This window comes from Mustelus asterias, chromosome X (genome assembly GCF_964213995.1).
Source record: "Mustelus asterias chromosome X, sMusAst1.hap1.1, whole genome shotgun sequence".
NCBI lineage: Eukaryota > Metazoa > Chordata > Chondrichthyes > Carcharhiniformes > Triakidae > Mustelus > Mustelus asterias.
This window is the reverse complement of record NC_135834.1, coordinates 10,514,977-10,586,626: the sequence shown is the minus strand read 5'-3', so window position 1 is coordinate 10,586,626 and position 71,650 is coordinate 10,514,977. Positions and strand designations below refer to the sequence as shown.

The window sequence follows — 71,650 nt, the reverse complement described above, 5'->3', positions numbered from 1 at the left end:
GCTGTTAAAGAGGGAGTTCCAGGGTTGTTATTGGACATCAGTCAGTCCATGTGGTGTAGGTACACCCACAGTGCTGTTAAAGAGGGAGTTCCAGGATTGTTATTGGATATCAGTCAGTCCCTGTGGTGTAGGTACACCCACAGTGCTGTTAAAGAGGGAGTTCCAGGGTTGTTATTGGACATCAGTCAGTCCATGTGGTGTAGGTACACCCACAGTGCTGTTAAAGAGGGAGTTCCAGGATTGTTATTGGATATCAGTCAGTCCCTGTGGTGTAGGTACACCCACAGTGCTGTTAAAGAGGGAGTTCCAGGGTTGTTATTGGACATCAGTCAGTCCATGTGGTGTAGGTACACCCACAGTGCTGTTAAAGAGGGAGTTCCAGGGTTGTTATTGGACATCAGTCAGTCCATGTGGTGTAGGTACACCCACAGTGCTGTTAAAGAGGGAGTTCCAGGGTTGTTATTGGACATCAGTCAGTCCATGTGGTGTAGGTACACCCACAGTGCTGTTAAAGAGGGAGTTCCAGGGTTGTTATTGGATATCAGTCAGTCCCTGTGGTGTAGGTACACCCACAGTGCTGTTAAAGAGGGAGTTCCAGGGTTGTTATTGGACATCAGTCAGTCCATGTGGTGTAGGTACACCCACAGTGCTGTTAGAAAGAGAGTTCCAGGATTTTGACCCAGCGACAGTGAAGGAACGGCGATATATTTCCAAGTCAGGATGGTGAGTGGCTTGGAGGGGAACCTCCAGGTGGTGGTGTTCCCAGGTATCTGCTGCCCTGGTCCTTCTCGGTGGTAGTGGTCGTGGGTTTGGAAGGTGCTGTCTGAGGAGCCTTGGTGAGTTGGTGCAGTGCATCTTGTAGATGGTACACACTGTGGCTACTGTACATTGGTGGTGGCGGGAGTGAATGTTGAAGGTTGTGGATGGGATGCCAATTAAGATGGCTGCTTTGGCTACTTTTGTCCTGGGGACCTTGGTGACTGAAGAGATCGCCACCATGGTGGAGTGAATAAAATTGCGGTGTGGTCTCCCATTGCCAGCGGAATCATAGCCAAGTTAATTCAGGAGCAAAGCAGAGAATGGTATTTATTCCAACTCTTTTTATAATATCACACAAACCAGGGGAGCCGTTCACATTGCCCAGAATGTACAATTTTCACTTATTAATGTCTGCAATGTCGGCCTAATGGGGTAACAGATGCTTGAATTCAAAAGAAACCTGCTGACACGCGTTAATAAAACATCCCATCCCCACATCTACAAGCCCTTTGGATGGCACAGTGGTTAGCACTGCTGCCTCACAGCGCCATGGACCTGGGTTCAATTCCCGGCTCGGGTCACTGTCTGTGCGGAGTCTGCACGTTCTCCCCATGTCTGCGTGGGTTTCCTCCAGGTGCTCCGGTTTCCTCCCACAGTCCGAAAGATGTGCGGGTTAGGTGGATTGGCCATGCTAAATTGCCCCTTAGTGTCAGGGGGACTAGTTAGGGTAAATGCATGGGGTTATGGGGATAGGGCCTGGGTGGGATTGTGGTCGGTGCAGACTCGATGCTGGTTAGGTGGATTGGCCGTGCTAAATACTCCGTACCCGAACAGGAGTGTGGCGACTAGGGGATTTTCACAGTAACTTCATTGCAGTGTTAATGTAAACTTACTTGTGACATTCATGACTCCTCAGATACTAAAGCAGTCTATGGTCAAATGCAACAATATCCAGGCTTGGGCTGACAAGTGGCGAGTAACATTCACACCACACAAATGCCAGGCAATGACCATCACCAATCGGAGACACTCTAACCACCGTCCCTTGATATTCAATGGTGTAACCATCACTGAATCCCCCACTGTCAACATCCTTGGGGTTTCCATTGACCAGAAACTCAACTGGACTCACCACATACACACTGTGGCTACAAGAACAGGTCAGAGGCTGGGAATCCTGTGGTGAGTAACTCACCTTCTGACTCCCCAAAGCCTGTCCACCATCTACAAGGCACAAGTCAGGGGTGTGATGGAATACTCCCCACTTGCCTGGATGGGTGCGGCTCCAACAACACTCAAGAAGCTCGACACCATCCAGGACAAAGCAGCCCCGCTTGATTGGCCCCCCATCCACAAACACCCACTCCCTCCACCACCGACGCTCAGTAGCAGCAGTGTGTACCATCTACAAGATGCACTGCAGCAATTCACCAAAAATCCTTAGACAGCACCTTCCAAACCCACGACCATTTCCATCTAGAAGGACAAGGGCAGCAGATACATGGGAACACCACCACCTGCAAGTTCCCCTCCAAGCCACTCACCATCCTGACCTGGAAACATATCGGCCGTTCCTTCGCCGTCGCTGGGTCAAAATCCTGGAATTGCCTCCCCAATGGCATTGTGGGTCAACCCACAGCACATGGACTGCAGCAATTCAAGATGGCAGCTCACCACCACCTTCTCAAGGGGCAACTAGGGATGGGCAATAAATGCTGGCCAGCCAGCGACACCCATGTCCCACGAATGAATAAAAAGAAACTTTAAACTTTAAAACTCATGGCTGTGGAGGCCCCTGACATCGAAACATAGAAGATAGGAGCAGGAGGAGGCCATTCGGCCCTTCGAGCCTGCTCCGCCATTCATCACCATCATGGCTGATCGTCCAACTCAATAGCCTAATCCTGCTTTCTCCCCATAACCTTTAACCCCATTCGCCCCAAGTGCCACATCCAGCCGCCTCTTGGATATATGAAGGTGGGATTGATACCACTCTTGTTTTATAAGGGTTGTCCCATTCACACTGCTCCACTGGGTACAGCTGACTCACCACAGAGCAAGAATCAGACTTTGGCTTTTCTCTTGGTTTCAATGCCAATGAGTTTAGGCAAAGTGTGCCTCAAAGTGCCAGGTTCCTCCAGGGTTTTCTTGTTCAACCGACTGGGACAACCGGTGGTAACAACAAACACTGAAAGAAAATAATACACAAAACTCACCGGACAAACATTTTCTTTGTGAGTGAGGTAAATCCTGACAAGTCAAGCTATAGTTTGTTTAAAAAGGTTTATTTATCAGTGTCACAAGTAGGCTTACATTAACACTGCAATGAAGTTACTGTGAAAATCCCCGAGTCGCCACACTCCTGTTCGGGTACACTGAGGGAGAATTTAGCATGGCCAATGTACCTAACCCGCACGTCTTTCGGACTGTGGGAGGAAACCCACGCAGAGACGGGGAGAACGTGCAGACTCCACACAGACAGTGACCCAAGCCGGGAATCGGACCCGGGTCCCTGGCGCTGTGAGGCAGCAGTGCCAACCACTGTGCCACCATGCCGCCCTCCAGCTGGTACCTTTGCTCACTTTGACCAGATAGCTTCCACGCGAAGAATTTTGCAAAAGGAACTTAAGCAGCAAGGCTCTGTCGATATTTTCCTCAGAATTCCAGTAAATCTGAGGAGACAGAAAAAGAACACAAGGAGGGCAACGGCCGCCATGTTGTGCTGACACAAAACACACTCCACAGAGAAAGCAGAGTGACTCGGGGCTCAGGATTGAGTAACAGCTCTGGGATCACTCCCAGCAGCTTAATCAGTGTTACCAGGCAACACCACATCTGCAAATCTGCCGATTTGCCCTGGATTTGCATGCAACTTATTTGCAGCTATTCTGTGAGCTTTTCCACTGCACTCTGCTTGTTACAGCGAAGGCCTCTGCTCCTTATCACTGTGATAGCGGGGGCCTGGTGTTCCTCCAGATATCCGTGCAAATCAGGTTAGATAGCTCCGATTTTAAATATTTATCTAATCCTAAATTCCTGCCCATGCATTCATCCCGACCGCAATTTAGTGGTTGAATTCGCGTCCCAGAGACTTAAATAGGACCAGGGGCTGGCCATTCAGTTCCTCAGATCTGTAACTTTTACCTCGACTTCACTTTTCTGCCCCCCTCCCTGCCCACATACCTTCGTACCCACAAAATCCACTGATCTCTGTCTTAAATAAACTTGCTAACTGGGGATCCACAGCCTTCTGGGCAAAAAAAGTTCCAAACATTCACTAACCCTCTGAGTGAAGACATTTCTCTTTAACTTGACTAAATGAGCCTCCTTTCCCTGGGACCCCCTAGATAAGACATTAGCTAATTACCTAGTTACCCCTAGGTACAGAAAAGATTTACCAGGATGTTGCCCGGTAGGGAGGGTATTAACTATGAGGAGAGGTTGGAGAAACTTGGTTTGCTCTCACTGGAACGACGGAGGTTGAGGGGCGACCTGATAGAAGTCTACAAGATTATGAGGGGCATGGACAGAGTGGATAGTCAGAAGCTTTTTCCCAGGGTGGAAGAGTCAATTACTCGGGGGCACAGGTTTAAGGTGCGAGGGGCAAGGTTGAAAGGAGATGTACGAGGCAAGTTTTTACACAGAGGGTGGTGGGTGCCGGGAACTCGCTGCCAGGGAAGGTAGTGGAAGCAGATACAGTAGTGACTTTTAAGGGGTGTCTTGACAAACACATGAATAGGATGGAATAGAGGGATATGGTCCCCGGGAGGGTAGGGGGTTTTAGTTCAGTTGGGCAGCATGGTCGGTGCAGGCATGGAGGGCCGAAGGGCCTGTTCCTGTGCTGTAATTTTCTTTGTTCTTTGTTCGTAGTCCCTGACACTTCAGCCAGAAGGAAACTGGCTCTCTGTATTGACCTTGTGAAGCACTCTCAGAATTAACACTGCGGTTAAACAACATTGTGCAGCATTTTACAGCATGGCTCGTCCCGAAACTGGAAAATCCTGCCCAAAGTCGACGGACCTTGTTCTGCCACTCGCCCGATTCCCGTGGCGGGACGGTAAAATTCCGGTGCATGGGTTAGCGCTGACATTCGCAGCAAAACTGATGGAAAAAACTAGGCTAAGGGATCCAGGGTGAGGTATCGAAATGGATACAAAATTGGCTTCTTGACAGAAGCCAGAGGGTGGTTGTAGAGAGTTGTTTTTCAAAATGGAGGCCTGTGACCAGCGGTGTGCCTCAGGGATCAGTGCTGGGTCCACTGTTATTTGTCATTTATATTAATGATTTGGATGAGAATATAGGAGGCGTGGTTAGTAAATTTGCAGATGACACCAAGATTGGTGGCATAGTGGGCAGTGAAGAAGGTTATCTCGGATTGCAATGGGATCTTGATCAATTGGGCCAGTGGGCTGACGAATGGCAGATGGAGTTTAATTTAGATAAATGCGAGGTGATGCATTTTGGTAGATTAAACCAGAACAACAAAGAACAGTACAGCACAGGAAACAGGCCCTTCGGCCCTCCAAGCCTGTGCCGCTCCTTGGTCCAACTAGACTAATCGTTTGTATCCCTCCATTCCCAGGCTGCTCATGTGACTATCCAGGTAAGTCTTAAACGATGTCAGCGTGCCTGCCTCCACCACCCTACTTGGCAGCGCATTCCAGGCCCCCACCACCCTCTGTGTAAAAAACATCCCTCTAATATCTGAGTTATACTTCGCCCCTCTCACCTTGAGCCCGTGACCCCTCGTGAATGTCACTTCTGATCTGGGAAAAAGCTTCCCACTGTTCACCCTATCTATCCCCTTCATAATCTTGTACACCTCTATTAGATCTCCCCTCATTCTCCGTCTTTCCAGGGAGAACAACCCCAGTTTACCCAATCTCTCCTCATAGCTAAGACCCTCCATACCAGGCAACATCCTGGTAAACCTTCTCTGCACTCTCTCTAACGCCTCCACGTCCTTCTGGTAGTGCGGCGACCAGAACTGGACGCAGTACTCCAAATGTGGCCGAACCAGCGTTCTATACAGTTGCATCATCAGACTCCAGCTTCTATACTCTATACCCTGTCCTATAAAGGCAAGCATACCATATGCCTTCTTCACCACCTTCTCCACCTGTGTTGCCACCTTCAAGGATTTGTGGACTTGCACACCTAGGTCCCTCTGTGTTTCTATACTCCTGATGACTCTGCCATTTATTGTATAACTCCTCCCTACATTATTTCTTCCAAAATGCATCACTTCGCATTTATCCGGATTAAACTCCATCTGCCACCTCTCCGCCCAATTTTCCAGCCTATCTATATCCTGCTGTATTGCCCGACAATGCTCTTCGCTATCCGCAAGTCCAGCCATCTTCGTGTCATCCGCAAACTTGCTGATTACACCAGTTACACCTTCTTCCAAATCATTTATATATATCACAAATAGCAGAGGTCCCAGTACAGAGTCCTGCGGAACACCATTGGTCACAGACCTCCAGCCGGAAAAAGACCCTTCGACCACTACCCTCTGTCTCCTATGGCCAAGCCAGTTCTCCACCCATCTAGCCACTTCTCCTTGTATCCCATGAACCTTAACCTTCTTAACCAACCTGCCATGTGGGACTTTGTCAAATGCCTTACTGAAATCCATATAGACGACATCCACGGCCCTTCCTTCATCAACCGTTTTTGTCACTTCCTCAAAGATCTCCACCAAATTTGTAAGGCACGACCACCCTCTTACAAAACCATGCTGTCTGTCACTAATGAGATTGTTCCGTTCTAAATGCACATACATCCTGTCTCTAAGAATCCTCTCCAACAACTTCCCTACCATGGACGTCAAGCTCACCGGCCTATAATTTCCTGGGTTATCCCTGCTACCCTTCTTAAACAACGGGACCACATTCGCTATCCTCCAATCCTCAGGGACCTCACCCGTGTCCAAAGAAGCGACAAAGATTTCCATCAGAGGCCCAGCAATTTCATCTCTCGTCTCCCTGAGCAGTCGAGGATAGATGCCATCAGGCCCTGGGGCTTTATCAGTTTTAATGTTCCCTAAAAAACCTAACACTTCCTCTCTTGTAATGGAGATTTTCTCTAATGTGTCAACACCTCCCTCCGAGACACTCCCGGTTAACACGCCCCTCTCCTTCGTGAATACCGATGCAAAGTATTCATTTAGGATCTCCCCTATTCCCTTGGGTTCTAAGCATAATTCCCCTCCTTTGTCCCTGAGAGGTCCGATTTTCTCCCTGACAACTCTTTTGTTCCTAACGTATGAATAGAATGCCTTAGGATTCTCCTTAATCCTGCCTGCCAAGAACATCTCGTGACCTCTTTTTGCCCTTCTAACTCCCCGTTTGAGTTCTTTCCTACTCTCTCTGTATTCCTCCAGAGCTCCATCTGTTTTCAGTTGCCTGGACTTAACGTACGCCTCCCTTTTCATTTTAATCAGATCCTCAATTTCCCTGGTTATCCACGGCTCTCGAATCCTACCTTTCCTATCTTTCCTTTTTACAGGCACATGCCTATCCTGCAGCCTTATCAATAGTTCCTTAAAAGACTCCCACATGCCAGATGCGGACTTACCCTCGAATATCCTCTCCCAATCAACATCCACCAATTCCTGCCTAATCCGGCTATAGTTAGCCTTCCCCCAATTTAGCACCCTGCCCATAGGACAGCACTCATCCTTGTCCGTTACTATCCTAAAGTTAACAGAGTTGTGGTCACTATTTGCCACATGTTCCCCTACCGAAACTTTGACGACCTGACCGGGCTCATTTCCCAGAACTAGATCCAGTATAGCCCCCTCTCTAGTCGGGCTATCTACATACTGTTCCAAAGAACCTTCCAGTACGCATTTTACAAATTCCTCCCTGTCCGGACCCCCAGCTCTAAGCACTTTCCAGTCTGTGCCAGGGAAATTAAAGTCCCCCACTACAACAACCCTATTTTTTCTGCACCTATCCAGAATCTCCTGACATACCCTTTCCTCCACTTCCCGTGGGCTGTTGGGTGGTCTGTAGTACACCCCCAGCATAGTGACTGCACCCTTCCTGTTTCTGAGTTCCACCCACAGCGACTCAGTACATGACCCCTCCAAGTTGTCTACCCTCTGCACCGCGGTAATATGCTCCTTAACTAATATCGCTACTTCCCCACCTTTTTTAGCCCCTCCTCTGTCTCGCCTAAAACACTTATACCCCGGAATATTCAGGACAGGACTTACTCAGTTAATGGTAGGGCATTGGGGAGAGTTATAGAACAAAGAGATCTAGGGGTACATGTTCATAGCTCTTTGAAAGTGGAGTCACAGGTGGACAGAGTGGTGAAGAAGGCATTCAGCATGCTTGGTTTCATTGGTCAGAACATTGAATACAGGAGTTGGGACGTCTTGTTGAAGTTGTACAAGACATTGGTAAGGTCACACTTGGAATACTGTGTACAGTTCTGGTCACCCTATTATAGAAAGGATATTATTGAACTAAAAAGAGTGCAGAAAAGATTTACTAGGATGCTACCGGGACTTGATGGTTTGAGTTACAAGGAGAGGCTGGATAGACTGGGACTTTTTTCTCTGGAGCGTAGAAGGATGAGGGGTGACCTTATAGAGGTCTATAAAATATTGAGGGGCACAGATCAGCTAGATAGTCAATATCTTTTCCCAAAGGTAGGGGAGTCTAAAACTAGAGGGCATAGTGGTGGAAAAGTGGAAAAGTGTGAGGTGATTCACTTTGGAAGAAGTAACAGGAATACAGAGTACTGGGCTAATGATAAGATACTTGGTAGTGTGGATGAGCAGAGAGATCTGGGTGTCCATGTGCATAGATCCCTGAAAGTTGGCACCCAGGTTGATAGGGTTGTTAAGAAGGCGTACGGTGTGTTAGCTTTTATTGGTAGAGGGATTGAGTTTCAGAGCCAGGAGGTCATGTTGCAGCTGTACAAAACTCTGGTGCGGCCGCACTTGGAGTATTGCGTACAGTTCTGGTCGCCGCATTATAGGAAGGATGTGGAAGCATTGGAATGGGTGCAGAGGAGATTTACCAGGATGTTGCCTGGTATGGTGGGAAGGTCTCATGAGGAAAGGCTGAGGCTGTTTTCGTTAGAGAGAAGAAGGTTAAGAGGTGACTTAATAGAGGCATACAAGATGATCAGAGGATTAGATAGGGTGGACAGTGAGAGCCTTTTTCCTCGGATGGTGATGGCTAGCACGAGGGGATATAGCTTTAAATTGAGGGGTGATAGATATGGGACAGATGTTAGAGGTAGGTTCTTTACTCAGAGAGTAGTAAGGGCGTGGAATGCCCTGCCTGCAGCAGTGGTGGACTCGCCAACATTAAGGGCATTTAAATGGTCATTGGACAAACATATGGATGATATGATTACTCTTCCCTACAGGGGCAAGAGAGGGGGAGAGATGGCTATGGCTGGTAGTGTACCAGTGATGGTGGATCCCTTTACAGGCCCAGCTTGGTCCTTCTCCAGTGTCTCCTCTTGGACTTGTACTGATCTGTAGCCGATTTTCATGCGGATCCACTGTGAAATCGGCCGGTTCTGCTTCATCTTCTTCGCGAGGAATCGCTTCATCCTGAAGGTTTTGTGGGATGGCATGGCCGCACGTCCACTCCGGCAGGAGGCATCGGCCGCAGACTGGCAGCCAACCCCCCCCCCGACCAGAGGATGATCCGGGTCCCAGCCCCCCTCCTCCTCCCACCCCCCCTCTTCCTCTCAACCCCCCCAACACCCCCCCCCCCCCCCCCCGACCAGAGGATGATCCGGGTCCCAGCCCCCCTCCTCCTCCCACCCCCCCTCTTCCTCTCACCCCCCCCCAACACCCCCCCCCTCCCCCGCCGACCAGAGGATGATCCGGGTCCCAGCCCCCCTCCTCCTCCCACCCCCCCTCTTCCTCTCAACCCCCCCAACAACCCCCCCCCCTCCCCCGCCGACCAGAGGATGATCGTCAGAGAGCCGCGCTCTCCGCTTTCTGCTTTTTTTTTCTTTCGTGCCCGGGCGCGCTCTGTCAGATTTTTTTCAAACTGCGCATGCGCAGTTCAGAGCTCCGATTGGTCCGCCAGCGCAAAGCCCCGCCCACAGCGCAGATCGGACCAGAGCCGGCAAAACACGTATGGGCGCGCTGGAAAGAGGATTCCAGGCGCGGGTCTATTTGACGCCCGGATTCGGCACTTAGACTCAAAATGGTAAAATCAGGCCCCTGGTGTTGTGAGACTACTTACTGTTCATAGAGAAGGAAAGGAGAGAGTGCAGAATGTACTGTTACAATCATAGCTAGGGTGTAGAGAAAGATCAGCTTAGTGCGAGGTAGGTCCATTCAAAAGTCTGACAGCAGCAGGGAAGAAGCTGTTCTTGAGTCGGTTGGTACGTGACCTCAGACTTTTGTATCTTTTTCCCGATGGAAGAAGGTGGAAGAGAGAATGTCCGGGGTGCGTGGGGTCCTTAATTATGCTGTCTGCTTTGCCGAGGCAGTGGGAAGTGTAGACAGAGTCAATGGATGGGAAGCTGGTTTGCGTGATGGATTGGGTTACATTCACGACCCTTTGTAGTTCCTTGCGGTCTTGGGCAGAGCAGGAGCCATACCAAGCTGTGATACAACCAGAAAGAATGCTTTCTATGGTGCATCTGTAAAAGTTGGTGAGAGTCGTAGCTGACATGCCAAATTTCCTTAGTCTTCTGAGAAAGTGGAAGCATTGGTGGGCTTTCTTAACTATAGTGGCAACATGTGTTACCCTAGGTTGTGAATGAACTTATAATAGTTCTCCCTCTGAAATAGAGGTGGTAAAGGTTTGAATCCCTGCTCAGATCAATGGGGTGAATTCCCTCAGGGTCTTTCCCATTCTGCCACCAAGGAAGGTTGGCTGAAACTTGACCCACAGCTGCACAGCAAGCTTCCACAGTAAGCAAATGGTAATGACCAGATACTGTTCGAGTGATGTTGGTTGAGGGGTAAATATTGGTTCGGACACTGGGGAGAATTCCCCTGTCCTCTGCGAATAGCAGCAGAGGAACTTCTACCTGAGAGGTGGAAATTGGTTTAACATCTCACCTGAAAGATAGCTGCTGGAACTCTACCGTCCAGCCCGCCACAGAATCGGAACGGGCGAGGGGCGGACAATGGAAATGTCCGTTGACCTCAGGCGGGATTTTCCAATCTTGGCTCGAGCGAAGCCATCATCTATCCAACAATGTGGAAAGTACCCAGTTACGTCCTGTACACCACAAGCAGGACAAATCCAACCTCACCAATTACCGCCCAATCAGTCTACTCTCGATCTTCAGTAAAGTGCTGGAAGGGGTCATCGACAGTGCTATCAAGCAGCACCTGCTCAGCAATAACCTGCTCAGTGACGCCCAGTTTGGGTTCCACCAGGGCCACTCCGCTCCTGACCTCATTACAGCCTTGGTTCAAACATGGACAAAAGAGCTGAATTCCAGAGGTGAGGTGGGAGTAACAGCCCTTGACATCAAGGCCGCATTCGACCGAGTGTGGCATCATGGAGCTCTAGCGAAACTGGAATCAATGGGTCTCAGGGGGCAAACTCTCCGCTGGTTGGAGTCATACCTGGTACATAGGAAGATGGGTGTGGAGGGCCAGTCAACTCCGCTCCAGGACATCTCTGCAGGAGTCCCTCAGGGTAGTGTCCGAGGCCCAACAATCTTCAGCTGCTTCATCAATGACCTTCCCTCCATCATAAAGTCAGAAGTGGGGATGTTCGCCGATGATTGCACAATGTTCAGCATCATTCGCGACTCCTCAGATACTGAAGCAGTCCATGTCCCAATGCAGCAAGATCTGGACAATATCCAGGCTTGGGCTGACAAGTGGCAAGTAACATTCACACCACACAAATGCCAGGCAATGATCATCACCAATCGGAGACACTCTAACCACCGTCCCTTGACATTCAATGGTGTAACCATCACTGAATCCCCCACTGTCAACATCCTTGGGGTTACCATTGACCAGAAACTCAACTGGACTCACCACATAAACACAGTGGCTGCAAGACAGGTCAGAGGTTGGGAATCCTGCAGCGAGTAACTCACCTCCTGACTCCCCAAAGCCTGTCCACCATCTACAAGGCACAAGTCAGGGGTGTGATGGAATACTCCCCACTTGCCTGGATGGGTGCAGCTCCGACAACACTCAAGAAGCTCGACACCATCCAGGACAAAGCAGCCCCGCTTGATTGGCACCTCATCCACAAACATCCACTCCCTCCACCACCGATGCTCAGTAGCAGCAGTGTGTACCATCTACAAGATTCACTGCAGCAATTCACCAAAGATCCTTCGACAGTGCCTTCCAAACCCATGACCACTTCCATCTAGAAGGACAAGGGCAGCAGATACCTGGGAACACCACCACCTGCAAGTTCCCCTCCAAGCCACTCACCATCCTGACTCAGAAATATATCGGCCGTTCCTTCGCAGTCGCTGGGTCAAAATCCTGGAATTCTCTCCCTAACGGCATTGTGGGTCAACCAACAGAACATGGACTGCAGCGATTCAAGATGGCAGCTCACCATCACGTTCTCAAGGGGCAACTAGGGATGGGCAATGAATGCTGGCCAGCCAGCGACGCCCATGTCCCACGAATGAATAAAAAAATAAAATAAAATCCCGCTCAGCATCCCTAGCGATGTAGCACTCCCTCAGTACTGCACTGAGGTCAACTCTGGTACCGCGTCAATGGAATGACAAAGTTCTGACCCACAACTGATACTGACCTTCCCTTCCGGCCAAAACCAAGTTCCAATTTCAGCTTGAGAATGAGCAACGTGGCAAAAAGATCCATCAAGTTGACCCAGGAATTGGCATGTGGCACGAAGAGAGGATGGCAGAAAATAACATAAAGGGCGTATAAATAAATAATAAGACAAGATCAAAAGCTCACAACAGAGTTTGGGAATGAATTTGGCTGTAACAGTACCATTCAATTCCTTCGAGTGTGTTCCAGCATTGTAATTCTATCCTAAGTGGTTGTTATTCGACCTATAACATATGGATCATAGACAGTTTCACACAGCGATTAAATAATGCATCACTATTGTAAATGAATCTTTCACCCTTTCACCCACTGATTAGGTTTTGGAAGAAGCCGCCACTCTGACACCACCTGCGTTTAAGTCTCATTTTCATCCCATTGAATAAATGTTCCTTTTCAAGTGATTCCGTGCAACGCCCTTGGTGTGTGACCGAATAAAACACTTCAGATCAGAACGAACCTTGAAGCTCTGTTTAAGTTAATTTATTATTGTCGCAAGTAGGCTTACATTAACACTGCAATGAAGTTACTGTGAAAATCCCCGAGTCGCCACCTGTTCGGGTACACTAAGGGAGAATTTAGCACGGCCAATGCACCTAACCAGCACGCCTTTCGGATTGTGGGAGGAAACCAGAGGAAACCCACGCAGACACGGGGAGAATGTGCAAACTCCACACAGAGAGTGACCCGAGCCGGGAATTGAACCCGGGTCCCTGGCGCTGTGAGGCAGCAGTGCTAACCACTGTGCCACCATGCCTCAACGCTCGTATCACAATTTATAGCATAGAAACAGGCTATTTGGCCCAGCCAGTCCTTGCCAGTGTTTGTGACAGAGCTGCCTTCCTCTCTAATTACTCCACCTAAGCCCATAAGCATATTCCTTTCTCCCTCATGTGTGTACCCAGTGTCTGCCTAAAGGCACCTATACTGTTCATCTCAGCCAATCCCCATGGAAGCGAGTTCCACATTCTCACCACCCTCTGGGTACAGGTTTCTATTCCCTATTGGATTTATGAGTGGCTAGTCTACTTATGATATATTTTTCTATAGACACCCCCCACCTTCAAATAGTCTAAATCTACCACTGCAAAATATGTATATCTATGGGCAGCACGGTGGCACAGTGGTTGGCACTGCTGTCTCACAGCGCCAGGGACCCGGGTTCGATTCCCGGCTTGGGTCACTGTCTGTGTGGAGATTGCACGTTCTCCCCAGGTCTGCATGGGTTTCCACCGGGTGCTCCGGTTTCCTCCCACACTCCAAAGATGTGCAGATTAGGTGGATTGGCCATGCTAAATTGCCCCTTAGTGTCCAAAGATGTGTAGGTTAGGTGGATTGGCCATGCCTAATTGCCCCTTAGTGTCCAAAGATGTGTAGGTTAGGTGGATTGGCCATGCTGAATTGCCCCTTAGTGTCCAAAGATGTGCAGGTTAGGTGGATTGGCCATGCTAAATTGCCCCTTAGTGTCCAAAGATGTGCAGGTTAGGTGGATTGGCCTTGATAAATTGCCCCTTAGTGTCCAAAGATGTGCAGGTTAGGTGGATTGGCCATGATAAATTGCCCCTTAGTTTGCAAAGATGTGCAGGTTAGGTGGATTAGCCATGCTAAATTGTCCCTTAGTGTCCAAAGATGTGCAGGTTAGGTGGATTGGCCATGGTAAATTGCCCCTTAGTGTCCAAAGATGTGCAGGTTAGGTGGATTGGCCATGATAAATTGCCCCTTAGTGTCCAAAGATGTGCAGGTTAGGTGGATTGGCCATGCTAAATTGTCCCTTAGTGTCCAAAGATGTGCAGTTTAGGTGGATTGGCCATGCTAAATTGCCCCTTAGTGTCCAAAGATGTGTAGGTTTGGTGGATTGGCCATGCTAAATTGCCCCTTAGTGTCCAAAGATGTGCAGGTTAGTGGATTGGCCATGATAAATTGCCCCTTAGTGTCCAAAGATGTGCAGGTTAGGTGGATTGGCCATGCTAAATTGTCCCTTAGTGTCCAAAGATGTGCAGGTTAGGTGGATTGGCCATGCTAAATTGTCCCTTAGTGTCCAAAGATGTGCAGGTTAGGTGGATTGGCCATGCTAAATTGTCCCTTAGTGTCCAAAGATGTGCAGGTTCGGTGGATTGGCCATGCTAAATTGCCCCTTAGTGTCCAAAGATGTGCAGGTTAGGTGGATTGGCCATGCTAAATTGTCCCTTAGTGTCCAAAGATGTGTAGGTTTGGTGGATTGGCCATGCTAAATTGCCCCTTAGTGTCCAAAGATGTGTAGGTTAGGTGGATTGGCCATGCTAAATTGCCCCTTAGTGTCCAAAGATGTGCAGGTTAGGTGGATTGGTCATGCTAAATTGCCCCTTAGTGTCCAAAGATGTGCAGGTTAGGTGGATTGGCCATGCTAAATTGTCCCTTAGTGTCCAAAGATGTGTAGGTTTGGTGGATTGGCCATGCTAAATTGCCCCTTAGTGTCCAAAGATGTGTAGGTTAGGTGGATTGGCCATGCTAAATTTCCCCTTAGCGTCAGGGGGACTAGCAGAGCGAATATATGGGGTTACAGGAATAGGGTCTGGGTGGGATTGTGGTCGGAGCAGACTCGATGGGCCAAATGGCCTCCTCCTGATGGGATTCTATGATTCTATGACACATCATATCCTCAAAATAGAATTGAAGATCTACCTTGCAGCTTTATTTACGATAAATGTGCATCCCTTGGCAATCTCAGAATAACTACCTGATTTAATTTCTGACGTATGGTGTCACATGCGGTGGGTGTCATGTTCATTCAGCACACCTAAAGATATCGCCAAGAGCCCAATTGAGGTCGAGAATCAGGGTTCATTGAAATATGTCTGATGAGGCCAGTTGTCTGATCATTGCCAGTCGGGTAAATGCCAGGCAGATCATCATATGGGAGGGCAGAGGATCTGGTGTTCATCGCTTCTTGAAGGGGAGGTTGCAGAGCAACAGGCACAATGGGCAGCACGGTGGCACAGTGGTTAGCACTGCTGCCTCACAGCACCAGGGAGCCGGGTTCAATTCCCGGCTTGGGTCACTGTCTGTGTGGAGTTTGCACATTCTCCTCGTGTCTGCGTGGGTTTTCTCCGGATGCTCCGGTTTCCTCCCACAGTCTGAAAGACATGCGGGTTCGGGTGGATTGGCTGTGCTAAATTCTCCCTCAGTGTTACCCGAACAGGAGTGTGGCAACTAGGGGGTTTCACAGTAACTGCATTGCAGCATTGCAGTCAAAGCTAGGGTATAGAGAAAGATCAATTTACTGCAAGGTAGGTCCAAGTGGAGGTTATCCACTTTGGAAGAAATAATAGTAAATTGGAATATTATTTAAATGGAGAAAAATTACATCGTGCGACTGTGCAGAGGGACCTGGGGGTCCTTGAGCACGAATCGCAAAAACTCAGTCTGCAGGTGCAGCAGGTGATCAAGAAGGCGAATGGAATGTTGGCCTTTATCACGAGGGGGATAGAATATAAAAGCAGGGAGGTCTTGCTGCAACTGTACAAGGCACTGGTGAGGCCGCAACTGGAGTACTGTGTGCAGTTTTGGTCCCCTTATTTGTGAAAGGATATATTGGTCTTGGAGGGAGTGCAGAGAAGGTTCACCAGGTTGATACCGGAGATGAGGGGTGTAGCTTATGAGGAGAGATTAAACAGATTGGGTCTGTACTCGTTGGAGTTTAGAAGGATGAGGGGTGATCTTATAGAGACATATAAGATAATGAAGGGGCTGGATAGGGTAGAGGTGGAGAGATTCTTTCCCCTTAGAAGGGAAACCAGAACTAGAGGGCACAGCCTCAAAATAAGGGGGGGGCCGGTTCAGAACAGAGTTGAGGGGGAACTTCTTCTCTCAGAGGGTAGCGAATCTCTGGAATTCTCTGCCCATTGAAGTGGTGGATGCTTCCTCGTTGAATATGTTTAAATCCCGGGTAGATAGTTTTCTGATCGATAAGGGAATTAGGGGATATGGGGAGCAGGCGGGTAAGTGGAACTGATTCGCTTCAGATCAGCCATGATCTTGTTGAATGGCGGGGCAGGCTCGAAGGGCCAGATGGCCTACTCCTGCTCCTATTTCTTATGTTCTTATGTTCTTATTCAAAAGTCTGACAGCAGCAGGGAAGAAGCTGTTCTTGAGTCGGTTGGTACATGACCTCAGACTTTTGTATCTTTTTCCTGATGGAAGAAGGTGGAAGAGAGAATGTCCGGGGTGCGTGGGGTCCTTAATTATGCTGGCTGCTTTTCCCGAAGCAGCGGGAAGTGTAGACAGAGTCAATGGATGGGAGGCTGGTTTGCGTGATGGATTGGACGATATTCGTATCTCTACTCTGAAATGCAACACAGGTGAACCACATTCTCCCTCAGCACATCCAATCCTTCTCTCCACTTCTGCACAAGCCGCTTCCCCAGTCACAGGACAGGACACTGGACACTGCTGCTCACATACAACACCATTTATTGCCCTTAAAACTGTCACACACAGCATTCGGCTTTTATTTTCTGTGGACTTTGATTCATTCTCACGTTTCTCTGAAATTCCTGGAGAACATGCCGCTGTCTGCATCAACGGGGACAAAGTAGGAATGGTCGAGAGCTTCATGTTTTTAGGTGTCCAGATCACCAACAACCTGTCCTGGTCCCCCCCATGCCGACACTATAGTTAAGAAAGCCCACCAACACCTCTACTTTCTCAGGAGACTAAGGAAATTTGTCATGTCCGCTACGACTCTCACCAACTTTTACAGATGCACCATAGAAAGCATTCTTTCTGGTTGTATCACAGCTTGGTTTGGCTCCTGCTCTGTCCAAGACCGCAAGGAACTACAAAGGTTCGTGAATGTAGCCCAGTCCCATCACGCAAACCAGCCTCCCGTCCATTGACTCTGTCTACACTTCCCGCTGCCTCGGCAAAGCTGCCAGCATAATCAAGGACCCCACGCACCCCGGACATTCTCTCTTCCACCTTCTTCCATCGGGAAAAAGATACAAAAGTCTGAGGTCACGTACCAACCGACTCAAGAACAGCTTCTTCCCTGCTGCTGTCAGACTTTTGAATGGACCTACCTCGCATTAAGTTGATCTTTCTCTACACCCTAGCTATGACTGTAACACTACATTCTGCACCCAATCCTTTCCTTCTCTATGAACGGTATGCTTTGTCTGTATAGCGCACAAGAAACAATACTTTTCACTGTATCCCAATACATGTGACAATAATAAATCAAATCACATCAGAAAGCTGGGTGTAGCCTACTGGCTCCACTGCTGGCTTTAGCCGCCATATTTTTTGACACTTAGTCAAAAAAATCCTGGTGGCGCGACTCACGGTGTTATGCAGGCGGTGCCCACGGTGTTATGTTGGGGGTACCCACGGTGTTATGTTGGCGGTACCCACGGTGTTATGTTGGTGGTACCCACGGTGTTATGCTGGCGGTACCCACGGTGTTATGTTGGCGGTGCCCACGGTGTTATGTTGGCGGTGCCCACGGTGTTATGTTGGCGGTACCCACGGTGTTATGCTGGCGGTGCCCACGGTGTTATGTTGGCGGTACCCACGGTGTTATGTTGGCGGTGCCCACGGTGTTATGTTGGCGGTACCCACGGTGTTATGCTGGCGGTACCCACGGTGTTATGTTGGCGGTACCCACGGTGTTATGCTGGCGGTACCCACGGTGTTATGCTGGCGGTACCCACGGTGTTATGCTGGCGGTACCCACGGTGTTATGCTGGCGGTGCCCACGGTGTTATGCTGGCGGTGCCCACGGTGTTATGTTGGCGGTACCCACGGTGTTATGCTGGCAGTGCCCACGGTGTTATGTTGGCGGTACCCACGGTGTTATGCTGGCGGTGCCCACGGTGTTATGCTGGCGGTACCCACGGTGTTATGCTGGCGGTGCCCACGGTGTTATGCTGGCGGTGCCCATGGTGTTATGTTGGCGGTACCCACGGTGTTATGCTGGCGGTGCCCACGGTGTTATGCTGGCGGTGCCCACGGTGTTATGCTGGCGGTGCCCACGGTGTTATGCTGGTAGTGCCCACGGTGTTATGCTGGCGGTGCCCACGGTGTTATGCTGGCGGTGCCCACGGTGTTATGCTGGTAGTGCCCACGGTGTTATGCTGGTAGTGCCCACGGTGTTATGCTGGCGGTGCCCACGGTGTTATGCTGGCGGTGCCCATGGTGTTATGTTGGCGGTACCCACGGTGTTATGCTGGCGGTGCCCACGGTGTTATGCTGGCGGTGCCCACGGTGTTATGCTGGTAGTGCCCACGGTGTTATGCTGGCGGTGCCCATGGTGTTATGTTGGCGGTGCCCACGGTGTTATGTTGGCGGTACCCACGGTGTTATGCTGGCGGTGCCCACGGTGTTATGCTGGCGGTGCCCACGGTGTTATGTTGGCGGTGCCCACGGTGTTATGTTGGCGGTACCCACGGTGTTATGCTGGCGGTGCCCACGGTGTTATGCTGGCGGTGCCCACGGTGTTATGCTGGCGGTGCCCACGGTGTTATGCTGGTAGTGCCCACGGTGTTATGCTGGCGGTGCCCACGGTGTTATGCTGGCGGTGCCCACGGTGTTATGCTGGTAGTGCCCACGGTGTTATGCTGGTAGTGCCCACGGTGTTATGCTGGTAGTGCCCACGGTGTTATGCTGGTAGTGCCCACGGTGTTATGCTGGTAGTGCCCACGGTGTTATGCTGGTAGTGCCCACGGTGTTATGCTGGTAGTGCCCACGGTGTTATGCTGCCGGTACAGGCTCTGAATAAGACACCCTGCCGGCAACCTTGGCTTTAATGAAAAACAGGAGGCCCGAACAGCCATGGCACCCCGCTCCCTCCTCACAGACACAGGATCCCCCCCCCAATGGATACAGGACTCTACCCCCACAGGCCTCCCCAATGGAAGCTCTCCAACAGTGCCCCATATTTAAAACAACTTAAGCTAAATTTATAAAGGCATTTGCTATTGATAAGTTCACTAAACAATTTGGTAATGATAGGCCAAATAGAATATTACAAACACTGATAAATTGTACACGAAGTGAAGCTTGGAAACCGTGTCAGAGTCACCCTAACATGTGCGGCACGGTGGCACAGTGCTGGGCACTGCTGCCTCACAGCGCCAGTGACCTGGGTTCGATTCCCGGCTTGGGTCACTGTCTGTGTGGAGTTTGCGCATTCTCCTCGTGTCTGCGTGGGTTTCCTCCGGGTGCTCCGGTTTCCTCCCACAGTCCGAAAGACGTGCTGGTTAGGGTGCATTGGCCATGCTAAATTCTCCCTCAGTGTACCCGAACAGGGGTGTGACGACTGGGGGATTTTCACAGTAACTTCATTGCAGTGTTAATGTAAGCCTTACTTGTGAGGAATAAATAAACTTTAACTTTTATGTTTACAAATTGGCTGCTGATTCTCAGTCAGTGACAACACTTTGAGAAAGTAGTTAACTAACTAAGTGCTTTGGGGGCGGGTGTAAGGTCATGAAAGGCTCTACTTAAAGGCAAACGTTCCTTCAGTAACAATCAAACATGATCATCAAACTGGGTTTTTACGCAGTCGTTATGCCGTGCCCGTTCTCCACTTCAAAGCATTGTTTGACAAACGATTACTCCCCAGTCCTCAGTGCTGAAGCCAAACCGTGTCCGTAAAGCATGAAGCTGTGTTAAGATTGAGACAAGGTCAATGTAGTCTTGTTTTCAAAGGAATTTGGCATATGAGACACTTCGGTTAGTAGGAGAGCTTATCTCTCCTCTTGCAATACGATAACGTGTTTGGTAAATCCACGATGAATAAGCATGGAATGCAGTGCAATAAGAAATCCATCAAACACAAGGGAACAGGGTCATCGTGGCTATCTCCTGTGTCATAACCTTTCTTGCCTCTCCCTGTTTTGTCATGGCCATTGCTCAACTGCTTGTATTCAGACCCTTTAACATGGTAAAGGAGACCAAGCTTTCACACATTGAACAGAATTTGACACCGAACCACCGAGATATTCAGGCAGATCACTAAAAGCTTCGTCAGAGAAAATCAGAAAGTTGTTACGGTGCAGAAGGAGGCCATTCGGCCCATTGTGTCTGCACTAACTCTCCAGTGCAACATCATAGAATCCCTACGGTGCCGAAGGAGGCCATTCGGCCCATCAAGCCTGCACCAAATCCAAGATGGCGTCAGTGTGAGGCGACTTTTTGTGAGCTGTCTCCAGCATACCCTCTTATTCTATCTTTTATTCTTCTACGCTTCTAAAACTCCATTCCAGCCCTTTTCAACTCTCTAACAAAGTTCCATTACAATCTCTTATGGATCTAGCTTGTATTAAGTTGATCTTTCTCTACACCCTAGCTATGACTGTAACACTACATTCTGCACCCTCTCCTTTCCTTCTCTATGAACGGTATGCTTTGTCTGTACAGCGCGCAAGAAACAATACTTTTCACTGTATCCCAATACATGTGACAATAATAAATCAAATCAAATCAAACAACCAACGACAATCCCAGCCAGGCCCTATCCCCGTACCACCGTGTATTTACTCTGCATCTCCCTGACACGAAGGGGCAATTTAGCATGGCCAATCAACCTAACCTGTGCTTCTTTGGACACTAAGGGGCAATTTAGCATGGCCAATCCCCCTAACCTGCACATCTTTGGACACTAAGAGGCACTTTATCATGGCCAATCAACCTAACCTGTCCATCTTTGGACACTAAGGGGCAATTTAGCATGGCCAATCCACCTAACCTGCACACCTTTGGACACTAAGGAGCAATTTAGCATGGCCAATCCACCTAACCTGCACATCTTTGGACACTAAGGGGCAATTTAGCATGGCCAATCCACCTAACCTGCACATTTTTGGACACTAAGGGGCAATTTAGCATGGCCAATCCACCTAACCTGCACATCTTTGGACACTAAGGGGCAATTTAGCATGGCCAATCCACCGAACCTACACATCTTTGGACAGTGGGAGAATACCCATGCAGACACGGGGAGAACATGCAAACTCCACGCAGACTCCACTAATGACAGTGCCATTCCCCTGCTGTTTCCCCAGCCCCCTGTACATTGTTTCTCTTCAGATAATCATCCAATGCCCTCTTGAATGCTTGGACTGAACCTGTCTCCACCACACTTCCAGGCAAAGCATTGCAGAAAGGGAGGTTTCAAGGAGTGTCTTGATGGTAGAGAGGCAGAGAGAGATTTAGGAAGCGAATGCCGGGCTTGAGTAGCTGAAGGAATGGCTGCCAATGCAGGTATGAAGGAAATTGGGGTGGTTCAAGAGGCCAGAATGGGAGGAAGGTAAAGTGTTCAGAGGGCCCAGGCCCTATCCCCATAACTCCACATATTTACCCCGCTAATCCTTCTAACCTATGCATCCTGGGGCATTAAGGGGCAATTTATCATGGCCAATGCATCTAACCTGCATATCTTTGGACTGTGGGAGGAAACTGGAGCATCTGAAGGAAACCCACGCAGAGACGGGGAGAATGCGCAGACTCCACACAGACAGTGGAGTTTGCACGTTCTCCCCGTGTCTGCGTGGGTTTCCTCCGGGTGCTCCGGTTTCCTCCCACAGTCCAAAGATGTGCGGGTTAGGTTGATTGGCCAGGTTAAAAATTGCCCCTTAGAGTCCTGGGATGCGTAGGTTAGAGGGATCAGCGGGTAAATATGTGGGGGTAGGGCCTGGGTGGGATTGTGGTCGGTGCAGACTCGATGGGCCGAATGGCCTCCTTCTGCACTGTCGGGTTTTCTATGATTTCTATGATTTCTATGAAGCCGGGAATCGAACCCGGGGCCCTGGCGCTGTGAGGCGGCAGTGCTAATCGCTGTGCCACCATGCCACCCTTGTGCACAAGATGAGCTTGGAGAAGGGGAGATAGGACAAGTGCCTCTGTCTTGTGACCGGTGCTCGTGTGTACAGTCCCGCCGGGCAATTGAATGTACACTCATTTTTCAATATTTTTAACAGGTATTGTTGAGGGCTTGGCAGCATTATGTGCGCTTGAAACATGAGTGGGTGCAAAAACCAATGCATTTCGATCACCACAATGCAGACTGATTTCACAAAGTGCTGATGAGATGGGATACAAAAGTTGATCTCACAAAGTATCACCTGACATCAACAGATGTCACTGAGATTCTACACACACTGGACAATATCACACACATACAAACGCACGTACACCACCCCACTTCCCCCCGCCTCACCCCCAACCACCCAACCCCCATGGCATTCATTTAAATAAGCCTTTTTTGACCCATCAGGGAGGGAGTCTCAGTATAAGTTTTCTGGTGCATTTTAGCACTATAGCAGGGGGTGTAATGGGATTAACTCCTCCACTCACATATCCGGGGAGACTTTTCTCTCTCTCATCCTGTGTACAGTAGTTTAAGTTTACTTATCAGTGTCACAGGTAGGCTTACATTAACACTGCAATGAAGTTACTGTGAAAATCCACTCGTCGCCACACTCGTGTTCGGGTGCACTAAGGGAGAATTTAGCACGGCCAATGCACCTAACCACGTCTTTCGGACTGTGGGAGGAAACCGGAGCAACCGGAGGAAACCCACGCAGACACGGGGAGAACGTGCAGACTCCACGCAGACAGTGACCCAAGCCGGGAATCAAACCCAGGTCCCTGGCGCTGTGAGGCAGCAGTGCTAACCACTGTGCCACCGTGCTTGAAGGACAAACACGGTTTGGAGGACAAATGTCTGCCAGGACACAGGGGAGAACCACTAAGATAAACGCAAATTCTTGCGGATGCTGGAATCCGAAACAAAAACAGAAAAATGTCGAAAAATCTCAGCAGGCCTGACAGCATCTGTAGGCAGAGAATAGAGCCAACGTTTCGAGTCCAGATGACCCTTCATCAGAGCTGGACAGGGGAGAACCATCCTAATCTTCTTATTTCAAATAAGCAATAACATCTATGCTAAATAAAAAGTCTCACAACACCAGGTTAAAGTCCAACAGGTTTAATTGGAATCACGAGCTTTCGGAGCGCTGCTCCTTCCTCAGGTGAGTGGACAATCCTGGAACTCTCCACTCACCTGGCATTTTCCAAAGTGCTACTGCTAATGATATGTCGTATGAAGCTTCTTCGACAGCAGCATGGTGGCACAGTGGTTGGCACTGCTGCCTCACAGCGCCAGGGACCCAGGTCCTATTCTGGCCTCGGGTCACTGTCTGTGTGGAGTCTGCACGATCTCCCCGTGTCTGCGTGGGTTTCCTCCGGAGCTCCGGTTTCCTCCCACACTCCAAAGATGTGCGGGTTAGGTTGAATGGCCGTGCTAAATTGACCCGAGTGTCAGGGTGTTAATAGGGTAAAATGGGTAGAGTTATGGGGATGGGGCCTGGGTGGGATTGTGGTCGGTGCAGGCTTGGGGGGCTGAATAGCCTCCTTCTGTACTGTAGGGATTCTATGATCCTTCGCTTCCAGAAGCTAAACTGTAATCTTGTTCACAATAACATGTTGGATACTGAAGTAACATTTATTGCCCATCCCTACTTGCCCCTTGAGAAGGTGGTGGTGAGCCGCCTTCCTGAATCGCTGCAGTCCATGTGGTGTAGGTACACCCACAGTGCTGTTAGGGAGGGAGTTCCAGGATTGTTATTGGACATCAGTCAGTCCATGTGGTGTAGGTACACCCACAGTGCTGTTAGGGAGGGAGTTCCAGGATTGTTATTGGACATCAGTCAGTCCATGTGGTGTAGGTACACCCACAGTGCTGTTAGGGAGGGAGTTCCAGGATTGTTATTGGACATCAGTCAGTCCATGTGGTGTAGGTACACCCAGAGTGCTGTTAGGGAGGGAGCTCCAGGATTGTTATTGGACATCAGTCAGTCCATGTGGTGTAGGTACACCCACAGTGCTGTTAGGGAGGGAGCTCCAGGATTGTTATTGGACATCAGTCAGTCCATGTGGTGTAGGTACACCCACAGTGCTGTTAGGGAGGGAGTTCCAGGATTGTTATTGGACATCAGTCAGTCCATGTGGTGTAGGTACACCCACAGCGCTGTTAGGGAGGGAGTTCCAGGACAGAAAATCCATGAAAGGTCGGAGAACCCCATGACGAATCTTTTTAATATTGTTAGTGGGCTTTCCCGCTTTATTATCCCCCCACGTTAGGATACCCCCCCGGCTGTGATGTCATGCCAACGTGGTTAAAAGCAACTTTTGATGATGAGTAGCTGTCAGGGGCTCACGGGCAAGTACAGCCCCCAGTCGGGAGAGGGTATGCCTGGGCAGTACTCTGGCAGTGCCTGGGCACTGCCCCCTGCCAGGGGGCAATGCCAGGAAGAGGGGGTGGGTGGGCCTTTCCCCGTGTCTGTTGGGGGGGGGAAGGATGATACCCTTATCTATTTGGGGGAACCTTTTGCTTATTTTTTTAGATCTGGGCGCCCTTTCAAATCTCTTGAAGGTTGACCTTGCAGGCAGTGTGATGTCATGGGACCCACTCCAGAACGTTTTTGACCAAGTGTCCAAAAGTATAGCAGGAAAAGCCTCATTGGGGCTGGCGGGTTGCACGCTGCCTTTCCCATTTGAGCTGGCGCAGTCAAAAAATGTAAAATTCTTAACTTTTGTACTTACGTCACGTTGCCCGAAGAGATAGGATATGCGATCACTTTTAATCCAGACAAGAGTGAGGTAATGCATTTTGGAAGGTCCAATGCATGTCGGAATTATACAGTAAATGGTAGAACCCTTAGGAGTATTGACAGGTAGAGAGATCTGGGCGTACATGTCCACCGATCACTGAAAGTGGCAACGCAGGTGGATAAAGTAGTCAAGAAGGCATACGGCATGCTTGCCTTCATCAGTCAGGGCACTGAGTATAAAAATTTGCAGGTCATGCTGCAGCTGTACAGAACCTTAGTTAGGCCTCATTTAGAATATTGTGTACAATTCTGGTCGCTACACTGCCAGAGGATGTGGATGCTTTGGAGAGAGTACAGAAGAGGTTTACCAGGATGTTGCCTGGTCTGGAGGGCATTAGCTATGAGGAGAGATTGGATAAACTCGGTTTGTTCTCACTGGAACGACGGAGGTTGAGGGGTGACCTGAGATCTACAAGATTATGAGGGGCATGGACAGAGTGGATAGTCAGATGCTCTTTCCTAGGGTAGAAAAGTCAAGTACTCGGGGACATAGGTTTAAGGTGCGTGGGGAAAAGTTTAGAGGAGATGTGTGAGGCAAGTTTTTTACACAGAGGGTGGTGAATGTCTGGAACGCGCTGCCCGGGGAGGTGGTGGGAGCGGGTACGATAGCGACATTTAAGGGGCAACTGGACGAATACATGAATAGGATGGGAATGGGAGGATACGGACTCGGTAAGTGCATACGGTTTTAGTTTAGGCATCATGATCGGCGCAGGAGGGCCGAAGGGCCTGTTCCTGTGCTGTACTGTTCTTTGTTCTGTCTTTGTTCTTTGTAATGTTTGCAGTGGGCAGTTAGCATTGAATCCCAAACCTAAACAACAATGCAGTGAAACTTGATCTCCAGAAACTTTGTACCTGCTGAGTTTCAATTGTCAACGAAACTCAGCAGGCTTCTTGCTAAGATACTGCAGACTGTAAGACAAGTCTTTTGGTTCCTTTGATTGGCATTGCTTCTGCTTTGGGTATAAAGGAAGTTACAAACCGTGGTAACTTGTTTCAAGAAAATGGAAGAAATCTACCCTTAAAATGGAAAGCTTGACCAAGTTTAAGGATTTTTGATAAATGTGAATTCAGACTCAAAACCAGTGGCAAAGCATGACATTTGCTCCAGTTCAGACAAGTTAGATATAGGCCTGAATTTTAGATTTGGGGCATGCGAAAGTTGGCAAGGGTGGGCAGACGATGGGTTGTCTGGGTGGCACGGTGGCACAGTGGTTGGCACTGCTGCCTCACAGCGCCAGGGACCCGGGTTCGATTCCTGGCTTGGATGACTGTGCGCAGTCTGCACGTTCTCCCCATGTCTGCGTGGGTTACCTCCGGGTGCTCCAGTTTCCTCCCACACTCCAAAGATGTGCGGGTTAGGTGGATTGGCCGTGCTAAATTGCCCCCTAGTGTCAGGGAGACTCGCTAAGGATAAATGCATGGGGTTATGGGGATAGGGCCTGGGTGGGATTGTGGTCGGTGCAGACTCGATGGGCCGAATGGCCTCCTTCTGCACTGTAGGAATCTATAATTCAATAACTTATCGCGCGAGGCTGCAATGAGGTCAGGACATACACCTGAAATCTTCTCATGTGATTTTACACACTTCCAGGTCGGTTGTGCGACCAACAGAGCAACGTAAAATTCTGCCCAAAGACAGAAAATGCTGGAAAATCTCAGCAGCTCTGACGAAGGGTCATCCAGACTTGAAACGTTGGCTCTATTCCCTTTCCACAGATGCCGTCAGACCTGCTGAGATTTTCCAGCATTTTCCGTTTCAGTTTCCGATTCCAGCATCTGCAGTATTTTGCTTTTATAAAAACTCTGCCCATTGTGTAATCCTGTTCTTTCTGCTTTTAAGCAAAGACTGTGGGACCAAACTGAGATGATCGCCAATAATAGGTATTCAGGAATTACACTTGCATGACAATACAGCTTCAGATGGTATCTCGAGCATTAGAGGACGGGAGGTTACATTCCAGCCGGAATTTTCCAGTTGTTTACGCCCTGCTGCCACTGAAAAGTTAGAATTTATTTATTAGTCACAAGTAAGGCTTACATTAACACTGCAATGAAGTTACTGTGAAAATCCCCTAGTCGCCACACTCCTATTCGGGTACACTGAGGGAGAATTGAGCACCTAACCAGCACGTCTTTTGAACTGTGGGAGGAAACCGGAGCACCTGGAGGAAACCACACAGACACGGCGAGAATGTGTAGACTCTGCACAGACAGTGACCCAAGCCGGGAATCGAACTTGGGTCCCTGGAGCTGTGAGGCAGCAGTGCTAACCACTGTGCTACCGTGCCACCCACATATGGGGACTTGTCCCTCAGACCATTCAAGCAACATCCTTATGTAGTTACACTCACCAAATTACACCTGAGAATGTCCCAGACACCACCACTACCATCCCTGGCTGTGTCCTATCCCTGATGTGGAGATGCCGGCGTTGGACTGGGGTAAACACAGTAAGAAGTCTCACAACACCAGGTTAAAGTCCAACAGGTTTATTTGGGAGCACAAGCCACGAGCTTTCAGAGTTCACCTGATGAAGGAGCAGCGCTCCGAAAGCGAGTGGCTTTTGCTACCAAATAAACCTGTTGGACTTTAACCTGGTGTTGTGAGACTTCTTACTGTGTCCTATCCCACCAGCAGGACAGACCCAGCAGAGGTAGCGGCACATTGGTGTACAGTCAGGAGGGAGTTGCTCTGCAGTCCTCAACATTGACTCTGGAGCCCCATGACATTTCCACAATCTGTAACCTTATGGCCCAGCATATTCTGCACGCTACCCATTCCCATCATGCTAGGGGGGATCAACCCTGGTCCAATGAAGAGTTCAAGAGAGCATGCCAGGAGCAGCACCAGACATATGTTAAAATGTGGCGTTAACCTGGTGTATGTGCAGTACAGGACAGCCTGAATGCCAAACAGTGCAAACAGCATGCAATAGACAGAACTAAGCGATCCCATAACCAACAGGTTCGATCGAAGCTCTGCACACACCCAGTCGTGAATGGTGGTTGACAATTAAACAACTCACTGGATGAGGAGGCTCCACAAACATCAGCGCAAAGACAAGACAAGTATTTACATCAACTTCAGCCTGAAGTGCCAAGTTGATCCATTCCTCCATAACTGGGCGGCACGGTAGCACAGTGGTTAGCACTGTTGCTTCACAGCTCCAGGGTCCTGGGTTCGATTCCCGGCTCGGGTCACTGTCTGCGTGGAGTTTGCACATTCTCCTCGTGTCTGCGTGGGTTTCCTCCGGGTGCTCTGGTTTCCTCCCACAGTCCAAAGATGTGCGGGTTAGGTTGGTTGGCCATGCTAAAAAAATTGCCCCTTAGATGTGTAGGTTAGAGGGATTAGCAGGTAAAATATGTAGGGATATGGTGGTAGGGCCTGGGTGGGATTGTGGTCGGTGCAGACTCGATGGGCTGAATGGCCTCTTTCTGCACTGTAGGGTTTCGATGATTCTATGAACTGTCTCCAGCATCACAGATGCCAGTTTCAGCCGATTTGATTCACTTCACATAACACGAAGAAATGGTTTTCGGATACCACACATTCTCCCCGTGTCTGTGTGGATTTCCTCCGGGTGCTCCGGTTTCCTCCCACAGTCTGAAAGACGTGCTGGTTAGGTGGATTGGCCATGCTAAATTCTCCCTCAGTGTACCCGAACAGGAGTGTGACGACTAGGGGATTTTCACGGTAACTTCATTGTAAGCCGACTTGTGACACTAATAAATAAATTTAAAACTTAAAAACTTAAAACCATCCAGATTTGGAAATATATCGCCGTTCCTTCATATCACTGGGTCAAAATCCTGGAACACCCTCCCTAACAGCACTGTGGGTGTACCTACACCACATGGACTAACTGATGTCCAATAACAATCCTGGAACTCCCTCCCTAACAGCACTGTGGGTGTACCTACACCACATGGACTAACTGATGTCCAATAACAATCCTGGAACTCCCTCCCTAACAGCACTGTGGGTGTACCTACACCACATGGACTAACTGATGTCCAATAACAATCCTGGAACTCCCTCCCTAACAGCACTGTGGGTGTACCTACACCACATGGACTAACTGATGTCCAATAACAATCCTGGAACTCCCTCCCTAACAGCACTGTGGGTGTACCTACACCACATGGACTGACTGATGTCCAATAACAATCCTGGAACTCCCTCCCTAACAGCACTGTGGGTGTACCTACACCACATGGACTGACTGATGTCCAAGAACAATCCTGGAACTGCCTCCCTAGCAGCAGTGTGGGTGTACCTACACCACAGGGACTGCAGTGGATAAAGAAGGCAGCTCACCACCACCTTCTGTAGGGCAATTAGAGATGGGCAATAAATGCTGGTCTTGCCAGCGACACCCATGTCCCGTAAATGACAAATTTAAATACAGCTTCTCTGCCTGGTTATGTTAGTGGTGCATTTCAAATGATGATCGTGGAATAGTTTCAACATATATTATGCAGTATTCAAAAGTTGAGGGGTAATTTGTTTAATGTTTTCAAGATATTCAGGAAAGCAGAGTCGATGGCGAGAAACTATTTCTGCTGAGTATAGAATCTGGAACGAGGGGACATGGTCTAAATATTAGACAAGATGTGGAGATGCTGGCGTTGGCCTGGGGTAAACACAGTAAGAAGTTTAACAACACCAGGTTAAAGTCCAACAGGTTTATTTGGTAGCAAAAGCCACACAAGCTTTCGGAGCTCCAAGCCCCTTCTTCAGGTGAGTGGGAATTCTGTTCACAAACAGAGCATATAAAGACACAAACTCAATTTACATGAATAATGGTTGGAATGCGAATACTTACAACTAATCAAGTCTTTAAGAAACAAAACAACGTGAGTGGAGAGAGCATCAAGACAGGCTAAAAAGATGTGTATTTGTAAGAAGTTTAACAACACCATCTTTATTTAATACACATCTTTTTAGCCTGTCTTGATGCTCTCTCCACTCACGTTGTTTTGTTTCTTAAAGACTTGATTAGTTGTAAGTATTTGCATTCCAACCATTATTCATGTAAATTGAGTTTGTGTCTTTATAAGCTCTGTTTGTGAACAGAATTCCCACTCACCTGAAGAAGGGGCTTGGAGCTCCGAAAGCTTGTGTGGCTTTTGCTACCAAATAAACCTGTTGGACTTTAACCTGGTGTTGTTAAACTTCTTACTAAATATTAGAGTCAGACCTTTCAGTAGTGGAATTAGAAACCATTTCTACAGGGTAATAAACCTTTGGAATTCTCTTCCGCAAATGATAGTTGATACCAGATCAATTGCTAATTTTAAAACAGACTGATAGAGTTTTGTTAACAGAAGATATTAAGGGATACGGAGAAAAGGACAGACTAATCTCCAAACTCCGTGGCCTGGGCCTCAGCTCCTCCCTCTGTGACTGGATCCTGAACTTCCTAACTCACAGACCGCAATCAGTAAGGATAGACAACAACACCTCCTCCATGATCATCCTCAACACCGGTGCCCCACAAGGCTGTGTTCTCAGCCCCTTACTATACTCCTTATACACCTATGACCGTGTGGCCAAATTCCCCTCCAACTCGACTTTCAAGTTTGCTGACGACACCACCATAGTGGGTCGGATCTCAAACAATGATGAGACAGAGTACAGGAATGGGATAGAGAATCTGGTGAACTGGTGCGGCAACAATAATCTCTCCCTCAATGTCAACAAAACGAAGGAGATTGTCATCGACTTCAGGAAGCGTAAAGGAGAACATGCCCCTGTCTACATCAATGGAGACGCAGTAGAAAGGGTCGAGAGCTTCATGTTTTTAGGTGTCCAGATCACCAACAACCTGTCCTGGCCGCCCCCATGCCGACACTATAGTTAGGAAAGCCCCACCAACGCCTCTACTTTCTCAGGAGACTAAGAAAATTTGACATGTCAGCTACAACTCTCACCAACTTTTACAGATGCACCATAGAAAGCATTCTTTCTGGTTGTATCACAGCTTGGTATGGCTCCTGCTCTGCCCAAGACCTCAAGAAGCTACAAAGGGACGTGAATGTAGCCCAATCCATCACACAAACCAGCCCCCCATCCATTGACTCTGTCTACACTTCCTGCTGCCTCGGGAAAAGCAGCCAGCATAATCAAGGACCCGACGCACCCCGGACATTCTCTCTTCCACCTTCTTCTGTCAGGAAAAAGATACAAAAGTCTGAGGTCTCGTACCAACCGACTCAAGAACAGCTTCTTCCCTGCTGCTGTCAGACTTTTGAATGGACCTACCTCGCACTAAATTGATCTTTCTCTGCACCCTAGCTATGTCTGTAACACTACATTCTGCACTCTCTCGTTTCCTTCTCTATGAACAGTATGCTTTGTCTGTATAGCGCGCAGGAAACAATACTTTTCATTGTGTCCCAATACATGTGACAATAATAAATCAAATCAAATCAAACCAAATCAAGTGTGGAGATAAGTCACAGGTCAGCCATGATCTCATCGAGATGCAAAATGATCTACTCCTATTCCAGGATTACGATTTTAAATGCATTTAAATTGCTTGGCTTCAACTTATTTTATTGTAATTGCGTGTGCGTCATGCCTCCGACATAACCATGAGGTAATTTCACAGATCATTGTCCACTTATCAAAGGTTTCTGCTGTGGATCAATTATCACTTTCGCCTTGTTGGAGTTTCACTCCCCCTGACACGAAGGATCAATTGCAGGTTGCAGTTACAAGTGGGGCCGGCACGGTGTCACAGTGGTTAGTACTGCTGCCTCACAGCGCCAGAGACCCGGGTTCGATTCTCGGCTCGGGTCACTGTCTGTGTGGAGTTTGCACGTTCTCCCTGTGGCTGCGTGGGTTTCCTCCGGGTGCTCCGGTTTCCTCCCACAGTCCAAAGATGTGTCGATTAGATAGATTGGCCATGCTAAATTACTCCTTAGTGTCCAAAGATTTGCAGGTTAGGTGGATTGGCCATGCTAAATTGCCCCTTAGTGTCAAAGATGTGCGGGTTAGGTGGATGTGCTAAATTACTCCTTAGTGTCCAAAGATGTGCAGGTTAGGTGGATTGGCCATGCTAAATTGTCCCTTAGTGTCCAAAGATGTGCAGGTGAGGTGGATTGGCCATGCTAAATTGTCCCTTAGTGTCCAAAGATGTGCAGGTTAGGTGGATTGGCCATGCTAAATTGTCCCTTGGTGTCCAAAGATGTGTAGGTTAGGTGGATTGGCCATGCTAAATTGCCCCTTAGTGTCAGGGGGATTAGCAGGGTAAATATGTGGGGTTATGGGGATAGGGCCTGGGTGAGATTGTGATCAGTGCAGACTCAATGGGGCAAATGGCCTCCTTCTGTACTGTAGGGATTCTATTTCGTTTATGAAGTTACCTTTTTCTAGTTCTGTTTCAGTGGAATCAAAAGGAGATTGTGCATCCCTCCCTTACAGAATGATTTGAAAATGATTTTTAAAAAGAACAGTCAAAGGGCAGCAAAAAGATGGTAAAAATCTCAACATTATGCTGATCATGGGGGGGGGGGGTGTCTTCAGAAGTGAAACTACTGTGGTAATCCTTAAAATAGAATCAGATCGCAGGACTCAGGGAGGGGAGGAGGGGGGTAGGTTCTGTTAACTACTTGAGTCCTGACTGTGTATAATTGGGGTTACCAAAGCCAGAAGTGGAGCTGTGGCCCAGATCCTTAGGTCACAATGTCTGATTTGATAATATTTAATTCAGGGCATATTATATACTCATTCATTTGAGCCAGAACAATGTCCCAATGTGCTTCACAGGAGCATGATCAGATTGGAATGGAAACTCAGCCAAAAAAAGGAAGGCATTCGGACGTGGGCAATTTGAGATGGGTAAAAAACACTGGCCTTGCCAACAACATTCACATCCATGGGTAAAAAATAAATTAAGGTATGTGACCAAATTTGGGTGGCACGGTAGCCCAGCGGTTGGCACTGCTGCCTCACAGCGCCAGGGACCCGGGTTCAATTCCCAGCTTGGGTCACTGTCTGTGTGGAGTTTGCACGTTCTCCCCTTGTCCCCTTTCCTCTGGGTGCTCCGGTTTCCTCCCGAAGTCCAAAGATGTGCAGGTTAGGTGGATTGGCCATGCTAAATTGCCCCTTAGTGTCCAAAGTTGTGCAGGTTAGGTGGATTGGCCATGCTAAATTGCCCCTTAGTGTCCAAAGATGTGCAGGTTAGGTGGATTGGCCATGCTAAATTGCCCCTTAGTGTCCAAAGATGTGCAAGTTTGGTTGATTGGCTGTGCCCCAGTGTCAGTGTCCCAGGATGCGTAGGTTAGAGGAATTAGCAGGGTAAATATGTGGGGTCATGGGGATAGGGCCTGGGTGGAACGGTGGGCGGTGCAGACTCGATGGGCTGAATGGCCTCCTTCTTCACTGTAGGATTCTATGATTCTATGTCATTCCTAGGTTTTAAGGAGCAGATATAGGTGACATGAAAAGGTTGAAGGAGGGAATTCCAAAGTTTAGGGCCTTGCAACTAGTTGAAGGCTTGGATGCCAATATATGTGAAGGGGGTCAGGAGTGCTGAAGAGACCAGAGCTGGAGCTCGATGAAGTGTGAATGGTGCAATAGAAGCACAAATTATATTTAAAATATCCCCCTCCACACAGACACATGCACACAATTCAAAGTGATTGGTTATCAATGGTGTAAGGATTTGCAAAAGTTGGCTGATTTTCTAAACCTATTTGGAAAAGTTTTGTTTAAGTTTATTTATTAGTGTCACAGGTAGGCTGACATTAACACTGCAATGAAGTTACTGTGAAGTTACTTTTCTCATCAGTATTTACTGTTGAGAAAAGCTTGGATGTTAGGGAACTTGGGGAAATAAATAGTGGTGTCTTGAGGAGTGTACATATTACAGAGAAGGAGGTGCTGAAAGTCTTAAAGCGCATCAAGGTAGATAAATCTGCAGGACCTGATGAGGTATATCCCAGGATGTTGTGGGAGGCTAGGGAGGAAATTGCGGGTCCCCTCGCCGAGATATTTGAATCATCGATAGTCACGGGTGAGGTGCCTGAAGATTGGAGAGTGGCAAATGTTGTGCCTTTGTTTAAAAAGGGCTGCAGGGAAAAGCCTGGGAACTACAGGCCAGTGAGACTCACATCTGTAGTGGGTAAGTTGTTGGAAGGTATTCTGGGAGACATGATGTACAGGCATTTAGAGATGCAAGGACTGATTAGAGACAGTCAGCATGGCTTTGTGAGTGGAAAATCATGTCTCACAAATGTGATTGAGTTTTTTGAAAGGGTAACCAAGAAGGTAGATGAGGGCAGTGCAGTTGATGTTGTCTACATGAACTTTAGCAAGGCCTTTGACAAGGTACCGCATTGTAGGTTGTTGCATAAGGTTAAATCTCACGGGATCCAGGGTGAGGTAGCTAAATGGATACAAAATTGGCTCGATGACAGAATAAGAAGTTTAACAACACCAGGTTAAAGTCCAACAGGTTTATTTGGTAGCAAAAGCCACATAAGCTTTCGGAGCTGCAAGTCCCTTCTTCAGGTGAGTGGGAATTCTGTTCACAAACAGAGCATATAAAGACACAAACTCAATTTACATGAATAATGGTTGGAATGCGAATACTTACAACTAATCAAGTCTTTAAGAAACAAAACAACATGAGTGGAGAGAGCATCAAGACAGGCTAAAAAGATGTGTATTGTCTCCAGACAAGACAGCCAGTGAAACTCTGTGGGGGTTACAAATAGTGTGACATGAACCCAATATCCCGGTTGAGGCCGTCCTCGTGCGTGCGGAACTTGGCTATCAGTTTCTGCTCAGCGACTCTGCGCTGTCGTGTGTCGCGAAGGTGGCATGGTGGACAGTGAAGAAGGTTATCTCGGATTGCAACGGGATCTTGATCAATTGGGCCAATGGGTTGACGAATGGCAGATGAACCTTGATTTAGGTAAATGCGAGGTGATGCATTTTGGTCGATTGAACCAGGGCAGGACTTACTCAGTTAATGGTAGGGCGTTGGGGAGAGTTACTGAACAAAGAGATCTAGGGGTACAGATTCATTGCTCCTTGAACGACATTGGTGAGGCCACACTTGGAATACTGTGTACAGTTCTTGTCACCCTATTATAGAAAGGATGTTATTAAACTAGAAAGAGTGCAGAAAAGATTTACTAGGATGCTACCGGGACTTGATGGTTTGAGTTATAAGGAGAGGCTGGATAGACTGGGACTTTTTTCTCTGGAGCGTAGGAGGCTGAGGGGTGATCTTATAGAGGTCTATAAAATAATGAGGGGCACAGATCAGCTAGATAGTCAATATCTTTTCCCAAAGGTAGGGGAGTCTAAAACTAGAGGGCAAAGGTTTAAGGTGAGAGGGGAGAGATACAAAAGGGTTCAGAGGGGCAATTTTTTCACACAGAGGGTGGTGTCTAGAACAAGCTGCCAGAGGTAGTAGTAGAGGCGGGTACAATTTTGTCTTTTAAAAAGCGTTCAGACAGTTACATGGGTAAGATGGGTATAGAGGGATATGGGCCAAATGTGGGCAATTGGGGCTAGCTTAGGGGTTTAAAAAAAAGGGCTGCATATGCAAGTTGGGCCGAAGGGCCTGTTTCCATGCTGTAACCCTCTATGAAAATCCCTGAGTCGCCACACTCCTGTTTGGGTACACTGAGGGAGAATTTGGCACGGCCAATCCACCCCAACCAGCACGTCTTTCAGACTGTGGGAGGAAACCGGAGCACCCGGAGGAAACCCACACAGACACGGGGAGAATGTGCAGACTTCGCACAGACAGTGACCCAAACCGGGAATCGAACCTGGCGCCGTGAGACAGCAGTGCTAATCACTGTGCCACCGTGCCGCCTCGAAAGAGCATAATTCACGTTGAACCTTAAACATTTATTGCACAACTAGCTCATTGGGATTTCATTATACAGGATACAAGGTAGTTAAGGGTGTTTGCTCAGATTATTTGTACAGGATGCAAACTTGACCCACCCATGTAACAGGCAAATAGCTCTGTAATTAGCCACAGTTGCAGAAGTGAAAGAGAGATAAAAGCAGATGAGTAAGAAGTTAAAGTAGGAAAAAAGGTAAAAGATCAGAGAGGGGGAGACACAGCAACGTTAGACAGAGAGACTGAAGTGAATACTAGACACTTCAGCTTATCCAAACCTCTGCTGCCACTATCCTAACATGTATCCAAGTCCCCCTCACCCTGTGCTCCAGTCCAGTACTGCCTCAATTCTAACATTTTCAGGTGTTCAAATCCCAAAATGGCTTCTCCCTTCTTCCATCCATCACCCACTCCTTCCCTGCAATCCTCCAATCGTTGTCTCTGGAGCATCCATGATTTCCTTCTCCCCATTGGCAGCCGTGCCTTCAGCTGTCCAGACACAACGCTCCAGAATTCCCCCCTGAAATCTCTACCCTCTTCTCCTTGAAGATTAAAATCTACCTCTTTGACCAAGATTTTGGTCACCTGTCCCAAGAGGAGGGATTTTACAGGTCCACCCACCACGGGAAGCGGAGCTGGTGAGGGTTGAACAACGGGAAGATCCATTGACGTCAGGCAGGATTTTGCCATGTCGGGACGAGAGAGGTTGTAACATCCTGCCCTATAATTCCTTATGTAGCTCAGTGTTAAAGTCTATCTAATAACCCTTTTGTGAAGTGCTTTGGGACATGATACTATATGGCACAGTGGTTAGCACTGCTGCCTCACAGTGCCAGGGACCCGGGTTCGATTCCCAGCTTGGGTCTGTGTGGAGTTTGCACGTTCTCCCTGTGTCTGCGCGGGTTTCCTCCGGGTGCTCCGGTTTCCGCCCCCCCCCCCCCCCCCCCCCCCACAAGACGTCCAAAAGACGTGCCGGTTAGGTGGAATGGCTATGCTAAATTGCCCCTTAGTGTCAGGGGGACTAGCTCGGGTAAATGCATGGGGTTATGGGGATAGGAACTGTGTGGTCGGTGCAGACGCGATGGGCTGAATGGTCTCCTCCTGCACTGTTGGGATTCTATGATTCTATACAAAAGGCAAGTTGCTGTTGAAACCCGTTTCATCCATTGGAGTGGGAAGAAGCATAGGCATCGCCACGGCCTGTTTCTGTGTGAAATCTATGCGATTCCATTGGGAGGGAATCAAGAGATGAGGCACCAGGGAGCTGATGAGAATGGCCTGGATTTGATCCCCAGGGTTGGATAATTCTGACTGAGGCAATGGCGTTAGGATTTGATCAGTGCGCACTGCTTCACTGCTGACTTTCTGCTGCTATGTAGCAGCTCATATTGGTAGCTTTAGTTCAGAGACCACTAAAGAATTATTCTCCTCCTGCCCTTTAAAAAGACAAGTCAAGATTGAAGGTCAGGTGGGGTTTTTTATTTTTGATAACATTCTAAAAGGTAACAAACCACAGATGATTACATTTCTCAATGCAGTTACAAGTGATCTGTTCATGACAGTTGGAAGGTTGTTGTTGGCTCGACGCTACCTATTTGATGTGGACGGACTCATCCAATATCACTTTGCCATCGATAGTTTTCTGAGTGGTGGTGACAGTCTTCTTGATAGTCTGTGTGGTAACGCCTGTCCCTGTAAATAAATAAAATTGTGAGCAGGTATTCGAGTACATGAGGTTTAGCATGCAATAGCTTCCCGTCCTTGCTGGCTGAATGGATCACCTATCCTTTAGAGAATTCTTTCACCAACGCCCCCCTCCCCCCGCCCCCACCCCCACCCCAAGAGCACCCCCCACCCGCCCCCCCCCCCCCCCCATCCCATTCATTTTGACAGAATGCGAAGCAAGCAGGTTTCCCAAGGAGCAGGCAGAGCGGATGAGTATCTATCCCGTGGCCTTTACAATAGGAACGTGCATAAAATTAGACATCTAAATCTGAAAGCAACTAGTATGGTCTTACCTGAAGTTGACTCAACAAGTGCACTGTGGAAACAAGGAGAAAGAAAAGGTGAGATAAATAAATTAAGCTGTGTGAGTGTGTGAGAGAGAGTGTGTACATGTGTCTGTCTGCATGTGAGTGTGCATGTGGGTGTGTCTGTGAGTGAGTGTGTGCATGTGGGTGTGTCTGTGTGAGAGTGTGTGCGTCTGTGAGTGAGAGTGTGCATGTGGGTGAGGGTGTCTGTGTGAGAGTGTTTGTGTGTCTGTCTGTGAGTGAGAGAGCATGCATGTACATGTGTGTGTGCGCATGTACATGTACCATAATGGTAGCAATTTTTACTTTTCGGAATGCTTTCTGCTGATGCTACTCACTTCAACTCCTCTCCATCCAGCAGGCGTTTGTACGTTGCTATTTCAGCCTCCAGTTTCATCTTTATGTTCAGTAGGATTTCATACTCTCTGACTTGGGACTGCATATCAGTGCGGATCTGAAATAGATCTCCCTCCAGCTTGCTAATCATGCCATTGATGCTCTGTAGCTCCATGTCATACCTCATTTCTGTATCCCTGAGAGTGCCTTCCAGTGAGTTTTTCTAAAATGGAAAACAAAGACACGGCTTGGTGACTTCCCAGCTGATGAATATTTCTTTTCATTCAATTCGATATCAGCCAGTGTTGCGTTTGATCTGTGACTCTAGGCTTTGATTGCAAGGACACGTGTTCAAAATGCAGCACTCACCATGCTTAGAAGACTCTCCAACTCAACTTCCAGGGACTGTATCTGGCGATGCAGTTCAGTAACTTGTCCCTTTGCACTTCTTAATTCTTCAGTGTTGTGTTGGACTTCAACTTTGTAACTGTCCATCTGCAATAAGAAGAAATGTAATTAAGACACAGCATTTCTCACCAGATTTCCCAGGTTCTGATATTTTGGGGTCGTCACGTGTAAGTCTTTCTGCTTGGGATAATCAATCCATCACGTTATCAGTGAAGGCATTATGCAGAGTTTTCCATTTCATTTACCTGGTTCTTGTACCAGCTCTCCGCATCATCCTTGTTTTTCTGTGCCACCTCTTCATACTGCTTCCTGATTTCAGCAATGATCTTAGACAGATCTGGACCTTGAGGAGAATCCACTTCGACGTGCACACTGGAGTCAGCAACCTGGGAGCGAAGAGCTTTGATTTCCTGCGGAATTAAAACACACACATTATTCCCACTCCATCTTTACCAAGCTGTCCCCATGCCGCTCCCAATCGAGAACACAAAGGATTGGAGAGTCAAAATGAGGCAAGTGTACAGAATGGCGCAGCCCATTTCCTGCACTGTGGCCCCATTATGGGCGGCACAGTGGTTAGCACTGCCGCCTCACAGCGCCAGGGACCTGGGTTCGATTCCCGGCTTGGGGGTCACTGTCTGTGCGCAGTCTGCACGTTCGTACCATGGCTGCGTGGGTTTCCTCCGGGTGCTCCGGTTTCCTCCCACAGACCTGCTGGTTGGGTGCATTGGCCGTGCTCAATTCTCCCTCAGTGTACCCGAACAGGGGTGTGGCGACTAGGGAATTGTCACAGTAACTTCATTGTGGTGTTAATGTAAGCCTACTTGTGACACTAATAAATAAACATTATACATTTTATTTTGTGAACGTCTCTTCTGTACAGATTACTTCTGGCAAGAAAATTACTTTTGCACCAGTAATTAGTTTCCCAATAGTATACCGCAATCCCTCGATTTAAAATATCGAGTCACATTCTTATCCTCATAGCTCCCTATAGACTGGAGGCTCCCTGCGGAACTCACCTCCTCATGGTTTTTCCTGATGTAGACCAGTTCCTCTTTCAGAGACTCGATCTCGCTCTCCAGGTGCAAGCGCCCAATGTTGGTGTCATCGATGACTTTACGCAGTCCATTAATGTCATTCTCCACGGACTGTCTGATGCTCAGCTCAGACTCCCACCTACCCGGGACGGGGGAAAGCAACAGGAGGCTGTGTTAGAAGGGCTTGAATTTGGGAAGACTTGGCCGCCCACCCCATCACCTCACCCATCCAATGGGGTTCAACCATGGCAACTTTTAAGCCCCACCAAATAGGTTGGGGAATAGAAACAATGAAAACCTCCCATTAAACGCTGTGTTTGTAACATTGCTACAATTTGCTTAACACGTGGATGTGTGTGATAGAGAGAAAGAGAGAACTCACTTCACTCTGAAATCATCAGCAGCCAGGCGAGCATTGTCAATCTGAAGGACCAAGCGTGCATTATCTACGGTCATATCATACACCTGGAAGATTTAAATGTATCGATTCAAAAATTATGTACATGACTTGCAGGAGAGCAAGGACAAGTCTGCCTTGGATGGACTGCCGCAGACAGGGTTAATCCTGAAATACAGTCACTTCACTGCAGTGTTAATGTAAGCTTATTTGTGACATTAATAAATATTTCAATCACTTCACTGCAGTGTTAATGTAAGCCTTCTTGTGACACTAATAAATATTTTCACAGAACTTCATTGCAGTGTTAATGCAAGCTTACTTGTGACATTGATTAGTAAACTTAACATAAACTTTGAACTTAAACTCTGCTCCAGGAGGAAGTCAAACTTTCGGGAAAACTCAACCAGGAACGTTTTGCTGGACAGCTGCTCTGTGCAGACCTCTCTCCTCTTTCTTCCTACTTAGAATCATAGAATCCCAACAGTGCAGAAGGAGGCCATTCGGCCCATCGAGTCTGCACCGACCACAATCCCACCCATGCCCTATTCCCGTAACCCCACATATTTATCCTGTTAATCCCTCTAACCTACACATCCCAGGACACTAAGGGGCAATTTAGCGTGGTGGGCAAATCACCAGAAGAGCCCTCTTCTCTCTCCCACCCCCCCGCCCCCCCCGCCACCGGGGATGGCACAGTGGCACAGTGGTTGGCACGGCTGCCTCAAAGTGCCAGGGACCTGGGTGCGATTCCCAGCTCGGGTCACTGTCTGTGCAGAGTCTGCACATTCTCTCCCCGTGTCCGCGTGGGTTTCCTCCGGGTGCTCCGGTTTCCTCCCACAGTCCGAAAGACGTGCTGGTTAGGGTGTATTAACCCGAACAGGCGACTAGGGGAATTTCACAGTAACTTCATTGCTGTGTGAATGTCAGCCTTACTTGGGGCTAATAAATAAACTTTAACTTTTCTGTACAGTAGGGATTCTATGATTCCTCATACCCACCCCCCCCCCCCACCCTCCACCCTCCACCCTCCTCCTCCTCCTCCTCTCTCCCCACCCCAGCTTGAGGAATTTCTTACCTCTTTGCGAAGCTCATTTAAAGGCTTCTCGTAGATACTCCAGTCCTGGACGCTGGGCCCCCTGGCGTCCAGATGCTCTTTGATCTGCAGCTCCAACGTGCTGTTGGCCGTCTCCAGGGTGCGTACCTTATCCAGGTAGGCAGCCAGGCGGTCGTTCAGGTCCTGCATGGTCTCCTTCTCGTTGCCCATGGCCAGGTTGCTGGCACCACCGCTGCTGGCCAGACTGCTACCCACCCGGGGCACGGCAGAGACCCGGCTGACAGTCATCCTATGGCCATAGCCACTGATGCTGCTGGAACTGGACTGCAGCGGCATAGATCTCCGCAGGGAGATGGGCCCACTGTGGGTTGACATGGAGGAATAATTTCTGAAATTCATGCTGGAGCACTGGATGCTTTGTTGCACGCTCTTGCTCTAAAGGGGAGCTTTCAATAAGCAACTCGAAGCAAGTTCAGCAACTTTTATATCTTCTGCTCTTGGCTGATTGGCCCAGAGTTGGCCCAATAACTATGGCAATCCGCTTCTGACACCATATCCCTCCAATGGGAGTGCCAGGGGGCTTTACTATATCTCAAGCAGCAGCTAACAGGAGCACCACTTGCCGCAGGGGCAGAGATTGGATCAGGGTTGTTGCAGCATCGCTTCTAGTTAGTTAAAGTTTCCCCCCACCACCTCCAAGACAATGTCCTTCCGCAGCCGCAAGCACTTCAGCAGCCAGTCTTATACCTCAGGTTCCAGTATGCAGCGGGTCAGTTCCATCCGGGCTGCCCCTCTGATGAGCATGGGAATCAGCCAGCGATTCAACAAGATCTCCCTGGAGGCTCCCCCCAGCTTCGAAGGGGGTCAGGCTTTCCAGGAACTTCGCAGCCGAGAGAAGGACCAGATCAAAGGCTTAAACAACCAGTTCGCTCGCTTCATTGACAAGGTAAGAAAGAATGTTTCCTTCTCTTCTCCCTCCAAAAAAACCCCCGAGTCAAATATTCCAAAAGGGAAAATGCTAAAAAATCTCAGCTGGGCTGGCAGCAGGAAAGTTAAAGTAAAGTTTATTTATTAGTCCCAAGTAAGGCTTACATTAACACTGCAATGAAGTTACTGAAATATTTATTAGTGTCACAAGTAAGCTTACAAATTCCCCTAGCCGCCACACTCCGCCGCCTGTTTGGGTCAATGCACCCTAACCCGCGCGTCTTTCGGACTGTGGGAGGAAACCGGAGCACCCGGAGGAAACCCACGCAGACTTGGGGCGGGGGAATGTGCAAACTCCGCACAGCCATGACCCAAGCCGGGAATCGAACCCGGGTCCCTGGCGCTGTGAAGCAGTAGTGTTAATCATTGTGCCACCCTGTGCCGCTTTCTGTGTCGAGAGAAAAGAGCTGATGTTTCGAGTCCAGATGACCCTTTGTCAAAGCTCAAAATAGCAAAATATTCAGCTGAAATAGAAACAATGCTTACAACTGTCACAAGATATAAACTTTAATTAAATACGCATCATTTTTATACATAGACAGTTTGTGACTATGACTTTTCTGTATTACTGCTGATATAGTGCCAATAGAGACCTGTTAAGCTTTCAAGTGGCACAAAGAAGTGTGATATTAACATGCTAGACGATGCTACATTCAAAGCAGGTTTTAAAAAGGCATGTTACTCATGTCTTTCCTAAACCCCAGATATTAAAAGGGAAAGAATTGTCACAGTATCGAACTAACTGAGGAAGCTTCGTTTCAAAATATTAGTGTTATGCCTCTGGAACTTTTCCATTGACCTAAACTAGATTCCTTCCACACGAGGTGGCCCCAGGGTTAATGCACCTTCTTAACGATGCAGGGATCATAGAATCCCTACAGTGCAGAAGGAGGCCATTCAGCCCATTGAATCTGCACTGACCACAATCCCACCCTATCCCCATAACCCCACGCATTTACCCCAACTAATCCCCCTGACACTAAGGGGCAATTTATCATGGCCAATCCACCTAAGCCGCACATCTTTGGACTGTGGGAGGAAACCGGAGCACCCGGAGGAAACCCAGGCAGACACGAGGAGAACATGCAGACTCTGCACAGACAGTGACCCAAGTCGGGAATCGAACCCGGGTCCCCGGCGCTGTGAGGCAGCAGTGCTAACCACTGTGCTACCGTGGCAAAGGCAGCTCCTCATTACTATTTCTGCCTGTTACCAGGGGAACCGGGGTTCAATTCCCTGATGGGGAGCGATGAAATTTACCTGACCATAGGGTGTGTTTTGAGATAGATAAATATTTGATCAAAAGCGGGATAAAGGGCTCCAGGGAAAAGGCAGGGAAGTGGAGTTAGGGCGGCACGGTAGCACAGTGGTTGGCACGGTAGCACAGTGGTTAGCACTGCTGCTTCACAGCTCCAGGGTCCCGGGTTCGATTCCTGGCTCGGGTCACTGTCTGTGTGGAGTTTGCACATTCTCCTCGTGTCTGCGTGGGTTTCCTCCGGGTGCTCCGGTTTCCTCCCACAGTCCAAAGATGTGCGGGTTAGGTTGATTGGCCAGGTTAAAAATTGCCCCTTAGAGTCCTCAGATGCGTAGGTTAGCGGGATTAGCGGGTAAATATGTGGGGGTAGGGCCTGGGTGGGATTGTGGTCGGTGCAGACTCGATGGGCCGAATGGCGGCCTCCTGCACTGTAGGGTTTCTATGATTTCTATGAGATGCGGATCAGCCATGATCATGTCGAATGGCAGAGCATGTTCGATGGGCCGAACTGCCTACTCTCGCTCCTAATTCCTATATTCCGATGTTCGCTGTTGGTTGTTTGGATTTAGAGATGAGAGCTGAATTATTTGAAGAAAAGGAGGCTGACACATTCCGGGGGAGCGATCATCCTGATTGCTTTGACCCCTTTCCTTGCGAAATCTTACACTTTCCTTTGGCCATTTCACCTTCAGGTCTTGTGGACTTGAAAAGGAACCTCCCATTCTCTGATGATCCTTTGAAATCCTCGGCTTATTCTTTCACCCAGTTGGATTTTTAAAGCAGAGTTTCCTGCTCCATAGAATCCCTACAGTGCAGAAGGAGGCCATTCAGCCCATTGAGTCTGTACCGACCACAATTCCACCCAGGCCCTATTCCCGTAACCCCATGCATTTACCCTTCTAATCCCCCGACACTAAGGGGCAACTTAGCACGGCCAATCCACCTAACCCGCACATCTTTGGAGTGTGGGAGGAAACCGGAGCACCCGGAGGAAACCCACACAGACACGGGGAGAATGTGCAGACTCCACACAGACAGTGACTCAAGCTGGGAATCGAACCCGGGTCCCTGGCGCTGTGAGGCAGCAGTGCTAACCACTGTGCCACCATGCTGCCCACTGATGTTTTGACAATTGGTTAGCACTGCTGCCTCACAGTGCCAGGGACTCGGGTTCGATTCCCGGCTTGGGTCACTGTCTGCGCAGAGTCTGCACATTCTCCCTGTGTCTGCGTGGGTTTCCTCCGGGTGCTCTGGCTTCCTCCCACAGTCTAAAAGACTGCTGGTTAGGTGGATTGGCCATGCTAAAGTCTCCCTCGGTGTACCCGAACAGGCGCCGGAGTGTGGCGACTAGGGGATTTTACTTTATTGCAGTAAGTCTACTTGTGACACTAATAAACTAAACTGAAGTTCCCTTCAATTCACTTTCTAACTAGATTGAGGAATTATCTGAAAGTAAGCCTTCTTGTGACACTAATAAATAAACTTTAAACTTCAATTAAATATGCGTCATTTTTATACATAACAGTTTATTACTTTTCTGTATTAGTGCTGATATAGCATCAATGGAGACCTTTTAAGTGGCACAAAGAAATGTGATATTAACATGCTGGAAAATGCTACATTCGAAGCATGTTTTAAAAAGGCATGTTACTCATGTTTTTTCTAAGCCCCCCAGTGCATTTGCTTATGTTTCAAGGTGCGGTCACTAGAGCAACGCAACAAGCAGTTGGAAATGCACTGGAAGCTATTGCAGGAGAAAGGGGCGCGCAGTTCCAACATTGACGGCCTGTTCCAAGTCTATTCCAACAACCTGAAGCAGCAGATCGATGCCTTGGCCCAGGAAAAGCTTCGCCTCCAAGCCGAGTTGGAGGGCATGCAGGGACTGGTGGAAGACTACAAGACCAAGTACGCGCACAATCCTTCAGCCACATCCTTTGTTTTAAAGTTGGGGCGGGTGAAATGCCTCCGTGCGCTGTTTTGCGGATGATAGAAAAGGGGCTGATTTCGTTGGGTGTGAATTTTAGCGATGCGGAGAGTAACGCCAATTTGCTACAGAATTTGTGCAAAGCTTGCACGTCAATAAGTTATATTTTAATCATCTTTTATTTCAATATAAGTTAGAAATATAGAATCTCTACAGCGCAAAAGGAGGCCAATCGGCCCATCGAGTCTGCACCTATTCTCTTACAGAGCAATTCACCCAGGCCTCATTCCCGTAACCCCACATTTACCCTGCTAATCCACCTAACCTTAGCATGTATTATTGCACCCTTATATTAGCATGTTCCCGTAATATTCCTCTGGCTGCTGCTTAAACAATGCTGCAAACCATTATGTTTAAAGTTTAGCTTCCTTTAAAACAGGAGACAAAGGACATGGTTAACACACGTTATCTCTGTATGATTCCAAGGCATTTATGTGGATTTGGACACAGAGGGTGGGATTTTCCAGCCACACGAGCCCCAGAAAATCCCACCCAAGGTCAACAGACCTTTGCATGGTCTACCCGCCCCACCCTGCCCGCTGTGGCAGGCGGGACGGGAAACCTCCCCCAGAATCTGTGGTCGAACTACAGGCAGAGACGACCCGACTGTGTGCAAAGTGATCTTCGCACCATCATAGTCACGCGATCGCTGCCATTACCACTGAGAATTTCCTTTAGGGTCCTTCCGATCGACCATCTGGGAAGATCAACGCAAATCCCGTTCAGCTGGTGCAGCAGGGGTTCCTTATGAAGTTGGGGGTGGGGTGGGAAGTGGGGGGGAATATAGGAAAGGTGGAGAGAGAGTGGGGGCAGTTTAATTTGATGCTCTCCATTCACATGGCCTCCAAAATCACTATCTGCAGCAAAAACAAGAGGCGCTTAAGCGCAAAGATGTGCTTAAGGCAATCGGAAGTTGTATTTTGCCACAGATTAGGTTTCTGTGCCAGCACTCACGCCAAGGCAACACCAAATCCCAGCCGCATTCCGTTTAACAAAAGGAGCCGGCAGGAGAATTTCTTTAAGATGAAACAGTGAGCTGTTATGATCTAGAATGCACTACCTGAATAAGTGTGAATTTAATCATAACTTTCAATAGGTGGAATGAGTATCTACTTAAAATTAAAAGGCCGGTGGGGGTGTGTGGGGATACTGGCCAATGGGCAAGGAATGGGACTGATGGGAATGCTCTTTAAAGAAGCCAGCACATACAGGATGGGCCCAGTGGCCTCCCAGCTCTCATTCCCTGGACACACCACAATTTGTATAGCAGTATGGAAAATGGGGCTCGTGGAGCTGTCACACCCCACCGAGCAGTGACTCCACCATCAACAATAGCAGGACTTCTGGGCGGCACGGCGACACAGTGGTTAGCACTGCTACCTCCCAGCGCCAGGGACCCGGGTTCGATTCCCGGCTTGGGTCACCGTCCGTGCGGAGTCTGCACGTTCTCCCCGTGTCTGTGTGGGTTTCCTCCGGGTGCTCCTGCTTCCTCTCACAGTCTGAAAGACGTGCTGGTTAGGTTGATTGGCCATAGTGTCAGGGGGATTAGGACTATAAATATGTGGGGTTACAGGGATAGGGCCTGGGTGGGATTGTTGTCGGTGCAGGCTCGATGGGCCAAATGGCCACCTTCTGCACTGTACATTCTATGATCTTTCTATGTGGATCCCACTCCTGACTGCCCCCCGTTGTAAAGACTGCACTGTGATCTCTTGAAAGTGGGTTAACATTCAGAGGGGAGTGATCACCAACTCCGCGGACCAAGATTAGGGTTCAGCTCCAGACAACTCTTGTGAGCAGAGGCCAGGTGAAAGGTTGGTGGGACTTCGAGCTTTGTTTGCACCCCATGGGGAGGATACTTCAAAGATTAAAAAAACAGGAGGAAAGCAATAGGAAATCACCTCAGATATTCTTCTCCAGTAAGTGGTTCAGGACGCGTGAATTCGGACATGCCACAGGGGGCAGGATATAATGGACGGGCAGACGTTGCCATATTGCTATGGTGCCATTGCCTTCAATGTAAGAAAGCTCCCTTCACAACCTCAAATTCCCAAAGCACGTCATACCTAATGAAGCACTGATAAGTCTTTTCACTGTTAGAGTGTCGGTGGGTGGGGGAGGGGGGATGATGGGCAGCCTATGCACAGCAAGATCCCACCAACAGCAGTCCGATAACTGTCTCTTCTGATTTTGGTTGAGGGATGGAAATAATTTACGCATGGGGCATCGGGAAACGCAACAACAAAGAGGAGAAGGTTTATGGGACACCGAAAGAGAAAATGCTGGAAAATCTCAGCCGGTCTGGCAGCATCTGTGAGGAGAGAAAAGAGCTGACGTTTCGAGTCCAGATGACCCTTTGTCAAAGCTCAAAGGGTCTTTGTCAAAGCTTTGAGAAAGGGTCATCCGGACTGGAAACATCAGCTCTTTTCTCTCCTCACAGATGCTGCCAGACCTGCTGAGATTTTCCAGCACTTTCTCTTTTGGTTTCGGATTCTAGCATCCGCAGTCATTTGCTTTAATCCAAGGTTTATGGGACAATTTGCCAACGTGGCATACGCACATGACTGGTAAAGTTGCATATAAATTTGTTGTAAGGCTTAACTTTAATCTTCGTACAGTTAAATCCGTTAGATGCAAGTCTGGGCTTGTTACCTCCTTTTCATGTTTCACTTGACATACCATTCCACCTGACAGCATTCCACTGTTCTAACCATTGAAAGAAAGGGCGTGTGATTGTATACTACTTTTCATGCCCCAAGGATGTGCCAAAATCCTTCATTGCAAAATAAGTGCATTGGAAGTATAATCACTGTTGGGAAATGCCGCAAACTAATCTGTGAAGCCAAGTATGTCTAATTCAACTGTTAACCGCCAAAGTGCTTCTTTTGAAGAGGCTTTTGATCCTCAGTTGATGGTTCAGTCACCTAAATGCCCCATGTTGGGCGCCATTATTTCGGGGTGGCACAGTGGTTAGCACTGCTGCCTCACAGCACCAGGGACCCGGGTTCAATTCCAGCCTTGGGTCACTGTCTGTGTGGAGTTTGCACATTCTCCCTCTGTCTGTGTGGGTTTCCTCCGGGTGCTCCGGTTTCCTCCCACACTCCAAAGATGTGTAGGGTAGGTGGATTGGCCAGGCTAAATTGCCCCTTAGTGTCCAAAGATGTGCAGGTTAGTGGAATTGGCCATGCTAAATTGCCCCTTAGTGTCCAAAGATGTGCAGGTTAGGTTGATTAGGTCGCCACACTACCAGAAGGACGTGGAGGCTTTGGGGAGAGTGCAGAGGAGGTTTACCAGGATGTTGCCTGGTATGGAGGGGCTTAGTTATGAGGAGAGATTGGGTAAACTGGGGTTGTTCTCACTGGAAAGATGGAGGATGAGGGGTGACCTAATAGAGGTGTATAAAATTATGAAAGGCATAGATAGGGTGAACGGTGGGAAGCTTTTTCCCAGGTTGGTGGTTGCGTTCACGAGGGGTCATAGGTTCAAGGTGAGGCGGGGGAGGTTTAACACGGATATCAGAGGGACATATTTTACACAGAGGGTGGTGGGGGCCTGGAATGCGCTGCCGGGCAAGGTGGTGGAGGCGGACACACTGGGAACGTTTAAGACTTATCTAGACCGCCACATGAACGGAGTGGGAATGGAGGGATACAAAAGAATGGTCTAGTTTGGACCAGGGAGCGGCGCGGGCTTGGAGGGCCGAAGGGCCTGTTCCTGTGCTGTATTGTTCTTTGTTCTTTGATTGGCCATGCTAAATTGTCCCTTAGTGTCCAAAGATGTGCAGGTTAGGTGGATTGGCCGTGCTAAATTGCTCCTTAGTGTCCAAAGATGTGCAGGTTAGGTGGATTGGCCATGCTAAATTGCCCCTTCGTGTCAGGGGGTTACCCGGGTAAATACATGGGGTTATGAGGATAGGGGCTGGGTAGAATTGTTGTCGGCTCGATGGGCCAAATGGCCTCTCTCTGCGCTGTCGGGATGCTATAAATACATTGCCCAATGTAGAATTAAATTATAAAGGCTCGATCCTCATGTCGTTTGTGGCGAATTAGTTGATCTCAGCCACGATGGTGAATGTGATACTGTGAGAAATCTAGGTTAGAGAGGGGAGACCAAAAATCTAAGGTCCCAAAGCCTGGCCTCCATATAATGAACACTGTGCCCACGTGGAATTAAAAGGCCAAATGGCCCTGTTCCATGTTTCGATTCTGTGTGAATGATCGGAGGTAAGCATAGGGTGGAGCTTGGCTCTGCTTCTTTCCAGATCAAACGGTCTGCCCACACTCGCTGCCTAGATTCACAGGGCAAGCAAGGCCAACTGACTGAATCACATCTCAGCTCGAGAGAAATGGGGGAAAGGTTGTCATGGGTCGTGACAGGAAAAGGTTTGATTCATGTTGGCCAGCAGAAGGAGATGTCATGCCGGACTTGAGTCTAGATGTGCCAAATCTAAGAGCATTCTTAATGGTTTTGAGGCCGATTGTCACCAGCAAAGTGTGAACTCTCATTCACGCTTGTGCAGAATCTGGCTTCATATGTGACGCACCAATCTTGGAGTGTTTTGATTTGATTTATTATTGTCACATGTATTGGGATACAGTGAAAAGTATTGTTTCTTGGGCGTTATACAGACAAAGCATACTGTTCATAGAGAAGGAAAGGAGAGGGTGCAGAATGTAGTGATACAGTCATAGCTAGGGTGTAGAGAAAGACCAACTTAATGTGAGGTAGGTCCATTCAAAAGTCTGACAGCAGCAGGGAAGAAGCTGTTCTTGAGTCGGTCGGTACGTGACCTCAGACTTTTGTATCTTTTTCCCGATGGAAGAAGGTGGAAGAGAGAATGTCCAGAGTGCATGGGGGGTCCTTAATTATGCTGGCTGCTTTTCCGAGGCAGTGGGAAGTGTAGACAGAGTCAATGGATGGGAGGCTGGTTTGCGTGATGGATTGGGCTACATTCACGACATTAGTGGCGGAGCAGGCTCGAGGGGCCAGATGCCCTACTCCTGCTCCTAGTTCTTATGTTCTTAATATTGTCGAAATCAACTCAATCTCTCTTCATACATCAACTCCCCCATCCCAGGAATCAGTCGGGTAAATCTTTGATTCAATCCCTCCATATCAACTACACTCCGCTGTTATAGATTCCTTATCTACACATCCTGGCACTTCGACATGTCCCATGAGCACTAAATTCCAAAGTGTAACTGAGTGGCTTTGCACAGGCTGGTATTAATTCACCATTAGCTTGCCCTGACAAACGCTTGTGCGAAGACTATTGAACTGGGAATAGGACTTGTTGGGTTGTGAACCTTTGGAATTCTCAACAGTGCTTCAGAGGACTATGGATGCTGAGTCAATGCTCAGGAATGGGATAGATGGATTTTTGGGCAGTAAAAGGCGTAGCTGAGGTGAAAGGTCAGCCATGGTAGTATGGGTGGCACAGTGGTTAGCGCTGCTGCTTCACAGCGCCAGGGACCCAGGTTCAAATCCCAGCTTGGGTCACTGTCTGTGGGGAGTTGGCATGTTCTCCCCATGTCTGTGTGGGTTTCCTCCGGGTGCTCCGGTTTCCTCCCACAGTCTGAAAAACGTGCTGGTTAGGGTGCGTTGACCCGAACAGGTGTCGGAGTGTGGCAACTGGGGGAATTTCATTTCATTTTTTCACTCTTGGGGTGAAAAAATGTCTCCTCCTCTCCATCCTGAATGGTCTACCCTGAATCCTCAGACTGATACTCATCAGGAGGTGTTCGGTCCAATGACTAAAACTTGGGCAACGAGGTTGATTTTAAAAGGGCGACTTAAAGGAGGAAAGTGAGGTCGAGAGGGGCGGAGAGGTTGAGGGAGGGAATTCCTAGAGCTTGGGACCCAGGCAGCTGAAGGCCCGGCCGCCAAGGGTGGAGCGATTAAAATCACGGATGCTCAAGAGGCAAGGGTTCGGGAGTACAGGGATTGTGATGCTGGAAGGGATTACAGAGACAGGGAGCGGGTAAGGCCATAGATAAATTTGAGAACAGAGGGTGGGATTTTGCGCCGTCATGCATCCCGAAACTGTAAAATCTCGCCCGAGGTCAACGGACCTTTCTGTGGTCCCTCGCCCGCTCCGATTCCCGTGGCGGGCAAGGCAGTAGAATTCCAGCCATGGTGAGAATTTTAAATTCTAGACCAGGAGCCAGTGTAGGTTAGGACTGATAAGTGAATGGGACTTGGGACATCGAAGGCATTTATATTCAACATTTATCATTTCAATCTTAATAGCGTCGTACTTTATAATTCAAAACTATGGAATTTGATCAGTAGCACATTATGTTGTAGAGAAAAATACAAGCATGAAATACATTTATATCCTGAGGTGTTTGGAAGATTTCACACCCTATTTTGAATGAACTTTACTGTTTTGCAGTTAACCATATATCTCCATGGTGGCACAGTGGTTAGCACTGCCGCCTCACAGCGCCAGGGTCACAGGTTCGATTCCGGCTGTGCGGAGTTTGCACATTCTCCCCGTGTCTGCGTGGGTTTCCTCCGGGTGCTCCGGTTTCCTCCCACACTCCAAAGATGTGTAGGTTAGGTGGATTGGCCATGCTAAATTGCTCCTTAGTGTCCAAAGATGTGCTGGTTAGGTGGATTGGCCATGCTAAATTGCTCCTTAGTGTCCAAAGATGTGCTGGTTAGGTGGATTGGCCGTGCTAAATTGCTCCTTAGTGTCCAAAGATGTGCTGGTTAGGTGGATTGGCCGTGCTAAATTGCTCCTTAGTGTCCAAAGATGTGTAGGTTAGGTGGATTGGCCATGCTAAATTGCCCCTTAGTGTCCAAAGATGTGCTGGTTAGGTGGATTGGCCATGCTAACTTGCCCCTTAGTGTCAGGGGATTGGCAGGGTTACGGGAATAGGGCCTTGGTGGGATTGTGGCCGGTATGGGCTGAATGGCCTCCTGTACTGTCAGGATAAAAGAAAGGGATGGGCAACAGATGGGAGAAGGGAAGGGAGTGAGCAGTCTGTGGAGGGATCCCCTGTGGTTGTCCCCCTCCAAAATAGGTATATTGTTTTGGATTCTGTGGAGGGGGATGACCCTCCAGGGGTAAGCCACGAGGACCAGATCGCCTCCACGGAGACAGGCTCAGGGGTCCGGAAGGGAAAGAAGGGGTTTAGGAGAGCGATAGTTGTGGGGGACGCAATGGTTAGAGGCACGGACAGGCGGTTCTGTGGGAGTGAACGAGAATCCAGGATGGTAGTCTGCCTCCCTGGTGCCGGGGTACTGGATGTCTCCGAGAGGGTAGGAAGCATATTTAAAAAGGAAGGTAGTCAAACTGATGTGATTGTACACATTGGTGGAAATGATGTAGGTAGGAAGAGCAGGGGGGTCATACGAGAGAAATTCAGGGAGTTGGGTGCTAGGCTAAAAAGTAAGGCCTCCAGGGTAGCAATCTCTGGACTGCTCCCGGTGTCTAGTGCAAGTGAGGCTCGGAACAGGGAGATTCTACAGTTGAACGCGTGGCTAAAGGACTGGTGCAAGAGGGAGGGTTTTAAATTCATAGATAACTGGGAAATCTTCAAGTCAGGATGGCAACTGTTCAGAAAGGATGGGTTACACCTCAACTGGAAGGGAGCAAATATCCTGGCTGGGAGTTTTGCTAGAGTGTTTCGGCAGGATTTAAACTAGTGTGGCAGGGGGGTGGGGAACAAAACAGTAGGTCTGTAAATACTGAGGCTGGGGTTGAGCTGGGGGCCAGGGCAAGGCTAGCTAAGAAGAGGAGCACTCTGGAGGAGGATGACCTGAGTGGGCCTGGAGGTCTGGAGTGCATCTGCTTCAATGCGAGGAGCGTAACGGGTAAAACAGACGAACTTAGGGCCTTAATGCTTATGCGGAATTTGGATGTGGTTGCGGTGACGGAAACTTGGTTAAAAGAAGGACAGGACTGGCAGCTGAATATTCCGGGGTATAAGTGTTTTAGGCGAGACAGAGGAGGGGCTAAAAAAGGTGGGGGAGTAGCGATATTAGTTAAGGAGCATATTACCGCGGTGCAGAGGGTAGACAACTTGGAGGGGTCATGTACTGAGTCGCTGTGGGTGGAACTCAGAAACAGGAAGGGTGCAGTCACTATGCTGGGGGTGTACTACAGACCACCCAACAGCCCACGGGAAGTGGAGGAAAGGATATGTCAGGAGATTCTGGATAGGTGCAGAAAAAATAGGGTTGTTGTAGTGGGGGACTTTAATTTCCCTGGCACAGACTGGAAAGTGCTTAGAGCTGGGGGTCCGGACGGGGAGGAATTTGTAAAATGCGTACTGGAAGGTTCTTTGGAACAGTATGTAGATAGCCCGACTAGAGAGGGGGCTATACTGGACCTAGTTCTGGGAAATGAGCCCGGTCAGGTCGTCAAAGTTTTGGTAGGGGAACATGTGGCAAATAGTGACCACAACTCTGTTAACTTTAGGATAGTAATGGACAAGGATGAGTGCTGTCCTACGGGCAGGGTGCTAAATTGGGGGAAGGCTAACTATAGCCGGATTAGGCAGGAATTGGTGGATGTTGATTGGGAGAGGATGTTCGAGGGTAAGTCCGCGTCTGGCATGTGGGAGTCTTTTAAGGAACTATTGATAAGGCTGCAGGATAGGCATGTGCCTGTAAAAAGGAAAGATGGGAAAGGTAGGATTCGAGAGCCGTGGATAACCAGGGAAATTGAGGATCTGATTAAAATGAAAAGGGAGGCGTACGTTAAGTCCAGGCAACTGAAAACAGATGGAGCTCTGGAGGAATACAGAGAGAGTAGGAAAGAACTCAAACGGGGAGTTAGAAGGGCAAAAAGAGGTCACGAGATGTTCTTGGCAGGCAGGATTAAGGAGAATCCTAAGGCATTCTATTCATATGTTAGGAACAAAAGAGTTGTCAGGGAGAAAATCGGACCTCTCAGGGACAAAGGAGGGGAATTATGCTTAGAACCCAAGGGAATAGGGGAGATCCTAAATGAATACTTTGCATCGGTATTCACGAAGGAGAGGGGCGTGTTAACCGGGAGTGTCTCGGAGGGAGGTGTTGACCCGTTAGAGAAAATCTCCATTACAAGAGAGGAAGTGTTAGGTTTTTTAGGGAACATTAAAACTGACAAAACCCCAGGGCCTGATGGCATCTATCCTCGACTGCTCAGGGAGACGAGAGATGAAATTGCTGGGCCTCTGACGGAAATCTTTGTAGCTTCTTTGGACACGGGTGAGGTCCCTGAGGATTGGAGGATAGCGAATGTGGTCCCGTTGTTTAAGAAGGGTAGCAGGGATAACCCAGGAAATTATAGGCCGGTGAGCTTGACGTCCGTGGTAGGGAAGTTGTTGGAGAGGATTCTTAGAGACAGGATGTATGTGCATTTAGAACGGAACAATCTCATTAGTGACAGACAGCATGGTTTTGTAAGAGGGAGGTCGTGCCTTACAAATTTGGTGGAGTTTTTTGAGGAAGTGACAAAAACGGTTGATGAAGGAAGGGCCGTGGGTGTCGTCTATATGGATTTCAGTAAGGCATTTGACAAAGTCCCACGTGGCAGGTTGGTTAAGAAGGTTAAGGCTCATGGGATACAAGGAGAAGTGGCTAGATGGGTGGAGAACTGGCTTGGCCATAGGAGACAGAGGGTAGTGGTCGAAGGGTCTTTTTCCGGCTGGAGGTCTGTGACCAGTGGTGTTCCGCAGGGCTCTGTACTGGGACCTCTGCTATTTGTGATATATATAAATGATTTGGAAGAAGGTGTAACTGGTGTAATCAGCAAGTTTGCGGATGACACGAAGATGGCTGGACTTGCAGATAGCGAAGAGCATTGTCAGGCAATATAGCAGGATATAGATATGCTGGTAATTGGGCGGAGAGGTGGCAGATGGAGTTTAATCCGGATAAATGCGAAGTGATGCATTTTGGAAGAAATAATGTAGGGAGGAGTTATACAATAAATGGCAGAGTCATCAGGAGTATAGAAACACAGAGGGACCTAGGTGTGCAAGTCCACAAATCCTTGAAGGTGGCAACACAGGTGGAGAAGGTGGTGAAGAAGGCATATGGTATGCTTGCCTTTATAGGACGGGGTATAGAGTATAAAAGCTGGAGTCTGATGATGCAGCTGTATAGAACGCTGGTTAGGCCACATTTGGAGTACTGCGTCCAGTTCTGGTCGCCGCACTACCAGAAGGACGTGGAGGCGTTAGAGAGAGTGCAGAGAAGGTTTACCAGGATGTTGTCTGGTATGGAGGGTCTTAGCTATGAGGAGAGATTGGGTAGACTGGGGTTGTTCTCCTTGGAAAGACGGAGAATGAGGGGAGATCTAATAGAGGTGTACAAGATTATGAAGGGTATAGATAGGGTGAACAGTGGGAAGCTTTTTCCCAGGTCGGAGGTGACGATCACGAGAGGTCACGGGCTCAAGGTGAGAGGGGCGAAGTATAACTCAGATATCAGAGGGACGTTTTTTACACAGAGGGTGGTGGGGGCCTGGAATGCGCTGCAAAGTAGGGTGGTGGAGGCAGGCACGCTGACATCGTTTAAGACTTACCTGGATAGTCACATGAGCAGCCTGGGAATGGAGGGATACAAACGATTGGTCTAGTTGGACCAAGGAGCGGCACAGGCTTGGAGGGCTGAAGGGCCTGTTTCCTGTGCTGTACTGTTCTTTGTTCTTTGATTCTATGAAATCTGTAATTTGGTTCCCTGCGAGTTTTACAGGAATTGATAGCAACTTGCAGTCATATAGTGCCTGTAATGTGGTTAAAATTTGCAAAGGCCCATTATTAGCAGACAATTCTACACTGCAAACCTCCTCTCGAAAGGAAAATGACGAAGGGCTGTAGCATCAAGTGCGGGACACCACCGAGAATGGGCTGAGTGGGAAGCAGTGCCTTGGATTTTAAAACACTGAGGCGGGTAAGCTCGTAAGGAGGGTATATTGCCATCTGCGCATTTCAAAAAGCGATTTAAACGCGGTCCATGATTCAGAATACTTTGCAGATTGCAGGTCTGGAATGCTCTGCCTCAGAGTGTGGTGGAGGCAGATTCACTCTTGGCTTTCGAAAGGGAATTGGATAATTACCTGAAGAGGGAAAGCTTGCAGGGCAATGGGGCAAGTGTTTGGGAGTGGGATGAACTTAGTTGCTGTTGCAGAGCTTCAATGGGCCAAATTGCCTCCTTTTGTGCAGTATCGATTCTATGATGCTACAGTTAATAACTTGGAAATTCTGCAGACAACTAGTTATGACGATGTTTGTCTTTGTTCTGAAGGTATGAAGATGAAATCAATTTGCGGACCGAGAGGGAGAACGAATTTGTAATGATCAAGAAGGTGGGTTCAAGCTAAACCTCTTGGTAAATGCAGGGCATCTCTGCCATGTTGGTGGGCAATGTACCCTCCAGTCTGACAAAATGGGAACTCCCCCATTGGCTTGGTCTTCAGCTTGAGGCAAGTTAACCGATCTCAGCCAAGGTGGCAGTCAGATGCTGCAGTGGCACTGAGGTGTGCGTGCCAATGTGCATGCCCACCTGTCCATCCGTCCATCTCTCCTGACAACCTGCTGTGATTCCTCCCACCACCCAAACCCTACATTTGAAAACCTGCTGATATTCGAGAGAGATTTTCGGTTGCGAGGGGGGTGGTAGTTTTCAGCAACTGGGTGCGCAAAGTGGGGTGAGAGCCCTTTGCACCAGATCCCCATCCATTTTTGCGGTTGGCAGATTTTCCTGGTATCACCCATGCCCATGCTGCCAAGTGCCTCCTCACAAATGACTAGAGGAGTGCTTAAACAAGGCAACAATAATGGCAAAGCATCAAGAGTTCATTGCCCCCTCAGATATTTCAGATGTAACTTGCATCTCATTGTAGCCGATATATCCAGGGGTTGGGAAAGGTGAAAGAGGCCTCATTGGGCATCGTAGATGCTTTAATGGAGAGATAGATGGAATTTGGCTATTTAAGGTCACTGCATGATTACCAGTGGAGACTGCCTGTCCCTCTAACTTACTGCAGGCGTTGGAGATCCCATATCCCTCATGCCTGCCTTTTCCCATTCCCACCACAAGCCCCGGGGCTGAGCAACTTGTTACAGTTGACAATAATTTAGAAGAATGAGGGGAGATCAAATTGAGGTATACAAGATGATAAAAGGTCTGGATAAAGTAGACGTGGAGCGGATGCTTCCTCTTGTGGGGCATTCTGGAACGAGAGGTCTTAGGATAAGGGGTAGCAAATTTAAAACAGAGTTGAGGAGAAACTACTTCTCCCAAAGGGTTGTGAATCTGTGGAATTCGCTGCCCCAAAGTGCGGTGGATGCTGGGACAGTGAGTACATTTAAGGAGGAGTTAGACAGATGTTTAATTGCAGTAAGTAGTCTCACAACACCAGGTTAAAGTCCAACAGGTTTATTTGGTAGCACGAGCTTTCGGAGCGTTGCCCCTTCATCAGGTAGTGACCTAATGAAGGGGCAACGCTCCAAAATTTTTAATTGGTAATGGGTCGAAGGGTTATGGGGAGAAGGCAGGAAAATGGGGATGAGGAGCATATCAGCCATGGCGGAGCGGACTCGATGGGCTGAATGGCCTAATTGTGCTCCTATATCTTATGAACCTGTAATACCTTTGGGAATCTGTCAAAAACAAGTAAGCTAAGCTGACCATAGAACATTCACCAGGGTCACATCTGAACACGTAGCCTACCGTCCCTACACCAATGAAGAAAATCGAAGAATAGGTGAAGTACATTCACAATGGCGTGGTGTGTCTGCCTTTCAAACAGAGCAAGCATCCTCAAGAGAGCAGAGGTGAAAATTGGAGACGAATGAAAAATAAAGTGAATGGACCTTTCAAATTCCACCAAACCTCCCCCGCCCCCCCCCGCCCCCCGCTGCCCAGCCCTGTGTAGCTCACCCACTTGACACTTCTCTCTTTCTTTACCTTGTAGGACGTTGATGAAAGCTATCTCAACAAAGTGGAACTGGAAGCTAAGCTTGAGAGCCTTACTGACGAAATCAATTTCTTGAAGGACATATTTGAAGAGGTAAAGAACAAAGTGTGTGTGGAAAAATAAAGAGCGTTTTGGCAGCAAACACTCCATTTTCACCCAGTAAATTTGGGGGATCCAGAGCAGAGAAAGTTGCGATTAAGCCCTCTCTCTCCCCTGGGGCAATGCGGAGCTTTTTGTCAGATTGTACTGAATTAACACTGTTGCAACAGCACCAGTAGAAGTGACCTTTATCACAATGTTTTGCAGTTAGCCTTATTGACACAACTCTCACATGGTGTACAATACAAATACAGCTTGCTTTCCTGTTTTCATTTCAGTAAGAGTTGGAACTGTTAAATGGGACACGGGAATTGTTCAGTTGAAATACATCTGCTTGTTTTCCCATCCAGGAAATTCACGAACTGCAGGCTCAGATCAAGAACACTGCTGTCACTGTGGAAGTGGACACCAGCCGTAAGCTGGACCTTTCCAGCATCCTGAATGATGTCCGGTCTCAATATGAAGGGATGGTGCTTAAAATTCGCCAGGACACTGTGACCTCATGGGAAAGCAAGGTAATGCTTGGCATATTCTCTGCGTATCTCCGGTTAGAGAGCGGGCGTTGCCAGCAGTGAATGGCCTTCTAGGATTCACAAAGACAGGCAATGTTACTATCTTGTGCAGACATAAATACTGAACTCCAAATATCTTAACAAATAACATGAAGAGAATCTCCTCTGCATGCATTTGTACTTTTTACGGATGTCCCACAGTTTAATTTCAAACAACTGTCCAGTTACATCTTGCCTATTGGCAAGTTTGTACACCTCAATCAGGTCTCCGCCGCCCCGAAACTTCTCTGCTCCAAGATAAACAACCCCAGCCTCTCCATAGCTGAGACGCTCCAACCCAGACAGCATCTTGGAGAATCTCCTCTGCACCCTCTCCAGCCCTGACAGCATCCTGGAGAATCTCCTCTGCACCCTCTCCAGCCCTGACAGCATCCTGGAGAATCTCCTCTGCACCCTCTCCAGCCCAGGCAGCATCCTGGAGAATCTCCTCTGCACCCTCTCCAGCCCAGACAACATCCTGGAGAATCTCCTCTGCACCCTCTCCAGCCCAGGCAGCATCCTGGAGAATCTCCTCTGCACCCTCTCCAGCCCAGACAACATCCTGGAGAATCTCCTCTGCACCCTCTCCAGCCCAGGCAGCATCCTGGAGAATCTCCTCTGCACCCTCTCCAGCCCAGGCAGCATCCTGGAGAATCTCCTCTGCACCCTCTCCAGCCCAGACAGCATCCTGGAGAATCTCCTCTGCACCCTCTCCAGCCCAGACAGCATCCTGGTGAATCTCCTCTGCACCCTCTCCAGCCCAGACAGCATCCTGGAGAATCTCCTCTGCACCCTCTCCAGGACAGACAGCATCCTGGAGAATATCCTCTGCACCCTTTCTAGTGCGATCGCATCCTTCCTATGGTGTGGCGACCAGAGCTACCCACACTACTCCAGCTGTGGGCTGTCAAGCTGTCTCACCTACTTTCTTTTAAGTGTGGCACCCTGGACAATGCCCCTTAGCCAATCCATCCAGTTTCTCAGTAAAGAAAAAAATTAACTTGGTGAAACACTGGGACAGATAAAAAGGGTAAACGCAACTGCAGTATGGAACTCAACAGATAATCATAGAATCCCTACAGTGCAGAAGGAGGCCATTCAGCCCATTGAGTCTGTACTGACAACGATCCCACCCAGGCCCATGCATTTACCCGAGCTAGTCCCCCTGACACTAAGGGGCAATTTAGCACGGCCAATCCACCTAACCCGCACATCTTTGGACGGAGGGGGAAAACGGAGCACCCGGAGGAAACCCACGCAGACTCCGCACAGACAGTGACCCAAGCTGGGAATTGAACCCGGGTCCCCGGCGCTGTGAGGCAGCAGGGCTAACCACTGTGCCACCGTGCCGGCCCATCATTAGATGCAATATGTTGCTGTTTGGGTGTGGGCCTTTGTCAGTATTGTCAGGACTATGGCGACCCGTATTGGTTTGGACAGCTTTACACGATGATAATGAATTTTACTTTCACCATCATTCTCCATTTTTTTAGTTCAGCGATATGAAGAAGAATTCTGGAAGGAATGCAGATGATCTCCGTGGAATGAAGACTGAGATTTCAGACACGCAAAGACAAATCGGACGCTTAAATTCTGAAATCCAGGCTCTGAACAAACAAGTAAGATTGCTCTGCGGAGGATTGAAATAGTTACATCGAGACTTTTCCACCATTGTAAATACCTCCCTGCGCCCCCCCCTCCCTCCCTGCGCCCCCCCCCTCCCTCCCTGCGCCCCCCCCCTCCCTCCCTGCGCCCCCCCCTCCCTCCCTGCGCCCCCCCCTCCCTCCCTGCGCCCCCCCTCCCTCCCTGCGCCCCCCCCTCCCTGCCTGCGCTCTCCCTCCCCATCCATTTTTATTTCATTTAGACTTTCACAGGATGTGGGTGGCGCTGGTTCGACCAGCATTTATTGTCCACCCCTAATTGCCCTTGGGAAGGTGGTGGTGAGCCGCTGCCTTGAACCACTGGAGACCATGTGGTGTAGGTACATCCACTGTGCTGTTAGGGAGGGAGTTCCAGGATTGTTATTGGACATCAGTCAGTCCATGTGGTGTAGGTACACCCACAGTGCTGTTAGGGAGGGAGTTCCAGGATTGTTATTGGACATCAGTCAGTCCATGTGGTGTAGGTACACCCACAGTGCTGTTAGGGAGGGAGTTCCAGGATTGTTATTGGACATCAGTCAGTCCATGTGGTGTAGATACACGCACAGTGCTGTTAGGGAGGGAGTTCCAGGATTTTGACCCAGCGACAGTGACATATTTCCAAGTCAGGATGGTTTGGAGGGGAACTTCCAGGTGATGGTGTTGCCATACAGCTGCTGTCTGCTGGAGATCACAGGTTTGGAAGGTGCTGTCTAAGGAGCCTGGGTGAGTTCCTGCAGTGCATCTTGTAGATGGTACAGATTGTTGATACTGTGCATCAGAAGTGGAGCAAGTCCATGTTGACTCTGGTGCATGGGGTGTCAATCAAGCGGGGCTGCTTTGTCCTGGATGGTGTCGAGCTTCTTGAGTGTTGTTGGAGCTGCACCCATCCAGGCAAGTGGGGAGTATTCCATCACACTCCTGACTTGTGCCTTTTAGATGGTGGACGGGCTTTGGGGAGTCAGGAGGTGAGTGACTCTCTGCAGGATTCCCAGCCTCTGACCTGCTCTTGTAGCCACAGTAGCATAGAATCATAGAATCCCTACAGTGCAAAAGGAGGCCCATCGAGTCTGCACCGACCACAATCCCACCCAGGCCCTATCCCCGTAACCCCACACATTTACCCTGCTAATCTCCCTGACACAGAGTGGCAATTTAGCATGGCCAATCAACCTAACCCGCACACCTTCGGAGTGTGGGAGGAAACCGGAGCACCCGGAGGAAACCCACGCAGACACGGGGAGAATGTGCAGACTCCACACAGACAGTATCCCAAGCCGGGAATCGAACCCGGGTCCCTGTCGCTGTGAGGCAGCAGTGCTAACCACTGTGCCACCGTGACGCCCAACACCCTTTGTTGGTGGGGTGTTGAGGAGGGGGGGGCAGCGCGGAATGCTTTGTTTTCTCTTTCTACCCTATCCACCGCAGTTTCTCCACTCAACCAGCATCCTAAGTTGGGGTCTGGCTCACTTGGCACTGACGTTTCCTTTCGTACGTCGTAGAAAGAGCAGCTGGGGGCAGCGATTGCTGAAGCGGAGGAACGTGGGGAGCTGGCCCTAGATGAAGCGAAGAAACGCATTGCCGACTTGCAGGAGGCCATTGAGAAAGCGAACAAGGAAATGATTCGCCAGGTCCGTGAATACCAGGATCTGATGAACACCAAGCTTGCCCTGGACATTGAAATCGCAACTTATAAGAAACTACTGGAAGGGGAAGAGAGCAGGTTAGTACATTGGGTACCTCTAAATCTGGTTGAATTCAGTAAGTGTGCTACTGAGTTCCTACTAATACTGTCTCACTTTTGTACGATACGTTAAAATGTAGATATGCATCCTGGGGTGCACCAAGTTGATTCTACATCGTGCCCTGTGATGAAGGCACTAAGTTCGAACTGGCTTGGATTCTTGTTAATAATTGTCTACTCTTGGCCTGTGCCATTTGTTCACTTTTCTGAACAGCTCCACGCTGTGCGAACAGGAGCATTCAGCCCATTGATTCTGCTCTGTTATTCAAGTAAATCATGGCTGACTTGTATCTCCGCCCCATTTACTCACCTAAGTTCCATAATCCCTTGATAGCGCCATTGAATGAAAATCTATCAATCTCAGTCCCGAAAGCACAAATTGTCCCCCAGCATCCGTTACCCTTTGGGGAAGAGAGTTCCAGATTTGCGCAGCCTGTTTGTGTGTTGCAGGGAGGGTGTTTGGGGGGCGGCGGGGGTGGGGGGGGCGCTTTCCGATCTTCCTCTGAATTGGCCCAGCTCCAGTTTGAAGATTGGGTGGCGGAGGCCATTGGATGGCAGCAGAATCATCCAGTCCCGCCAATGTCTACAGGGCTTTCCGTGCCCTGCATCCGGGGAATGAGCAGTGGGGGGTCGCCATCGGTGGGACTGGATGATCCCACCGGTGGGAAGGGCTGGAAAATTTCAGCCAATGTCCCCTGGTTTTTGTCTGGCTTTCCAGCTGGAGGAAATAGGTTCTCTGTATCTATCCTAATAAATATTAATAAGATTGTAACTATCCCTCTATAGACAGTTACATGGGTATAGAGGGATGTGGGCCAAATGCGGGCAATTGGGACTAGCTTAGAGGTTTAATAAAAGGGGCGGCATAGACGAGTTGGGCTGAAGGGCCTGTTTCCATGCTGTAAACCTCTCTGATCTCAATCAGATCACCTCTCAATCTTCTCTCTCGAAGGGAAGACACGCCAAGTTTCTGCAATCGATCCTAATAAATTAATCCTCAAAGCTGTGTTTGTGTGTGGCCATGTTCGGTCAGTGACTGTTATTCTCTGATCTTTTTTTTTAGGTTATCAACACCAGTGAATGTGACCTATCACCAATCAACCAAAAGTAAGAGAACTTGAGACTTATTCAAATAACAATTTCTGAGCATCCTGTGCAAAGCAGGGTACACTTTGAGTGAGTGCTAAGAACTCGATTATTCTCTTCACCGTAGCGTGGGCTGGGAAGAGGCGTTCCATGGCTTGCGGGGGTTGGGGGATGGTGTCTCTGTGTTCCTTTTTAATTAAACGTGACGCGCCCCCCCCATCAGTGTCAGTGACTGTTGACAATGAGGGCAGCTTTACATTTTTGCGATATCCCAATGATCATCCATTAGAATTCCTGTCCCGATTTATTTTCCACATTTTTCAACGGAGAGGAAGCAGGTTGTGATCTGTAATGTTCAAATAGAAGTTACAATTAACCCCCTATTAATCAATCTTAGCTATCATGTACCTCCCTGCACCCAATGGCTTGCCTGCATTCACTGTCACAGCTCACGTACTAAGTACTATGACCAAATATGGGGCGGTTTTTTTTAAGAACTGTACCCCTCCTCCCTCCACTATTATTTTGCCACAATAGTTTCAGCATAGTTCATGGGATATAAAACATTTCTTGCTTTGTTGGTACTTTTTATTTGGGGTGTGTACTCTGTCAGAAGCATGTTAATTATCCCTACCCCAGTGGGTCCTTTCTTCTATCCACTCGTGGGACATGGGCGTCACTGGCTGGCCAGCATTTATTGACCATCCCTAGTTGCCCGAGGCCGTTGAGAGTCAACCACATTGCTGTGGCTCTGGAGTCACTTGTAGGCCAGACCGGGTAAGGATGGCAGATTTCCTTCCCTAAAGGGCATTAGTGAATCAGGTGAGTTTTTAAAAAGTTTATTTATTTATTTGTCGCAAGTGGGCTTCCATTAACACTGTAATTAAGTTACTGTGAAATTCCCCTAGTCGCCACAGTCCGGCACCTGTTTGGGTCAATGCACCTAACCAGCACGTCTTTCGGACCGTGGGAGGAAACCAGAGCACCTGGAGGAAACCCACGCAGACACGGGGAGAATGTGCAGACTCCACACAGACAGTGACCCAAGCCGGGAATCGAACCCGGGTCCCTGGCGCTTTGAGGCAGCAGTGCTAACCACTGTGCCGCCCCCGTTTTTTTTCTGGCACTCCATGATGCTTTCATAGTCACCAGTAGATTCTTAATTCCAGATTTCTTTTTTTATCGAATTCAAATTCCACCATCTGCCGTGGCGGGATTCGAACCCGGGTCCCCAGAACATTAGCTGAGTTTCTGGATTAATATTCTGGCAATAATACCCTCTCTCTCTTCTAAACGCCAATGAATACAATCCTAACCGACTTAGTCTCTCCTCATATGATTGTCATATGAAAGTCAGTAATGTTGCACCAATCTGATGGACCAAGAAAAGTCATGGTTGCCTCCCCGCCCCTCTGATACACTTAGAGTCATCGAGGTTTACAGCATGGAAACAGGCCCTTTGACCCAACTTGTCCATGCCGCCCAGTTTTTAACCACCAAGCTAATCCCAATTGCCTGCATTTGGCCCATATCCCTCTATACCCATCTTACCCATGTAACTGTCTGAACGCTTTTTAAAAGTTGTACCCGCCTCTACTACTACTACCTCTGACAGCTCGTTCCAGACACTCACCACCCTCTGAGTGAAAACAATTGCCTCTCTGGACCCTTTTGTATCTCTCCCCTCTCACCTTAAACCTATGCCCTCTAGTTTTAGACTCCCCTACCTTTGGGAAAAGATATTGACTATCTAGCTGATCTGTGCCCCTCATTATTTTATAGACCTCTATAAGATCACCCCTCAGCCTCCTACGCTCCAGGGAAAAAAGTCCCAGTCTATCCAGCCTCTCCTTATAACTCAAACCATCAAGTCCCGGTAGCATCCTAGGAAATCTTTTCTGCACTCTTTCTAGTTTAATAATATCCTTTCTATAATAGGGTGATAACTGCCCTGGAGGCGGTACAGTGGTTAGCACTGCTGCCTCAGCACCAGGACCTGGGTTCAATTCCCGGCTTGGGTCACTGTCTGTGTGGAGTTTGCACATTCTCCCTGTGTCTGCGTGGGTTTCCTCCGGGTGCTCTGGTTTCCTCCCACAGTCTGAAAGACGTGCTGGTTAGGTGCATTGGCCGTGCTAAATTCTCCCTCGGTGTACCCGAACAGGAGTGTGGCGACTGGGGGATTTTCACAGTAACTTCGTTGCAGTGTTAATGTAAGCCTACTTGTGACATTAATAAATAAATGCAACAGTGTTGGTCACAGGTATTGGCGAGGGTTCAGTGTAATAAATTGGTAGATTAGGAAAGCATTGCTCTCTGGTGCAATCATTATCCCTTCTCTTTTGTCACATGTTAAAATCTCTACCCATTCAGCAGGCTACGGATTTCCGCAGTTACAGTTCGAAAGCTTGAACCGCGGTGGACTGGAGACAAGTGGAGTGAGCAAGTCCCTTATCGTCAAGACAATTGAGACCAAGGATGGCAAGACACTCTCCGAGTCCCCCTTTTATCCAAGAAAATGAAGCTCTTGTGTTTTACAGAAAGATATGTCTGGTCATTTCAATCAAATTTGAATATTTTGAGGTATATTTTAACCAACAAAATTTGAATCTCAAGACCTCATTTGTGTATGCTTTGAAGGATCTCAATAATAAGGAATTATGAAGGACTTTGCCCCATTCTTGGTACGAAATGTGAAATAAAACTTGATAATCCAGTACATATGCGTTTAATGTTTTGAGTAATTTTCCAATTAACTTGCACCAGATATTAGACATCTTCATTCTTCACTGACACTCGCACTAAGTTGATCTTTCTCTACACCCTAGCTATGACTGTAACACTACATTCTGCACTCTCTCCTTTCCTTCTCTATGAACGGTATGCTTTGTCTGTATAGCGCGCAAGAAACAATACTTTTCACTGTATCCCAATACATGTGACAATAATAAATCAAATATTAAGCTGATCTTTCTCTACACCCTAGCTATGACTGTAACACTACATTCTGCGCCCTCTCCTTTCCTTCTCCCCTATGTACTCTATGAACGGTATGTTTTGTCTGGAAAGCGCGCAAGAAACAATGCTTTTCACTGTATCCCAGTACATGTGACAATAATAAATCAAATATTAAGCTGATCTTTCTCTGCACCCTAGTTGTGACTGTAACACTATATTCTGCACTCCTTTCCTTCTCTATGAACAGTATGCTTTGTCTGTATAGCGCGCAAGAAACAATACTTTTCACTGTATCCCAATACATGTGACAATAATAAATCAAATATTAAGCTGATCTTTCTCTACACCCCAGCTATGATTGTAACACTACATTCTGCACCCTCTCCTTTCCTTCTCTATGAGCGGTATGCTTTGTCTGTATAGCGCGCAAGAAACAATATTTTTCACTGTATACTAATACATGTGACAATAAATCAAATCAAAAGCTAATAGATTTACACATTCATCAATAGACAATCTCAGGAATTGTCTCAAAGAACTTGGTTTGGTTTCCAAGTGACATAGTGTTTCTGATGTCATAAACAAACAACTTGCCAATTGTAGCCAATTACAGCAAATCCGAAACAAGCAATTTTTCAATCCTTCATTTGCATACATATTCACCAATCATATCCTTGCTTTTCACCCTTTCTTTTTCAATGAAAACTGCTGCTAATCCTTCATTTGCATAGCATGTCCCCATATCTCGCCTTTGGTATTTGTTGTGGAAAACTCTGATCTTGCTCATCCTCTGGTGAAGGCCAAAGAACGGAATGTTATGGGGCCTACGCAGATGAAGATTAGCCTGTTCATGCTGCATAGCAGACACTGACCCCTTTCGAAGGTCTGTAAACTGAAAAACATTTTCCACTGTCGTACAGAGAAAGCATGAAACTTTAATTTGAACAATTTAACTTCGACAGGACCAGAATTGAAAGGATGTGCAAATTATCAAAGATGTCTTGTGTAATCAGATTCAGTTACTTCATAACCTCATAGTCAGTGATGCTTTGGGAAAGGGTGATCATAAAATCATTGCATTTTAAATTGCCAGCCTCCCATCCATTGACTCTGTCTACACTTCCCGCTGCCTCGGGGAAAAGCTGCCAGCATAATTAAAGACCCCACGCAGCCCGGACATTCTCTCTTCCACTTTCTTCCGTCAGGAAAAAGATACAAAAGTCTGAGGTCACGTACCAACTGACTCAAGAACAACTTCTTCCCTGCTGCTGTCAGACTTTTGAATGGACCGACCTTGCATTAAGTTGATCTTTCTCCACACCCTAGCTATGACTGTAACACTACATTCTGCACCCTCTCCTTTCCTTCTCTATGAACGATATGTTTTGTCTGTACAGCGCGCAAGAAACAATACTTTTCACTCTATGTTAATATATGTGACAATAATAAATCAAATCAAATCAAATGCATTCAAGAGTGACGCACCAGTCCAAATCTAGTCTTAAACGTAAAGCGAATTACACAGGTTTGAGGGGTGAGCAGCCTAAGATAAATTTGAAAGTTAATTATAAGATGTGACAGTAGCTAAGCAATGGTGAACTATCTCACATCCATTCCTTTGAGAAATGAAAATGCCACAGCAAGAATGATTCCCCCATTTGTGGCTTACTAAAGAAATTAGGATAGGATTAGACTTGAAGAGGGGCTTGTAATGTTAACAAGCAGGGTAGTAAGCCTGGAGGTTGGGCGAGTTTTAGAATCTAACAAAGGATGATCAAAATGTTTATAATGAGGGAGAAATCGAGTATGAGAGTAAGCTAGTGAGAAAATGGAAGATCATAAGAGCTTTGACAAATACAGAAAAAAGGACGAGTTAAAAAGGGGTTCCTTAAAGCTGAGGTGAAATTATAAGAAGGAAATGAAAGAGATGTAAAACAAATCTATTTATTATTGTCACAAGTAGGCTTACTTGCAATGGAGTTACTGTGAAAATCCCCTAGTCGCCACACTCCTGTTCGGGTACACTGAGGGAGAATTTAGCACGGCCAATGCACCCTAACCCGCACATCTTTCAGACTGTGAGAGGAAACCGGAGCACCCGGAGGAAACCCACGCAGACACGGGGAGAATGTGCAAACTCCACACAGACAGTGACCCAAGCCAGGAATCGAACCCGGGTCCCTGGCACTGTGAGGTAGCAGTGCTAACCACTGTGCTACCGTGCCGCCCATATATTTTGTATCTGTCTTCACAATAGAAGACACAAAAATCCCAGAAGTATTTGAGAGCCAAGGGTCCAATGAGAATGCATAACGAATATTTCTAAATGAAAAGTACTGGATAAATTAATAGGACGAAAAGCCAACAAATACCCTGGACTTAAACTGTCTGAAGTTTCTAAAGGAGGGAGCTGAAGAGATTGTGGATACACTTTTGTGATTTCCCTCAATTCTGGAAATGTCCCAGTGGATTAGAACACCACACGTAACAACACATTCACCAATCAATCCAATAGGGCACTCATGTGCCACATCTTTCCCAAAGCAGTGATAGAATGTGGAAATGATTATCGCAATGACTGGATGAGGCAAATTGCATAGGTGCATTTAAGTGACAACGAGATAAGCACATGAGGGAAAAAGGAATGGAATCACAGAATCCTACAGTGCAGAAGGAGGCCATTCGGCCCATCGAGTGTGCACCGACCACAATCCCACCCAGGCCCTATCCCCGTAACCCCATGCATTTATCCTGCGAGTCCCCCTGACGCTAAGGGGCAATTTAGCATGGCCAATCCACCTAACCTGCACATCTTTGGACACGAAGGGACAATTTAGCACGGCCAATCCACCTAACCTACACATCTTTGCTCACCAAGGGGCAATTTAGCATGGCCAGTCCACCCTAACCTGCACATCTTTGGACACTAAGGGGCAATTTAGCATGACCAATCCAACTAACCTGCAAATCTTTGGACACCAAGGGGCAATTTAGCGTGGCCAATCCACCTAACCTACACATTTCTGGACTCTGAGGGACAATTGAGCATGGCCAATCAACGTAATCTGCACATCTTTGGACACTAAGGGGCAATTTAGCATAGCCAATCCAACTAAGCTGCACATCTTTGGACACGAAGGGGCAATTTAGCATGGCCAATCTAACTAACCTGCAAATCTTTGGAAACGAAGGGGCAACTTAGCATGGCCAATCCACCTAAACTGCACATCTTTGGACACTAAGGGACAATTTAGCATGGCCAATCCACCTAACCCGCGTATCGTTGGATACTATGCGGCAATTTAGCATGGCCAATCCACCTAATCTGCACATCTTTGGACACTAACGGGCAATTTAGCATGGCCAATCCACCTAACCTACACAGCTTTGGAATCTAAGGGACAATTTAGCATGGCCAATCTACCTAACCTACACATCTTTGGACACTAAGGGGCAATTTAGCATGTCTAATCCACCGAACCTCCACATCTTTGTACACTAAGGGGCAATTTAGCATGGCCAATCCACCTAACCCACGCATCTTTGGATACTATGGGGCAATTTAGCGTGGCCAATGCAACTAATCTGCACATCTTTGGACACTAATGGGCAATGTAGCATGGCCAATCCACCTAACCTGCACATCTTTGGACGCTAAGGGACAATGTAGCATGGCCAATACACCGAACATACACATTTCTGGACACTAAGGGGCAATTTAGCATGGCCAATCCACGTAATGTGCACATCTTTGGACACTGAGGGGCAATTTAGCATGGCCAATCCACCTAACCTACACAGCTTTGGACTCTAAGGGACAATTTAGCATGGCCAATCCACCTAACCTACACATCTTTGGACACTAAGGGACAATTTAGCATGGCCAATCCACCTGACCTGCACATCTTTGGACACTAAGGGGCAATTTAGCATGGCCAATCCACCTAATCTGCACATCTTTGGACACTAAGGGGCAATTTAGCATGGCCAATCCACCGAACCTACACATCTTTGGACACTAAGGGACAATTTAGCATGGCCAATCCACCAAACCTACACATCTTTGCTCACCAAGGGGCAATTTAGCATGGCCAATCCACCTAACCCGCGCATCTTTGGACACGAAAGGGCAATTTAGCGTGGCCAATCCACCTAATCTGCACATTTTTGGACACTAAGGGACAATTTAGCATGGCCGATCCACATAATCTGCACATCTTTGGACACTAAGGGGCAATTTAGCACGGCCAATCCACCTAACCTAAACATCTTTGGACACTAAGGGGCAATTTAGCATGGCCAATCCACCTAACGCACACATCTTTGGACACTAAGGGGCAATTTAGCACGGCCAATCCACCTAACCTGCAGATCTTTGGACACTAAGGGGCAATTTAGCATGGCCAATCCACCTAACCGACACATCTTTGGACACTAAGGGGCAATTTAGCATGGCCAATCCACCTAACCCGTGCATCTTTGGACACTCAGGGGCAATTTAGCATGGCCAATCCACGTAATCTGCACATCTTTGGACACTAAGGGGCAATTTAGCACGGCCAATCCACCTAACCGACACATCTTTGGACACTAAGGGGCAATTTAGCATGGCCAATCCACCTAATCTGCACATCTTTGGACACGAAGGGACAATTTAGCGTGGCCAATCCACCTAACCCGCGTATCTTTGGATACTATGGGGCAATTTAGCGTGGCCAATCCACCTAACCTGCACAGATTTGGACACTGAGGGGCAACCTAGCATGGCCAATCCACCTAACCTGCACATCTTTGGACACTAAGGGACAATTTAGCATGGCCAATCCAACTAACCTGCACATCTTTGTACACGAAGGGGCAATTTAGCATGGCCAATCCACCTAATCTGCATATCTTTGGATACCATGCGGCAATTTAGCGTGGCCAATCCAACTAATCTGCACAGATTTGGAGACTAAGGGCCAATGTAGCATGGCCAATCCACCTAACCTACGCATTTTTGGACACTAAGGGGCAATTTAGCATGGCCAATCCACCTAACCTACACATCTCTGGACTCTGAGGGACAATGTAGCATGGCCAATCCACCTAAGCGACACAT

At 48.2% G+C, this 71,650-nt stretch overlaps 2 protein-coding genes across 2 annotated transcripts; one reads left to right on the top strand and one right to left on the bottom strand.

Annotated features, from left to right (window-relative positions):
* Positions 1 to 37,518: 37,518 nt before the first annotated feature.
* Positions 37,519 to 41,787, bottom strand: LOC144481912 (keratin, type I cytoskeletal 18-like). Its single transcript, XM_078201077.1, has 8 exons — positions 41,351 to 41,787; positions 40,258 to 40,340; positions 39,858 to 40,014; positions 39,081 to 39,245; positions 38,797 to 38,922; positions 38,430 to 38,650; positions 38,080 to 38,102; positions 37,519 to 37,747 (listed from the first exon to the last, which is right to left on the bottom strand). Exons 1-8 carry the CDS (start codon positions 41,726 to 41,728, stop codon positions 37,653 to 37,655), a joined length of 1,248 nt encoding a protein of 415 aa, XP_078057203.1. The 5' UTR covers positions 41,729 to 41,787; the 3' UTR covers positions 37,519 to 37,652.
* Positions 41,788 to 41,905: 118 nt separating this feature from the next.
* LOC144481911 (keratin, type II cytoskeletal 8-like) lies at positions 41,906 to 68,017 on the top strand. Its single transcript, XM_078201076.1, has 9 exons — positions 41,906 to 42,275; positions 45,268 to 45,476; positions 56,800 to 56,860; positions 58,472 to 58,567; positions 58,924 to 59,088; positions 60,618 to 60,743; positions 62,267 to 62,487; positions 63,572 to 63,615; positions 65,965 to 68,017. The coding sequence occupies exons 1-9, from the start codon at positions 42,033 to 42,035 to the stop codon at positions 66,111 to 66,113; spliced, it is 1,314 nt and encodes a 437-aa protein (XP_078057202.1). The 5' UTR covers positions 41,906 to 42,032; the 3' UTR covers positions 66,114 to 68,017.
* The last annotated feature ends 3,633 nt before the right edge of the window (positions 68,018 to 71,650 follow it).

Coding starts and splice junctions, on each gene's coding strand:
- LOC144481911 (XM_078201076.1), top strand. CDS start 42,033: ATGTCCTTCCGCAGCCGCAAGCACTTCAGCAGCCAGTCTTATACCTCA. Junction 42,276..45,267: donor TCGCTCGCTTCATTGACAAG/GTAAGAAAGAAT, acceptor TTATGTTTCAAG/GTGCGGTCACTAGAGCAACG. Junction 63,616..65,964: donor CTATCACCAATCAACCAAAA/GTAAGAGAACTT, acceptor CTACCCATTCAG/CAGGCTACGGATTTCCGCAG.
- LOC144481912 (XM_078201077.1), bottom strand. CDS start 41,728: ATGAATTTCAGAAATTATTCCTCCATGTCAACCCACAGTGGGCCCATC. Junction 40,341..41,350: donor TAAATGAGCTTCGCAAAGAG/GTAAGAAATTCC, acceptor TAAATCTTCCAG/GTGTATGATATGACCGTAGA. Junction 38,923..39,080: donor AGAGCTGGTACAAGAACCAG/GTAAATGAAATG, acceptor TTCTTATTGCAG/ATGGACAGTTACAAAGTTGA.